Genomic DNA, 72,089 nt, shown 5'->3' with positions numbered 1-72,089 from the left:
AGGATTGCTTGATCCATTTCTTTGAAGAATGTCATGGGTATATTTATAGGGATCGCATTGAATCTGTATAATGCTTTAGGGAGTATTGCCATTTTGACAACATTGATTCTCCCTATCCACGAGCAGGGTATATGTTTCCATTTCCTCATGTCCTCTTTGATTTCATGGAGTAGCGTTATGTAGTTTTCTTTGTAAAGGTCTTTTACTTCCTTGGTTAAGCTGATTCCGAGGTACCTGATTTTCTGGGGCACGATTGTGAATGGGATTGCTTTTTTCATGTCCCTTTCCTCTGCCTCATTGTTTGCATATATGAAGGCCATGGATTTTTGGGTATTGATTTTGTAGCCTGCAACTTTACTGTATAAGTCTATTGTTTCTAAGAGTTTCTTAGTAGAGGTTTTAGGCTTCTCTAGATATAGTATCATGTCGTCTGCAAATAGTGAGAGTTTGATTTCTTCCCTTCCTATCTGGATGCCCTTAATCTCTTTTTCTTGTCTAATAGCTATCGCAAGTACTTCCAGTACTATATTGAAGAGGAGTGGTGAGAGTGGGCATCCTTGTCTTGTGCCTGATCTCAGAGGAAATGCCCTTAGTTTTTCCCGAACGGGATTGCTTTTATCATGTCTCTTTCTTCTCTTTCATTATTTTCATATAGGAAAGCCATGGATTTTAGGGTATTGAGTTTATAGCCTGCAACTTTACTATATGAGTCTATTGTTTCTAGGAGTCTCTTTGTAGAGGTTTTAGGGTTCTCTAACTATAGTATCATATCATCTGCAAATAGTGAGAGCTTGATTTCTTCCTTTCCTACCTAAATGCCCTTAATATCTTTTTCTTGCCTAATCGCTATTGCAAGTACCTCCAGTATTATATTGAATAGAAGTGGAGAGAGTGGGCATCCTTGTGGCTGTTTTTGTCATATGGAATACCCCACGTGTAGCTTTCCAGGCTCTGCTGTGCAGGTGGGGTACTCTTGCTAGCATGCGGTGCACTCCAAGAGGGATGGAGGAATATAACCTAGGTCAGCTGCATGCAAGGCAAACACCCTACCTGCTGTGCTCTCGCTCCAGTAACAACAAGTCTCAGAATGGAGACATTTTTGGTGCCTGCTCAAGCAAATCGATGAACAACAGGACGATATGGCTATAGTGCTACAATGCTAAGGTAAGGTGGCTAATTGAATGTTTTCTTACAAGTCGAAAATTTTACTTTTATTTATTTAAAAAAATTTATGATAGTGCCAATATACACCAAATTGTTCATAATACAGTGTTTTCATGCATTCAGTGTTCCAACAGTAATCCCACCCAAATGGACTATGTTTTAAAGAACACCGGGAAGGTAAGAACATATTGAGGAGCTTCAGGAGAGTATTCACATGATCATTTGAACCCAAATCTATAATCAGAATCTATTTGAGTTCAGAGTTCATGGATAATTCATATGTTGAAGCTCCATGTCCCTGTACTATATTTGGAGATAATGTCTTTAAATTTGTGAAGCCATTGGGACAAGCCCTAATCAAACCTATTGGTGTCCATATAAGCAAAATTACTTTAAAACTACAGAGAAACACGAGGACTATGTACACCCATAGAAAAAGGCTGTGTGAGGATATTGCAATGAGTCAATATTCCAAGTAGAGAGCCCTATGAATCAATGCTAAATCAAACCGTGTTTTTTAATCTCTGTACCTTTTAGTGTCTACAATTGTGAGAAACTAATTTAATTTGTTCAGGCCTTCCAGTCTGTGTGTTTTGTTGTGGTTATTCTAGGAAATGAATATAGTCATCATGATTACAGTAACAATTCAAGTATAGTTTATTATAGTCATGTTCAGAAATGTGGATACAATATTACTAGACTTAATCATTTTTAAAGGGAATCATAAATTCAGATTTTTAATTTGAAATATTGAGTTTCAAAAATTCTTCACATTTAGTTGTCATATTAAACCCTGTTAATATGACAAATTACCTATACATTATATTTGGTCCTTGTGCTTTTAGTTTAGAACCTCTGGTGTTACATATGCAGGCAGCCAGCACAGTGTATGGCCATAGTGAGGTCTTCATAACTGATTATCAGAAAATGGGAAATGTTCCTATGATAGAGACTTCAAAGTAATACCAGATGGTCCAGCTTTGCAGGTGAGGGAGTCCAGGACAATTGGTGGTCCAGGAATGCCTTTTTTGGGGGGCTAGTACCTGAACTCAGAGTTCATGCAATATGTAACTACTTATCGGAAAGAGGATGTGACAAGAAAGAATTTTCCAGGCATATAGACCAGTTGTCTATAGCAGTGAGAAAAGAGAATTTGCAACATTCTTATGAATTCTAAGTAGTATAATATGTTTATGGTATGGGAATTAAAGGTAAAAAATGGAGATAATCGAGTGATGGAGGTAAAGTTAGGAATTTAAGGAACGTTTAGGCAACAACATAAGTAATAGAAGAATTTGAAGCAGAGACAAATACCATTTTTAGGAGACTGCCCTGGTAGAATCTGAAATGATCAGGGTGAAGAAAGGTTGACAGTCAGTAAAAGAGATGATGGTTTGATCTTCATGGCAGTAGAAACAGAGAGGGCACATGTGAGAAAAATCAGAGGAAGACAAGGCTGATTTCGTTTTGGGCAAATGAAAAACCTGAATCAAAAGTGACTTCTAGTTTTCTGAAATACATAATGGAGTTGATTAATGTCAGTCACTGAGTTAGAAAGTACAGAGATTTTGGAATGCAAAAGTTATACTAAATTTAATATGCCCAATGGCCACTCTGGTAGTGTGGAGAAGTGTGCATATAGAAGCAATAGGCCTGTGTTCAAGATAGCCATTTGGCATTTATTAGTGTAGTCAGAAAATTGAGATCCTAGGGAATATGCAAAGTTGGAAAAGAAGCAAGATGAATAAGAATGACCTTACCCTGTCTCACAACCTAAATGCTTCAGTTGTAACCATGATTTTGGCCACTACAAAGTGTGCTCAGGAATCACTCCTGGCAGTGCTTAGCAGACCATCTGTGGTGGTGGGGATGGAACCAGGGTCAGCCGCATGCAAGGCAAGTGCCTTACCCACTGTAGTATCAGGACCTGTCTGTTCCCAAGATTTTCGGTTCTATAATAAAACAACGATAACCAGAAATTCCTAAAATGGAGACTTAAAGGGTGAGTAGCTTATTGTCTTAGATATAAATTGTTCAGGTGTTGAGAATTTATGATTATATATAAATATATATGTTAGTCAGAAGTGTTGAAAATATAAACTTCAATCTACTGAAATAATGTTAAGTATCACATTAAAATGAAATAATATTGCAAAGGATAATAGTAAAATGATAATTATAATTATATGTATAATATTAAGGTGTAAATAATGAAGATTTTTCAAGCGTGCAAGTAAATAATTGCTACTCTTCACATCTCAAAACTTAGTACCAGATAAGTTACTCACTTCTCACAGATATTGTAAGGTGTAATTACCTGAACTTTGTAATTACTTAAAACTTGAGATTAAATCAGTCATTCTACTGAAGGATTTCATATAATACATTACACAATGAGCACATATCTCAGTTTATTTGTTCTCATTTGAACAAGAATTACTGAGCATCAGAGAAGTCCATCAAGAAATCAAAATAAGAGCTGGAAAGTACACGACAAATCTCAAGTAGGAAATCAAGTTCCCAATAGAGCTTTGTGTCTGTCTATCCAGAGAGACCGGGCATATGTCAGCTTACATCAGCTAAAGGTGTTAAATTTCCTTCCTCAGGAAACTCAACTCTAAAGCCCATTGGTTCCAAGAATTTTCAATTATAAGATTTTAAAGATGCATTGTGTACTAACTCATAATAGATGAGACTCTCTTTTCAACTATAGCCAGCTTTAAAACTGCTATGATTAATGTCAGAAGAATGAGAAATATTTTTAAAAGGTATTTCAGAATAGGTATCTCTGAGATATTTCAGAAGTTTAGAACATGAATGTGTCCAGGGTCAATTTTCCTCTCTCTTGGTAATTGCAATGGTAATTAGTAAATTCTTTTTAGATCTTTTCTGGAGTTCTGACAGTTGGCCTTTCCTTAGCTGTTCCATAAAGTTCATTTCAGAACTTTACAAAACCTAGGCAATTCAAGATGCTCTGCATCACCAAATTTTATCTCCATCACCACTAAAACATGCAGTGTCTGGAAGTTTCCTTTAGTTTCACATATTTTTTAGTTTATCCTCTTATTTTAAAAGGTGCTTGGGTTTCTATAGTCACAATCTAACTTGTTTTTTTCCTCCCATCTCTGTCTTCTGGAAATAGAGAGAAGGAAAGAAGGAAATATATCATGCCCTCTCAGTCAAGCCCTTTAGGAATCCAAAGCTCAAACAAAAAGCAAACCAAAAAACAACAATAGGAGCTAGTGTTATCAACAATAAAAGACAACCTGTCTTCCTTTCACTAGCACACACAAGAGGAAGTTCTTATAGTGAGCAAGATAAAATAAAAACATAAAAACAGTCACTGTTCAGTGGACCTATCTTTGGGTTAAGCATCTTTGTTCTCATCACTTTATAAATGCTAAGGTGTCCTCATCCCCATGGCCACTGGAACATGAATTGTATGGCATTGAAAATGCATAATGGTTCTCCCTGTCCATTTTAAGTTCCATACTCTATCACTCTTATAGCTTGGCGTTGGTTTTGAAGCATTGGGTACTAGGAGAGCAGCAACCAAGCTGTTCTCTCTGCTGGTGGGGATGAGGAGTTTGCTCGAGGCAGAATATCACTGTTATAGATGTGGGAGTGGAAGTCACCAGTAGAACGGGCATTTTATGACTTTGTTTAGATGGCTTTATTTTCCTCCCGCTGAGCATTAGTATCTTTAGAAGAGTCATATTTGTCACTTGCCTCTCATCTTCAGTATCCTGGAGAGAATCATGTTTAAACTAGCCTGTGCTTTGGGGGCAAAGAACTCTGCACAAGATGGCTTGAATGAAATGGGAATACCTTATCTATTATAAGTGGTTAAAAATGCAAAGTATTTGGTTTCAATGCTGCTAGAGTTTACTTGAAGTTTCAATATTTCTTAAAATTATAATAGGGAAGAATGCTGTCATCCTAGAATCAGAAGCCTGTTAAAACATTTTCTTTATACATTGGAAAGATCAGGTTTCTATAGCACTTTCTTCTGTATGTTCAGAGAATCGGGTAGCTTTTCCAAGGTCAGTAGTAGACTCATGATAACTTTCTGTTGTCTCCACCCCATATGGATATGCAAAGACCCTTTTATATTTGTGTCCCTCAAATTAAAAAAAAAGTGATAGCAAGACATATTCAAAACCTAAATATTCCTTTTCATTCTCTATGATTCTAAATGTTCAAAATACTGAGTTTTCAGAAAACTTTAAAAATATTGCAGTTTAGATCATTGTCATTGTATCACTGTCATTCCATTGTTCATCGATTTACTCAAGCGGGCACCAGTAACATCTCCATTCATCCCAACCCTGAGATTTTAGCAGCCTCTCCTTACTCAATTGGAGGTTCTTTCAGGGTCAGGGGAATGAGACTTGTTATTGTTACTGTATTTGGCATATCGAATACACCATGGGGAGCTTGCCAGGCTTTTCCATGCGGTCCATGCAGGTGGGATACTCTCAGTAGCTTGCTGGACTCTCCGAGAGGCAAATATATATATATATATATATATATATATATATATATATACATACATACATATATATATATATATATTTACCTTTATGATGATATGTTGCATGGCTGCTTTGCAGCTGCATAGTCCAGGAATATGTTCACTCATGTGTGAGGCTTGGCCCGAGTGTGTGGAAAATAGCCTGAAGCATGGCGGTGGTGGGGTAGTGGAGGTCAGCTGCAGGGGCTGGGTCCCTAGGGGTGGGGAGGGCTCTCACCCACCCCCTTCTGGAGCGGCCCTGATGTGGAGTCCAGTGGCATGGTTATGGGGGCCTCATTTTATGCTACCTTCCAGGAGAAGCAGCCGTGATTGGGAAGGGTGGCCGATGAGGAGATTATCGGGCACAGCAGGAGGTGGCTTATGGGTGTGACCTCTGGGTTGCTGAAGATTGGGGGAAGCAGGCAGAGGATCTCTGCTCCCTGGTCCCATTGAGCCCAGAGTCCAAGATCACAAAGTTCTGCATTACCTGGGTTCCGTGGAATTTTGCTCATGTGTGAGGCTCGGCTCAAGTGTGTGGAAAGCAGCCTGGAGCATGGGGGCAGTTGGGCAGTGGAGGTCAGCTGCCAGGGCTGGGTTTAGGTAGCATGGTTAAAATAGTGATTTTTGATGTGCACAGTAAACTGCACCTTACCACTGCCCAAATACCCAAAATACTACACAACTTTCACTCCTAGTCCAGCCCTTCATCCCTCCCGCACCCACCTCATACTGCCTGAGAATCCCAGCTCTGCAACTGAAGATCAGAGTTTGTGACCATCCAGTACTATCCATACCTTTGCTTTGCCTCTCTTTGGACCATAGGAGAGTAAGATGAAGTGGTAATTTGTCCGTCCTGTGACTTACATTGCTTAACGCCCTTCAGTCATTTTCATGGACACCCGCCAGTTCCATCCAAGATGCATTAGACTGTGATATTTTATCTTTCTTATAGCTGCATGGTATTAGATGGTGTGTGTGCATGCATACACTAAATACCTGTGCTATCTCTGACTGCAGAGATAGTGCCAACATATGCCAATTGGTACCAACCTATGCCAGATGGTTTCAACATGTGCCAATCAGTGCCAGGCAGTGTCACCAACAACTTGTGAAAGTTCAGTCCGTGCAAACCTGTGTCACTCAGTACCAGGGGATACCAAGCCGTGCTAGGTGGTGTTAACTTGTGTCAGATAAGACCAGTCTGGACCAGGCAGTGACAACCTATCAAATATGTGTATCAATATAGGCAGTGCCCACCCATACCAGTAAATACTAGGCAGTGCCAACCTGTGCTAGTTAGTGCCACTTTGTTCCAGGTGATGAAAACCTATCCAATATGTGTCATCAGTGCAGCCATATCAACCCATGCCAGTCAATACCAGGTGGCACCAGCCTGTGTTAGCCAGTTCTAACCTGTGCCTGTCAATGCCAAACTTGCAAACTTGTACCAGTCAGTTCCAGTGATGCCAGGTGGTTCCGTCCTATACCAGGTGGTGCCAACCTATGCCAGATACTGCCAGACTGCCAATTTCTTTCAGGACTAACCAGTGCCTAGTGGTGCCAACTCATGCCAATCAGTAACAATTTGTACTAGGCAGTACCAGCTTGTGCAAAATTATGCCAGTCAGTTCTAGTATGTACAGTCTTGCCAACCCATGCCAATCAGTTCAGTGTTATGCCAATCTGTGCCAGCACTGCTTCCTGGCATTGCCAACACATGCTAGGCAGTTCCAGTTAGCACCAACATGTGCCCATCTGTGCCAACATTGGTAGGTGGTGCCAGTATGTGCTGTTGTGCCAAACTTTGTCAGCTAGTGCCAGGTGGTACCAGAGTATGCCAATTTGTACCAACTGGCACCAGTCTGTGACAACAGTGGCAACTTTGCAAACCTGTGCTAATCAGTGTCAGGATTTGCCAGAATATTCCAATCAGTGCTAACCTGTGCCAGGCTATTCTGGTCTGTGCCAGTCCATGCTAAGTGTGCCATTTGTTTATCTTTTAGAAAACTTTTTTTGGAGGAGTTGGGTCACAGATAGCAGTGCTCAGGGATTATTAGATACTCCTAACTATCCTCAGGAGATCTAATGGGAATAGAAGCAGGTGCTGGTAATAGAACCCAGGTCAACCCTGTACAAGGAAGTGTCCTACCTGCTGTTCTATCTCATTTCTTGACCTATAGTTTCATACATTACACCCTGAGATATCTTTGAGGTGTGCCTAATTTATTAAGCAGTACCATCTAATGATTGCTTAACCTTTAATTCATTTATTTTCATTCATTCAACAAATATGTACAAACACATATTTTATGCAGTCAATGCTTTCATACACACTGAGGTTATATTAATGAGAAAACGATGATTTCTGCCTGAGGTTTTTTTTTTAAATTGTCAAACAAGCTACAATTAGAGCTATGAAATATGTCTTATATACTTAGCAGTGGTTTCCAGCAGGGAATGATTTTGCCTCTCAGTGGACATTTGACAATGCCTGGAGATACATTTGATTGAATATAAGTGGTACTAATATATAAGGATGCTAAATAGCATACAGTGTATTTAAGAACTCCCCATGTCAAAGATCTGTTCAGTCCCAAATGTCCTTCATTAAGGACATAAGGATCCTATTCATTAAGGATAAAATGTGCTGAGGTTGAGAAACTACAAATTGGAAGAATAACATGAAGGCAACCTAATTAAAACCCCATATTATCCTTGGAGAATCATCAAATTTTTGAACTAAGTCTACATGTGTATGGAGGGAAATGGCATCAGCATTCCAATGTTTTGATTCTTCAGTTGAAGATTAAGGGTGAACAGAAGTTAACCAGATGAACCAGTAGTCAATGAGAAGGATATGTAAGAAATCTTTGCAGGGTAAGAACCCACACAGCCTTGAAATATTTCATCCTGACATCATGACTGATCGACAGGTAGTTCATACAGCCCAAGCACGTGCAGTCTGTGTGGACAGCAAGGTACAGGATAGAATCATGCTGATGGATTTTGTGTAGCACTGTCTGTAGCACTGTCGTCCTGTTGTTCATTGATTTGCTCGAGCGGACACCAGTAATGTCTCCATTGTGAGACTTGTTACTGTTTTTGGCATACCAAATATGCCACGGGGAGCTTGCCAGGCTCTGCGTGTGGGCGGCTACTCTCGGTAGCTTGCTGGGCTCTCTGAGAGGGGAGGAGGAATCGAACCCAGGTGGGCCATGTGCAAGGCAAACACCCTACCCGCTGTGCTATTGCTCCAGTCCGGATTTTGTGTAAAATGCTAAAATTCTTAACTTACTTCCTGAGAATGGTGGCCCTCAAACGAACAGTTTTAAATAAAACATGTGGTTCTATCAAACCTGAGTTTTCTAATGTCTATTGGGAGAAGGTTGTTCTAAAGGGGTGATATGGTCAGGTGCTGTTGATATTTAGTTCAGAGGAGAAATGCTGAGGGACTTAAGGGATGGTGACTGTGAAAACTGAGAAATAGAGTCACAGATTCAAGGTGTTTATAAGAGCTTATTTTTAGCAGAGGTGGCCATGATAGATGATAGTTGGGGGTGTTTCAGAACCAACTATTAGACGATGACTCCCAGGTTCTGACACTATCAAATGAATCATGCTAACTTTTACCAGCACAGTAAATACAGGAGAAGGAGCAGGGAGAAAAAGGAGAGAGAGAGAGAGAGAGAGAGAGAGAGAGAGAGAGAGAGAGAGAGAGAGAATTCTCAGCTTATTGGGGGCAACATAAAACTAGCCAAGTTATAATCATTTGTCTCTGGGACTTCATCTAGCTTTCAAACTTGGCCTTGAATTCAACACATTGATTGATTTCCTAAAAAATAACTTTACTTGTTGGCTGGTTTAAGGATGAAAATATAAGGAGGTATCTATTCTGACAGGTTTACAAGCATCCCAAACTTATAAGGACATCCCTGTCAAAATTGTATGTTTGGCCTTTATCAGAAGCAATTATTCCCGACAACTGAAGCATATTTATAAGGGCACCAGCTAGAAATGACTGGGGCTATGCGATCTTGATTGCAGCTCATCCTCTTTTCTTGCCGACGTGCTGCTGGTCACAGGTGCCGAAAATGCTATAATCATGTTGGCTCTGAGTCCACTTGATTGGTTACTAGAGCAAGAAAGGTTTGTCCTCCAGTGGAATAGAAACCTCTTGACTAATTAATTTTGATTGCTCTTCTCTTGGTGCCTGGAAGGTTCCTGAGACTGGAAGTTGAAGAGACTTTTGTCTTTTTGGTCTTGCTTTAGATTGTCCTTAGGAAGGATAAATTATCCTGTGGATAAAGTAATCCAGCAGGAAATCAGTTTCCTCTTCATTTCTGATATTTCAATTTATGAGCTAACTTGTAATTTTTGAGGTTTCTGCATAATTTGCTCTCCAGCCCAAGTTTATCTTTTTTTTTGGGTCCAAAAATTCAATAGGATTTTTATGGTTAGAGTAGAAAGAATTGGCTCCCTCCAGTTTCCAGAACGTCATGTAAGACTGTAGTGAGATGTGTGGTGGGGGTTTTACACTTGCACAGAAGAGTCTAATAAAAACAGCAGATACTATAAACACTAATATGGGGTCAGGTTATTATGTATGCCAGCTCATTTCATTATCAAAATCTCTCTTAAAATAGTCATTGTCCTTTTTCTGTATGAGAAAACAGGTTTGGAAGCAGTAATAGCATCAGCAAGTGGCAGGTTATAACATTTTCCCTTGGTCCCACCTGGATATTTTTTGTTCTTGCTCATGCAGTCTTCTTTCCTTGTATTGAGAGGAATATATGACTTCTTGCTGCTTATATTAGTCTTGAAAAAATATTTGGGGGAGGAGAAAAACTTATGCTTGTTTTTGCCAGGTGGAGATTGGTACTCCTAGATCAACAGTTGTTGGACCAGTTTTAGGATGGGGGGTTCTCTGGCCCATCCTTGCTGATGAGCCTGATAGCTTGGATTAAGGAACACATCACTTGGGACAATGTGCTAGCAGGGTGCTTTTTTTTTCCCCCTCTGGGAGCAATAGCACAGTGGGTAGGGCATTTGCCTTGCATGAGACTGACCCGGGTTTGATTCCTCCTTCTCTCTAGGAGAGACTGGCAAGCTATCGAAAGTATCCCGCCCACATGGCAGAGCCTGGCAAGCTCCCCATGGCATATTCAATATGCCAAAAACACTAAAAACAAGTCTCACAATGGAGATGTTACTGGTGCCCGCTTGAGTAAATCGATGAACAACAGTACGACAATACTACAGTGCTTGGTTTTTCCTCTCCCTCTTTAGGGCCACCAAGATGACCCTCTATGAATGTCCAGTGGCCAAAGGCAAAAGAGGAGCTGTGTAGAATGTGTTCACTCTTAATGTGACAGGGAGCCAACTCGGGTCTCGGCTGATGTGAAAAGGGTCTCCTAAGAGTCCACCTGAGTTCTAAGCCTCTTGCTTCCTGTGGCCAACATAATTTACTCGAGTACAAATTTGTAGTATCAGCAACTTTCCTCTGTACAAGTACAGCTCTGACATTATGATAGTCACCTTCTCTTTTTTGGCAAGAGCTTTCTTCCCGAAACTGGCTGGAAGAGTAGCCTTTGTGTTCTTCAGAGCATCCTTGTTATCTATCTGAATAATTTTTATCCAGCACTTTATCCCAAGTATCTGAAAACATACTACAAAATGATGGGGGTTATTTACAGTGGTAAGAACTGTGCAGTGAAAGCCAGAACCAAGTAAAGGAGAGCTAGGACTGGGAGATCGCTTGGGAGTCACAGGTACTTGCCTCACTTGATCAAGGACCCAAACTTAATTTTCAGTATCTCAGACCCTCCCCTTCCAACTCCACCATAACATAAATATGTCACCACTGGCCAACTGCCCTCCCTGCCCCCACCTGCCCAGGCCTGCAGGAATGACTGTCAGACTTGAGCAGGGATACATGGATGGTTCTTAGTATTGAGCCAATGGGTGTGCCTGCCAGAATATGGCATGAAGCAGACTCCAGACTCCTGAGAACTGCTTGGGAAGTTCCCCCAAAATCTGAAAATTAAGAAGAGACATGGATTTATGTCTTAAAATATCCTAGAATATTGTAGGTAGGTTATTGGCAGAAAGGGCAATAGACTTAGGGTACTCGAAACCAGCTGCAATAAACAGAGTGGCCCATTAAGTGAAAAATTTAAATCTGACCTTCATAGGCCAGATTAATAAAATGAGGGAGCCAAGACTTGGACTGAAGCTTGCATAAGAGATAGGCAAGTTTTTCTAGGAGCAAGAAACATAAAGAACTTTTTTTCCTTTTTTTTTTTCTTTTTGGGTCACACTCGGCAATGCACAGGGGTTACTCCTGGCTCATGCATTAAGTATTTACTCCTGGTGGTTCTCGAGGGACCATATGGGATGGTGGGAATCGAACAAGGGAATTGTGCAAGGCAAACACCCTCCCCAGTGTGCTATCACTCCAGCTCCAACACAAAGGGCTTTTGTAGGAAGGGACCACAATCTGACCAACCCGATGTCTTCAATAATAAAATAACTTCTGGATCTTCCCACCTTCAACAGAGAAGAGGCCAGGCAGTCTGGTGAGCAACGCGGCCGGAGAAATGCTCCGGACCCGAATCCGGGCCAACAACACCAGGGATCCAGACGGAGGAGGTACAGCTGGTACACCTTCTCCGGATGGGGCCCTGGCGACACTGAGCAGCAACTAACACGGCTCCGGGTTGCGGGACTTGAGCACATCTGAGCCGCGCGGCCACGTCAGCAGCCGTGCGACCTTTTCTAAAAACTGAAAACATACAATCTTTTAATGACAAACCAATTATCAAATGCTTCCTTAGTAGGGCTGTCTTCCTTGGGGGGAAACTCCAACAACAATAGTGAGTTTTGTTTTGCAATATGGAATGTAATCAAGGTAGAGAGAAAATGAAGTGAAATTCATCAGTTATACAGTTGGGGGGGGGCTGTGGCGGGGGGTATACTGGGGATTTTGGTGGTGGAATATGGGCACTGGTGAAGGGATGGTGTTTGAATATTGTATAACTGAGACATAAACCTGAAAACTTTGTAACTTTCCACATGGTGATATAATAAAAATTTTAAAAATAAAAAAAAATAAAAAAAATAAAATAACTTCTGTTTGCATTGCAGTGTTTCAGTTGCAATAGTTCTGTCAACCACTATCTTTGTTTCATTTCATTATAACAACACTCTTATTTAGAAGGTTATCCTCAGTATTTTATAGGAAATGTCTCAGAAGTTCAGCCACTTATGATAGCACACATCGTGAATGGCAGGGCTTTGATAAGACTTTTGACAGGAAGTTCAATATCTTCTCCACCATATCTATACTCTATTTTACCCTGGAGGATTGTGGGTTTTTTTTGTTTTATTTTGTTTTCTAAGTGGTAAGTTGAATGTGTTCTTATGGATGAGTTCATATTGCAGAAGAGGCATAGAATACAACTAAAAACAAAAGTCCTGTTGTTAGGGGATAGTTGTCACAGTAACTCAAAAGATTCTTGAGGGCTACAAGTGTAAGGTTTTCTCAGGACCAAGTGGTGCTGAGATAACATCCTTGAATCAAAGATCACCCTGCTTGCAGCGCAGAAGACAGGACTTATAGCCCATCTTTGACAGGAAGCCACCACGCTGCATTCCATGCTTCCTCACACTGACCCTCTACAGGTAACCAAAGGCCAGACTAAACACTGGGGCCCACTGGTTTATGTTCCCTTTCACCGCCCAACACAACTTAAAATGCCACTTAGCCTCTTCCATAGTCTCAACTCTACCCCAGTCTCTCCAGGGGCTTGTATGATCCGCCTAAGAGCTACCCTAATAAACTTTTGTTTCCTCCCTTTATTTGTGTCTGTCCTTCTGGGCCTGGTAAGGTCAGCAATCTATTAAAGAATAGAAAGTAATAGGGAAAAAAAAACCACAGAAATGTTACTTTAAAGCACAGTGCTTATTGCATGGCTTCTCTACTCTAAAATGTCTCACAAAAATCAAGCACTGACTGGGACAGTCCACGCTGGTGAATGAGTTCCCTCCCAACTTACTAATTTCTTATCATTTGGGTCCTATACCTTACTATCACGTGGGTCTGGTACCCATCCCAGACTACTAGACACAGTCTTTGCCCTTTCCTATCTTTGTTGAGGTACTTCCTAATGTAGCTTTGGGAATGATGCACTTTTCTCTTTAGCAATGCCTCTTTCTTCCATGTATACCTGTATGTCCCTGCCCACCTATTAATATCTGCTACTATGTTGCCTCTTCCTTGGAAGGATTCTTGCTTTCTCCCTCCCACCAACTGCCTATCCATTCCATGTATTTACGAAGCATTTTGATTGCATTTTATTTTGGTTTGGGGCCACACCTGGCAATGCTCAGGAATTACTCCTAGCTGTGTACTCAGGAATTATTCCTGGAGGTTCTCTGTGGATATAGGATGCTTGGGTTCAAACCCAGGTTGGCCGCGTGCAAGGCATGTGATCTACCTGTTGTACTATTGCTCAGGCCCCTTGACTGCCTCTTTAAAGCACACATCTCAAGCCCAGGATGTACATAATCCAAAAAGTGGATATTGGGTATAAAGAAAATGAAAACATGGTGGGCTATAGAGACCCTAGGTTTCTCATGCCCTATTTAGTTCTGATTATCTTGCAGGGATAAAATTAACCTTCATGTAGCAATAATATGTGTGTGAGTACACACACATACATACACTGAGATTAATATTTTTCATATTGGCAATGAATTCAAATATATATGCATATGGGTAATATATATACATATATATTTATTTAAAAACTCTGAGCTAAACAAAGTCTGCTTGAGAAGAGCTTGATTGATTACCCTGTTGGCTCTACTTTGTAGACTTTGGAGACAAATAGATTATGCCAATATTAATAAATCATCCCCATTATTAATTAAAATACACTGAGAGTGAGGTACATGGTTGAATCTACAGAGAGTAGCCCCTTTTCTGAAGTTGGAATGTGCTCAGTATGTACTTGCCAAATCACCAGAATATTTTGGAGGGTGAGGGAGGAAAGGGGTTCAGAGAAATCAATTGGCTGGGCTGTGTGTATAAGATTAGACAAGTTGAGACTACTTTTAGTGAACTGCTTCATTTGGATGTTTTATTAATTGTGCTGCTGGTGAATGTAAATATTTTAATGATTGGTATATTTTACTGTTTGCATGCCTTGGGGCTTTTTTAAAAAAAATGACAGTGAAAAAAATTAAAATAGAAATGCCTGTTCAGGCAACATTCAAACATCCTGGTGACACTGCCACTTTCCGCTGTGAATCTGGGTCACCGTGGCATTTGGTGACGGGGAATCTCAAATTGACTTCCCTCACTGGTTTCCACCAAGCTGAAATCATTAAGTGTGTAAAAACACAAAAAAGAAAAAAAAAGAGAAGGGGTGAGGAGGAGAGCACCTCACCCCACCGGGCACAGGGCAGAGGGCAGCAGCGCTGTCTTTCCCGCCACCCACGTTCGGTAGTCTCCAGCTGCTTCCCCCACCCCGGGGAGGTTGATGGCGATGATGAGACAGGAGAAGGAAGGAACGGAGCCAGGCTGGTTGGTCTCAATCGCAGTTTATTCCAATCTCCTCTCTATACACTCCCGTCTCTCTATCTGCTTCTTCCCCCTCCCCCCCATCCTACTTCATTCTCCTCCTCTGGATCTGGATGTGGATCTAGCTTCTCCAGATCTGGTACTGGGACTCGCACTGGGACTGGCCCTGGGACTGACCCTGGGACTGGCCTGGGACTGGACCCCCAGCCCACTCTCACAGCCTAGTTAAATTTCCCAGCATGAGGGGTTGGGGCTAACACATAGGTGTGGTCACAATCAATGGGGTAAAGTTCTTTCCCTCAGAGGATGCTTCTTCTAGGACAGATACTCTTTCAGCAGGACACCCACCCAAGAGTGGAATCCCATGGGTGTGTTTCTTCTCTCCTTGTCCAACTAACATATAAATATTCATATTATTAATCATTTTGTATGGACATAGTAAGAGATGCATTAAGCTTATAGAATTGCTCTCCTGGGGTCATCTTGATCTCAGACTACAGTGCTCAGGCCAGATTAGTCTTTCCTATCCCTAGCAGGGTCCCAGTGTCGTCGTTGCTTTTGGATCATGACATGACATGTCCATGACCAAGCTCTTAACATATAGTTAAGCATTAGGCGCTTTGGCCAGGCCCATCTCGATGCCAGGGTAGCATATAACTCACTGCTTGCCCTGGGTCCGTCCCATCCCTTGTCAGGACCCTAGCACCTCGTCGGGTGCTAGGAAGTAAGGGCAGCTGAAGCTTAAGTCAAGAAAGCAGATGCCCGGGAGTGAATAATATTTGAAGCCAATTAAATCCCATGTTACCAAAGCATATTAACAATTGTCTTTCTTTGTCCATACAAAAAGGACATTGTTTTAAAGTAAACTATTCAAAAGACATAAGGAGTGGAGAAAGGCAATATTAACTTACAATACAAGTACCCTGTTCTAGCAAGGTCTGACCTTACAAATTAACAGAGTCTGATTAGGGGAAGAGCTGAATGACTAGTTGGGGAAGGGAGCATAGAAGTGATTACGGATAAACAAAGGAATGGGAGTGACTCGGGAGCACCTTGATGGGCGTGACTGATATACCTAAGCTCCTAGTGGCAAGGGGAGCAGGACATACCAATGTAGTCTAGAATTGTTTAGAGATTATTACCAGATAAGCCCAAACTCTGTGGCAAGGGAGAAAGGGCAAACCAATGATATCCAACAATTAAGCAATTTCATCTCTCGTATTAGAACCCTGAAAATTACCCCATGAACCAATTCTGTTTAGAATGTGCAGCTTCATGCATCAAACAAAGCATGGAGCAAGAATAAAAAAAATTATAGCTTTATAAACTTTGCCTTTATATGAAAATAGTCTTTCTAAATTATAGATTGTACATCAATGGAGATTCTCTCCTGAATATAAGTTCGGATCTCCTTAAAGACATTAAGTATTTATTAAAACAGAAAATGGAGGAGGTAAATTTATTTACAAAGCATTAGACTCTGCATTGCTTAAAAATAAAATAAAGCAACCAAATTCCCAGTGAGAGAATTGGGCGTTCAGTTGTTTCTAATACCAGTGGGGTCCCAGGGTGGTTATGTGAAGAGGGAAGTAAAGAGTTTGCAGTTTCTAGAAAGAAATCTGCGTTTCTCTCTCTATCCACGTCTGCTACCTGGAAATCTAGGAATGGGAAAAATCTAAGATGGACTAAGAGTCTGATGTGGGGCTTGCCCATTGTACGAAAGGAAAGTGAGTCCTAAGCCTTACCTAGGCCTTTTGGGTCCTTTTCCTTTCTCTAGGAAAAGGTTTTCAGGAAAAACGAGCAGTGAAGTTAAAACAAACAAACAAACAAACAAACAAAAAGCAGGTTATATATTTGGAAGTTTGAGGGAGTTGCTGGGAGAGAGAGAAAGAACACACTCAAGGAAGAGCACGGGCATCTTCAGAGAGGAGAGGTGCTCCAGAACACAGCCCAGCGCTAGAGATGAAAGTATCAGAGTCCACATCTAAGAGAGGAGGTTCGGGCGACATGTGGGCTCTGGCACCACATGCTCTCCACAGCAGTACCTTGATAGGGTTTCTCCCAAACATTCCAACGTTACTGGCGCCTGCTCGAGCAAATCGATGAGCAGTGGGATGACAGTGACACAGTGACAGTGATTCCCACGTGGGGGCTTTACACCTAGGCCAAATGTTCATCGCTAGGGTGGTTTTGAAGACACAGAGTTGGAATTAGTTGATGGTTTTTGATATTCCTTTCCTGGTCTGTGCTCCTGCTGGATCTTCTCTTGGTGGCGGGTGGCGGGTGTCAGGGTTCAGCCTTTCCTTGGTCTGTGCTGGCCTAGGTAAAGGTCTTATCAGGTTAGAGTTTCTGTGCCCACAAGGTGGGTTTTTTAGTAGCCTTATGGTTTTTGGTTCTATTACTTCTCTGTCTTCATTGCCAGAGGGGCCCTTCCCCTCTACCTGTCTGCCTGCTTCAGTTTCTTTGAGTTTTCCTAGCAATGCTCTCTGTTCTCGAAGGTGGATGTGAACAGGAAATGGTGTTCTTTTTTTTTTTTTTTTTTGCTTTTTTGGGTCACACCCAGCGATGCTCAGGGTTTACTCCTGGCTTTGCACTCAGGAATTACTCCTGGCGGTGCTTGGGGGACCATATGGGATGCCGGGGATCGAACCCGGGTCGGCCGCGTGCAAGGCAAACGCCCTACCCGTTGTGCTATCATTCCAGCCCCAGGAAATGGTGTTCTTGCTCTGTGTCTCTTCTTTCCACCATCTCCAGTGGAAGCGAGGACATGGCCTGCTTGTTCTTGCTCAAGGAATATTTTCCTGTTCGCTCCCACTACAGAGAAGTGCGACTTCTCTGTCATCATCACCTTTTTTTCCTTCTGCAGTCCCTCCAGGATCTGCCCATAACCTCTCTTGTGGGGACTTGGTTTGCAGCTGTCCTTGCAAATCCTTCCACCTCACTGGTCCGATTGGCCATTTTGCATCCCTACTGCCATCTTTCCCATGCCAGGGTTTGCTACTCCTGCCCTCTCCGAATAATTCCGTCAAATCAGCGACAGGCAGGAGTCAAAGAACTGTGGCTTTTCATACCCACACATGCAACTATTCTGAATTGTCACTTTTCAGCCCATTCTTAGACCAGAAGTTTAAAAATATACATAAATAGCTTTGTGACTCACCCAAGGGATTCTTGTGACCTTTTATTTCCATTGTTTTCACATTTTTCCCCCTCAGTGGGAAATCAACAATCTGCATTTTGAAACAAAACTCATTGCTCTACTCTCCTAAAGGTGAAGTAGAATAGGAAGCATTTGAAAAGACTCCACAGGGAAGCCCTTGGAGGGCAGAATATCACTAAAAAAATCTTATAACTGGATATTTTTAAAGGAAATAAAGATACTCTCTCACAAACAGTTCAAGAATAAAAGCATCTCTAACCGCTCCCCTCAGCCCCCCACAGAAACACACATCCACATTATTCAGTTTCCATAAAGAACACATTACCCCGAATTCTGACCTAATGGAGGACTCACCATGGAGCTAATCAAGTCTACCCAAGGCCTGAAAGCTGGCCCAGCAATGCCTTCTCAGGGTTATATTCTCTGTAAAAATCGCAAAAGAAGTTTGCTGTGGATTGCCATTGGTATTTTTCCTTCTCTAGTTTTCTTTCGACCCACTGTCCCTCATGACCCTTTAGCATTTTAAGGGTGCCCTAAGGGAAATGGAGGACATATTTAGCCTGGTTTAATGAGCTATGTTTTCGTGATTATCTGTCTCCTCCATACATACTGAAGTTATTGCTAGCCAATCCAGTCTTGGAATTGATCACCCACAGCACTGCCTTGAGGACAAACTATTAATTAGAGCACTGTCACTTAAAAGAGGATTTAAGTTAGTCTCCATGCAAGAAAATTTAAAATGCCCTGAAATCTTATAAATTCAATATGAAAGAGGCTTGAAAGAGGTTTTACCATATTTTGCGATCCTAGCAATATGTACAACATCACAAGTATTGAGTTGTGTTCTGCAACTCTTGCAAGCTATTGATAATAAAAGAAATTTTTAGCAACCAAAGTGAAAGGAAAAGTTCATTATTTTAAATTCTCTTTATAAAATTATTTTTTGTAACATCATTTTCAGATGATGAAAGAACTAGCAATTAAAACTGTAGGAAGATATTACAGATATGTCCCCCAAAGTTAATTAATGGCAATAATGTTTTTTTTTTTTCTGGATTTTTTGGTGATGTTTCTGGCATCAGCCATTAAAAATAATTGTGATTTGTATTGATTTTTTTCCTTTTATTTCTCCTCATTGGGGATCCTCTGACCATGGGTTGTCAGGCACCAGAAATTAAACTCACAACCTCATTCTTGTCCTGGGTACTTCTAATCCACAGACCCATTTTTCTGCTATTGGTTCCAAATAGCAGAGCAACCAGGCCCTCAGTGCATGCAGGGAGCACTGTGGTTTAAATCTGTGACTCTTAGCTTGCAGGGCAAGAATCCTAAGCCCCTGAATGATCTTCCAGGCCCCAGCATTTTTTCCTTTATAAATGTTTTATCATGTCAAGGATTGAACTCATGACAGTCACATCCACATCCATGTCTTTCACCCTGATTTTTATCCCTTTCCTCACTTACTTGTGTATCCTAATTTTATGTTCTAAATCTTGTATTGAAGCATTTTTAAACCCTTTCAAGCATTTCAGACCCCACAAACCTGGAACCATTGTTCATCTGACTTCTCTGTAGTCAGCTGGGCATTTACTGCCCGTCTGTTTATCTGCTGAGCGTGGCTGACTGAAGGGCCTGGTGCTTACAGGAAGGAACATTCTATCCTGCAAAGGCAGAATAATCTAGTAGGAAAGAATAGAATAGGTGACAAATATCTGCCCAATTCAGTAGGAAAACATAGAATAAGAATGCATAGTGTGTTTTAGATATCTGGACAGCATGGGTAAAATGAACAGGAAGCTGTCAGGACCTGACTCTGCATGTTTAGAATGGCTCCTGAGAGCTCCACACAGTACCCCAGTCTCTGTCATGTACCTATTTAATGTTGATGTGTTGTATTTAATAGTCATGTACCTATTTAATGTTGATGTGTTGACTCACTCTCCTAATGTCTCTGTCCGCAGCGGCACACCTGTGGAGCCCAGTGTGGGTGGGAGAATGATATTGTAGTGAATAAATGGCCACCCTGTGGGACCAAGGATGGTTGCCCAGGAGACGCTAATGCTTGCACAGTCCATGTGTGTTTGTCTGTCTCCATATGTGTGTGTTTGTCTCATTCTCTTCGACTGACCCCTGCTGGATGGGATCCAATGTGCCAATTCAATTGGCTTTAGACAATTTCTCCTCACTAATCTTTGATTAAACTGATGGGCTGGAGCTATAGCATAGTGGGTAGGGCATTTGCCTTACATGCAACGGACCCGGGTTCGATTCCTCTGTCCCACTCGGGGATCCCAGCAAGCTACAAAGAGTATCTTGCCCTCACAGCAGAGCCTGGCTAGCTAATAGTGGTGTATTTGATATGCCAAAAACAGTAACAAGTTTCACAATGGAGACGTTACTGGTGCCCGCTTGAGCAAATCGATGAGCAATGGGATGACAGTGCTATACAGTGATACAATGAATCTTTGATTAGCTACTTAACAGTTAGTAAAAACATAATACTATTTAAAAAAGAAAAAAATTTTAACTGATTTGAAAATTGAAACTCCATATACATGTTTAGTTTATATGTAATATGTGTATATTATGTATATATACATGTTTATAATGTGTATGTATGTAAACCAGACATGGAGAGCCCTTACCTCTCTAGAGCTTCATGTTCCTTTTCCAGTGTGTGCAGAGTATAGTAAACTGACTACAGATAAAGAGCGGATCCTGCTTTTCTGCCTTCTGCAAGGGAACCTTTTTTTGTCAGGTGAGTGATGGGTGTGGAACCCCTCTTTCTTTTTCTTACCATTTCTGGAGTCAACATCTAGTGGAAATACAGCCTGTGAGTCTTACGTCAGAATAGTCATCATGCACGTTTACCAAGCTGTAGATTAGAGTGACCCAAGGAGTGGGATTTCAGGGCTTTTTCTGTGTGAGGTGGGAAAGCTCAGAGACAATCAAACTAGCTATCTATCTTCACGGCAGTCCTGGTGAATTAGTTCCCTTGTTATTGCCGTTAAAGGAGTGGAAGGCTCAGAGACAAGAACTTGTCCTGCTTATGCAAGATGTACATGGCAAAGTGCAGTTTGGAAATATTGCCTATTTATTTTTGAGATTGTATTATCTTCATGAAGGCTCTTTGGGTTGGAGAGACTCCGAGGACAGAAGGATTCTTTTTTTAAATACAAAAAAAAATTGTTAGTTTTTTATTGGTTGAGATTCTGTGATTTTCAGTCCTGTTAATGATGGTTTCTCATGCACTTAATTTCAGCAACACAGCCATCACCGTTGTAACCACCTCCAACCCCCAAGGACCTCAATGCTTCTCCCTTTCAAACTCAGCAACACTCCTGCCCCTCCTCCCCTACACACACACACTGAATCAGTTGTGGGGATCATTTCTTCAGGTGAATGTTATTTCTATTGGTTTTACTTTGGTGAAAATGGAAAGGAGAATTTGATGTTTTATAGAATTATGGTGAGATTGTGTCTGTATTACTTGAGTTTTCTCTCTCTCTCTCTCTCTCTTTCACTCTCTCTCTCTCTCTCTCACACACACACACACACACATGAAACAGGGCCCTTTGTTTCCTTGATCAGTTCCTTTTCTAAGTGTTGGCTTAGTGATTTGAAACAATTGCTTAGATTTATAATATTTTGATGACGCAGTGTTATTGCTGCCTATTACAGAATTAATCAGTTCTCCCACAGTTGTTTATGGTGAAGCCCTAAATCCTGTGAGACTCTATGTAAGAATTTAAACTATAAGGACACAGGAAAGGTTAAATGTGGCCATAGGGTAAAGCCTTAATCAGATGGGATTGGTGTTCTCATAAGAAGGGGAAGACTGTCTTGGTCTCTTTGCTCATGTCCATAGGGAATGAAAAAGACTCCGTGAGTACAAAGCAAGCAGTTGGCTGTCGACATGCCAGCAAAAGAGGCATCATCAAAACCATTACTGACAGCAGCAACAACCCGATTTTAGACTTCTACCTTCAGAACTGTGAAAAACTACATTTCAATTGTTTAGTTGTCCAGTCTCTGATGTTCTATTATGGCAGCCCAAGCAGCCGGATACACTGCCGATTTCAAAGAACATTCTGGGAAATGAGGGATGATATGGTTGCTAGTTCAAACATGACTGACACATCCTAGAATTGAAATGATTTGGGATTTGCATTGTTAGATGCCTCCCTGCTTTAAAAGGAGGCATTTGAAATAATTAAGATCCAAATATGGGTTAGAAAAACTCCAAAGGAAATACTTCTGTAACCGAATAAGAAACAGTCTACAAACTTTTCCTTTGATCACAATTACTTTCAAGATGAAGCCTAAAACTTCTCATCAAGTAGGGCACATGGCGAAAGAGGATAAGGGAAAAAGTTAGCCAGGGAAGAGTTACCAAGCAGATGAAGCATGTATCTTCATTTCTAAATCTATATTGACAGATGTTTGCAAAAAGCAATATTTTCGACAGAAAAGCTGGGAGTGCCAGATGTGTTGAATATAGCTCAGAAGGAGGGGGTCAAGCATTTTGCTGAGGTCAAACACCAGTGTTCACCAGTGCTTCATAAGCTCTCTAGCTTTGTTTTCCCAGAAGAAAAATGCAGATAACAATCAGATCCTTGCTGAATTGCTATATATTTGAGGATTGTTTGTGAATTAATTTATGAAAAGGAACTTAGCCTTTCACATTCTACATTCCTCTTATAGTATGTATTCCTCTGAGGACGTAAGTTGGAAGTTACAGTGTTTAGCCCAAAGCGGGCACTCTATAAATGGTTATTGAATAAGTGATGACTATTGAATAGCCTCAACTGGCGCTCTGATATTTTAGATTATGATTTCCTTGGAGGTATGAAGAAATGCTCTAAAGATTTTGCAAATGTGACTGTAATGTGAATGTAAAATGTGTAAGTACAACATAGATGCAATCAGAATATGACTACTTCTTGCCAATCCGAAACCACTCACATTTATTTTTCTTTCTAGATAAATTGGCATTTAGCATAAAATATCAGGCCATTCTTAGTAATTCACTATCATATGCTTCTGAGTCAAGACAGGACTTTACCTTGGTAACTGGAGAGTGTCTCACCCAAGATACTAATCATTCTTGTTCAAAGTTCTCTCTTTCTATCTTGATTTATGCAGTTGGTTGCTCAGGGTTAGTTTCTCATCTATCTCTATTCACCTTCTTCATAAGCCAGCAACTTTTGCTGTTGTGTTCCCTAAGACCTTACTTAACTGAGACAATATGAGGTTTTGAGTCTGCAAAGAGTTAGAGTTGGTTAGATTTACTGTCTCCTTGTACCAGTTAAACTGTGGGTCAAGACCCCATAAGAGGTCAAGTAACTGAATGTAATGATTGTGAAAGAATTTAAGTGTTTTTAAAAAATTATTTATGACTTATTGTCAGAAAATGTTTGATTTTATATATGTATACACTTGGTGTTGATTAAAACATTTCTGATGAAAGAGATTTGGGAGTAGAAAAAGTTTAAGGCTTTCTTTCTTTTCTTTCTTTCTTTCTCTCTTTCCTCCTTTCTTCTTCCTTCTTCCTTTCCTTCCTTCCTTCCTTCCTTCCTTCCTTTCTTTCTTCTTTCTTTCTTTCTTTCGTTCTTTCTTTCTTTCTTTCTTTCTTTCTTTCTTTCTTTCTTTCTTCTCTCTCCTCCTTCTCTTCCTTTCTTTCTTTCTTTCTTTCTTTCTTTCTTTCTTTCTTTTCTTTCTTTCTTTCTTTCTTCTTTCTTTCTTTCTTTCTTTTCTTTCTTTCCTCTCTCTCTTTCTTTCTTTCTTCTCTCTCTCTCCTCCTTTCTTTCTCTCTTTCTTTCTCTTTCTTTCTCTCTTTCTCTCTTTCTTTCTTTCTTTCTTCTTTCTTTCTTTCTTTCTTTCTTTCTTTTCTTTCTTTCTTTCTTTCTTTCTTTCTTTCGTTTCTTTCTTCTTCTTTCTTTCTTTTCTTCTTTCTTTCTTTCTCTTTCTTTCTTTTTTCTTCTTTCTTTCTTTCTTTCTTTCTTTCTTTCTTTCTTTCTTCTTTCTTTCTTTCTTTCTTTCTTTCTCTTTCTCTTCTTTCTTTCTCTCTTTCCTCCTTTCTTCCTTCCTTCCTTCCTTCGTTCCTTCCTTCCTTCCTTCCTTCCTTCCTTCCTTCTCCTTCCTTCCTTCCTTCCTTCCTTCCTTCCTCCTTTCTTTCTCTTTCTTTCTTTCTTTCTTTCTTTCTTTCTTTCTTCTTTCTTTCTTTCTTTCTTTCTTTCTTTCTTTCTTTCTTCTTTCTTTCTTTTCTTTCTTTCTTTCTTTCTTTCTTTCTTTCTTTCTTTCTTCTTTCTTTTCTTTCTTCTCTTCCTCCCTCCCTCCCTCCCTCCCTCCCTCCCTCCCTCCCTCCCTCCCTCCCTCCCTCCCTCCCTCCCTCCCTCCTCCCTCCCTCCCTCCCTCCCTCCCCCCTCCCTCCTCCCTTCCTTCCTTCCTTCCTTCCTTCCTTCCTTCCTTCCTTCCTTCCTTCCTTCCTTCCTTCCTTCCTTCCTTCCTTCCTTTCTCAAGGGGTACCTTATAGGACCCAAAACGTTATTTCTGGTGGTACCCAGCCAAATCAGTTGACAGTTCCATGTTAGGGCACAAGATGCAGCGTTTCTCAGGACCTGCATGATAGGGGACAGCCAGGGTCACCTGGGCAGTGCTCAAGGATCTCCAGTGCTGAGCCTGGCAATGCTTATGGGCCCTGGGGGTGCTGGCATCACAACACAGGCCAGGAGCATGCAGAAGTCCAGTTTGAATGGATTCTTCATAATTCCTGTTATAGTTGTCCTGTGGCATATAATTTTTTTCCTTTAAATATATGTGTTTATTATAACAAATAAAAATGTCTAGTGCTGTGATTTTCCACTGTACATTTTGCCGAAATGTGAGAAAAGCATTAAATGTCATTTCCTGAAAAGTATATTATTTTGTGAGTTTCACTTATATTTTCATCTATCTTCCTTTGGGGGAAAAAAGCTCCTTAATGTCATCATGTGTGTATTAAAAATGAGTGGTAGGTGTGAACAATATTTTACATTATTTGAAATTTCCCTTTTCTCTATAATGAAGAGTTATTGGAGTTGTGATTTTACATAAATTAAAATAATGACATATTCATTATAAAAATTAAAACCAACTGATTTTAGAGACAATGTGATAAAAGTCTTACAAAGTCTTATCAACTAACTTATAAATTATATTTATGAAATTATCAAAAGTTGGAATATTATACATTATTAAAATATTAAATATTATTAAATTATTATGAAAACATTGCATATTTTAATATACATGCTAAATTACATATTTAAAGAAGTAGTAAACAAAAATTATTAAAATGGGGGCCAGAGAGATAGCGATTAAACCTCTATCATCAGAAAATCATTAACTTCTACCTCTCTTTTTGGGGGCGGCCTCCCAAGTGGTAGTCAGAGCGCCTGGGGATTGTTCTTTGATCTTCTCAGCCAGGTGGGCCCAAGGACGATGCACTGCTGGGCTCTGTGGAGCCAGGGAAGTTTGAGCTACACCTGGAAATGTTTGGGAGGCCACATGGTGTCAGGGGTCAAACCCAGACTGGGTTTAAGCAAGGTACGTGCTCTAATTCCAGTGCTGTCTACCTGAGCCCACCTCTTTTTTTGAGGGAGATACTCGTTATTTAACAAATCTCTCTAAAGAAAATGCCTCACATCCTCTCTTTCTCTACTTCCTGTTTATATTCTTGATTCCTCAAGAATATAAAGTTGCAAAGTTGCTTTCACCGTCTCTTGTAAAGACATGCTCAGAGTGACATTTTGGTTGAATTTTTCGGAATTCTTATATGATTTCACAAATAATAGATTGACATTGGTCAAACTGTAAAGATTTATTTCCTGGAAGGAATGTTTCCTCATGTGTAACATTTTGTACAATGGATATGAAGAGAGATTTTATTTGTAAAGAGTTTTACTGTCTGAGCCATATAGTGGATAAGGTATTTGCCTTGCATGTAGCCAACTCAGGTTCAATCCTTGGCATCCAATTGATCCCCGAGTCCCTGAGCTCACCAGGACTGATTTCTGAGCACAGTCAGGAGTGACCCTTGAGCATCACTGAGATTTCTTTAAGCAAATCCTGTTTACTTCATAAGAAAAAGTTTTGAGCATCTAATGTATTTTCCCTATCATATATTAATGAAAAACTAGCCCATATTTTCAAAATGCTTTGTAGTTTTAAAACATCTTAAGTCTTGCACTCATCTGTGGAATATAGAATAATAGACTATAAGACGAACACCCAAGAATAGTAGAAATAAGTACCAGGAGGTTGTCACCATGGCTTGGAGGCTGTTCTCTCATTCTGGGCAACTCAGAGAAGGGAACAGCAAGTAAAATGTGGTTGTTGGTCATGTGGGGGAAAGATGATGCGGGCCAAATATAGACTAGAGACTGAACGCAATGGCCACTCAACACCTTTATTGCAAACCACAACACCTAACCAGAGAGAGAGAACAAAAGGGAATTCCCTGCCATAGTGGCAGGGTGGGGTGGGGGGAGACGGGACTGGGAAGGGGGGGTGGGATGTTGGGTTTACTGGTGGTGGAGAATGGGCACTGGTGAAGGGATGGGTTATCAAACTTTGTAAGGGAGAAACATGAGCACAAAAATGTATAAATCTGTAACTGTACCCTCACGTTGACTCACTAAAAATAAACTATTAATAAAAAAAAAATAAAACATCTTAAGTCTACATGGCTTCTTGATCCTTCTTTTTATTAAGATGCAGATAATATAGGCATTATTATTAGTACTACATAGGATAGATATCTCTATACTTCCTGCGTTACTGGAAATTATAATCTAGAGAGGAGCACAGAAACTGTAACCTATAAACAAAAGACAAGTCTAAAAAATGCATAGGGACCAAAATGATAGTAGAGGAGGTCAGGTCATGCCTGGCATGTGATTGGCCCCGGTTCAATTTCAAGGTACTCGGGGTCTGCTGGGTTTGGTTTGAGGGACTCTCCCAATCCCAGGCAGACCTCCAGCAGCATCTCTGCTGTGGGCCAGGTCATCTTGGGGAACTGCATCTCTCTCTCTCTCTCTCTCTCTCTCTCTCTCTCTCTCTCTCTCTCTCTCTCTCTCTCTCTCCCCTCACATCCCTGGTCCTCACCTTGAACCCCTGTGTGGTCATTAAAGATTTGTAGTTACTCCTGGGAGATTTACCTGCGAATCTATGGTGTCTAGTGTTTGGTGACCACTGATGGAATGTGCTCCCTATGAGTCTGACATATGTGCTGCCTTCTGATAAATTAACTTTTATATAATTTTAACTAAGTTAAATAAAAAGACTGATATTTTGACTATACCAACTTTCCAGCCCCTCATTTGTAATTTTAAGAAACATTCTAATGTACACGGAAGAGCCTGGCAAGCTCCCCGTGGCGTATTCAATATGCCAAATACAGTAACAATAACAGGTCTCATTCCCCTGACCCTGAAAAGAGCCCCCAAACTTTGGGAAAGACGAGTAAGGAGAGGCTGCTAAAATCTCAGGGCTGGGACAAATGGAGACATTACTGGTGCCCGCTCTAGTAAATTGATGAACAACGGGATGATACAGTGATACAGTGATATTGCAATTGAGTTGAAAATTTCAGAAAAAAATTGAAACAATTTGAAAGAACTTTTAAAAAGTAAATTTTACAAAATTTAAATACAGGGTCGAGTTCAAGGTCAATAAAAGAATCGTGTCTCAACTGAGATCTGCTGTAACTGCCAGGTGTTCCAAAAATTTTAGGGAAAGCAAAAGTTTAATATTTGATTATAATAATTTTTGTTGATCTAAACATTATATAAGTTACATTAAACAAAGTAATTTTTTACTACATAAGCCTTTGGTTTTAATCACTAAAACATGTTTGCAGCTTAGATTTTATTTATAGTTTTTGGGTCCCACCCAGTGATGTTTAGTACCTACTCCTGGCTCTGTGCTCAGGAATCCTTCCTGGCTGGGCTCAGGGGACTATATGACATGCCAAGGATGAAATCTGGGTTAACTGTGTGCAAAGGCAATGTTCTACCCACTGTACTATTGCCCCAGACCTTCCTGATCATATTAAAATTTATTTCCATTGTAACATTTAGGATGAAGGCTTTAACATAATGATCATGAATCATAAATCACGAAATCCTGTTGATCATCGAGTGGCTTGAGTGGTCTCAGTCACCGCTACATTCATCCTATCCCTGAGATTTTAGAAGCCTCTCTCTTCTTGGCCTCCCCAACGATGCCACATTGGAGGCTCTTTCAGGGTCAGGGGAATGAGATTCAGCTTGCGAGACTGTTCCATGTGGGCAGGAAGCTCTCAGTAGCTTGCTAGTTTCTCCCAGAGGGAAAAGTAGGTTATAAGATATCACTTCTGATTCAGCCCGCAACTCCCTTCCCCCGCATGGCCTTCGACTACATTATAGTTCCCGAACTTTGTATGAGGAAAGCATAAGCACAAAAGTGTATAAATCTGTACCTGTACCCTCACGATGGTTCACTAATTAAAAATAAATAAATTAAAAAAAAAGATATCGCTTCTGGGAGCTTGCTTTTAAGTCTCTGGGTGTGGCCGTTGATGGGATCACACACACCTGGGTTCCTCTGCCAGTACCTTCATGCATGAGGCCTGTCCAAACATGTGGAGAGGGGCCTTGAGCATGGCTGTGGCTAGGTTCCGGTGGTCTTCCACGGCCAGGAGCTCTGCTCGGGGCAGGAAGGGAAACTGGAGCCCATCCCCTCTGAGGGGCCCTGGGGAAGACAGCCAGGCGTGAGGGCAAGAGACTCTCAGTAGATTCTGTTATAAGTAGATAACAGAATGATATCTATTGATAAATCCAGAGTATCTAAGGCTACAAACAGTCTTATTCTTATCAAACGTTATAAGCTTTTCTACCAGGAAAGTAAAGCAATAGGTTAGTCCCACTTCTAAACTTAGTCCATAAACTTCCTGTTGGAATTCTCACAGAACAAGGCTCCTTATGCTTCTGACACCATCTGCTGGGCTATGAGATCCAGCTAACTTTCAGGGTAACCATTATTTTATGTTCCCCTTTATATGTCTTAACCCCATCAGCTATTTTCTCAGGCTGGTGGTCCTTCTGATCAATTTGAACATAAACACCTTTTGTGGTGCTAATTTTGTACATAGAGATTGCTTTTTGTACAGCAGTCTTTACCAGAGAGAAATGCTACTTCCTGCAATGTGACAATCATTTGGGGCACTCAGGAGCACACAGTGTTTATACCAAATGATGACAATCATTTTTATAAACTCTGAACAACCAGCCCATCCAACAGCACATGATACCTTTTACCAACCAGCATACTGAATTTATTTGTTTTAGCTACTAGGTGTGAAAGAACATCATTTTTCATTCTGAGAACTTTGAGCCTTGCTTCTTTAGTTAGTTTGGACATCTGAATTTTCTTCTTCTGCTCAATATGTTTTTCTTTCTTTTCGTAGTATTGCATAATTTTTAGTCTTTATATTTGCAGATGACCTTTCTTTGTGTTGAACTCTTTGACCTTTGCAGCAAGTTCTTCTGCTGTCTTATTGGCTTATGAGAGCTATCCTCTGCTTAATTTGCTTTTTTGCCCATCAGTGTCTATGACAGCCAAAGAGATGTCATAGATTTGGGTACCTGGCTAGAGGTTAGGTTTGGGGGATCAGTAAGAGTGGAGAGGGAAAAATACGACAAAGGTTTTAGCTTTCTTAGATTTATATTTAAAGTAAAACACTGAAATTAATATTTTAAATTTAAAAAGTATTAACATATTTAAATTATATAAGTAGCATTTGAATCTTAATTATTCTGAACAGAGTGCTTTAGACCACTGTAAGAGAACAGAAAATGAATTCTAATTATTCTGACGTTTTCCTTTTGCTGTATTTCTTTTTCCTTTTAGAATATACACTTTTTCTTTCCCCTGCTAGTCTAATTACATATTATTTACCTTTACAGTTTTCTATATATTTCTCTATGTGCTGAATTGTGAGTGGTTTTCAGTTTTTTCTTCCAATTCATTAATTTAATTCTTGCCTGCACTGTTAAACTTATCCATGGTATTTAATTTCACTCAGCAATTGTTAATTTAATAATTTCACAGTCTACAGTGTTGGTTTATAAAATTCTCATTGGTTCTTTTAAAACTCTGGCAATTAAACCACAATGCACAAAAGGAGAGAGAGACATATATATAGTATATATATATATATATATATATATATATAGAGAGAGAGAGAGAGAGAGAGAGAGAGAGAGAGAGAAGAAAAGCACCTGCCATAGAGGCAGGTGTGTGTGTGGGGGGTGATGAGAGGATGGGAGGGAACCCAGAACACTGAAATGTATACTGGTAGAGGGATGGGTGTAGGAAGACTGAAATCCAATCATAAAGAGCTTTGGAGTAGTCTATCTCACAGTGATCACAGTGATTAAATAAAAAAGTTAAAAGAAAAACTTTGGCAATTTTTTTTACATTGACCTGTGTTTGGGTTAAGTTTCTATTTAATTTTCTTTTAAACAGACTTTTGTGACTACATCCAGCTTACTCCTGGCTCTGTGCTCATCTTTCACTCTAGTTGGTGCTCAGTGGACAATTTGGGGTCCCTGGGATAGAACCTGGACATCCATGTGCAAGGCAACTGCCCTACCTGTTGTGCTATTGCTCTGCCCCATACTTAAAACATCACGTTTTCAAAGCTGCTTTAATAGTGGTTTTCTACATTTAGTCTTCACATTCTTCAACTCAGTTGCATTCTAAAGCAGTTTCTGACTATTTTATTCCCTGGTGCTATATTTAGTGTCTGATTATGAACAAATATTCATATTCAGCTATGGATATTTTCTATAGAAGTTGTAGTTATAAGTCTTGTATGTGTCCACATCCTCACAATATGATTTTGTAATTGTTTCTGATAAATTCTGGAACAGTTTTTAATGCAAATTCTTAGGATTGGAATTTAGATATCCTTTGAGTATATAGTTTCAGGTTCCAGTTCTCCAAAAGTTGGCCTGGATTTATTCTGTTAGGAAAGTGTATGTAATGGATGTAAGGCTTCATTACCTGATTCCTTTGTATCATGTGGGGTCTTCTAGTCCCTGTTGGAGAGAATGTGAGGCTTGGAAGCTCATAGCTTTAGTAAATAGAGCTTCTGTGGTCTAGCGCCATGCTCTGGAAGGTTATGGCTCACTTTATCAGTCAGAAACCATCCTATTCCTTAGAATTTTGGGTTCATTTTGGTTTCCAGAATGCTTTAAATGTTTTTAGTTTTAGTTCAAACTATGATGACTTCTAGCTCCTTTTATTTTTCAAGACCTGGGGAATTTTTTTAGTGCTCTACGTTGTGTTTCCCTAAACTTAAGTTTAAAATGGATTTCTTGCAATTTTTATTATAGTTACTTTACTTTTAAGCATGCACAATCCTGTTAACATTACTGTGTCAGGAATAAAATGTGGAACTCCACACCCACCATTAGATTATCTGCTCTCCTCTGCCTCTACCTTCAGGCCCACTCTCCTCCTCCTTTCTCCCCACTTAGCAAACTTTAAACAAAATGATACAATAATGATTTTTGAACTTGAGCAAGCTACCCTGAGAGTATCCTGCCTGCACAGCAGAGCCTGGCAAGCTCCTGTGGCATATTTCATATGGTAAAAACAATAACAATGATGGGTCTCATTCCCCTGGCCCTGAAAGAGCCTCCAATGTGGCATTGTTAGGAAAGACGAGTAAAGAGAGGCTGCTAAAATCTCGGGATTAGGATGAATGGAGACATTACTGTGCAAATTGATGAACAACGGGATGACAGTGATTCAGTGATACAGTGATAAGAGTAACGATTCTATATCCCAAAAGAAATAAATATCTACCTTACTAGATAGCTCTGAAGTAATGTTTACATATTTAGGTACATTATATTTCCAACTTTCATAATTATCCATTATGAAAACCAATAAAATGGCTGGAGCGATAGCACAGTGGTTGGGCATTCACCTTTCACACGGCTGACCCGAATTCGATTCCTCCACCCCTCTCAGAGAGTCGGAAAAGCTACCGAGAGTATTGAGCCCGCATGGCAGAGCCTGGCAAGCTACCCGTGTGTATTGGATATGCCAAAAATAGTAACAATAAGTCTCTCTATGAGAGACATTACTGGTGCCCACTTGAACAAATCGATGAGCAATGAGATGACAGTGAATAAAATATTTTGTTGTGATTATTGGAAAATCATATCATTGATCAATTACTTTTGGAATGATAAATTGAATAAACAGCATCACTACAAATAAATTGAGAGCGTTGAAGACAAATGCTGAATAATGCCTCTTACAGATACTAATGCAGTATAAAGAAACATAGGCATTTATAACATACCCTGAGAGTCTGCCTATAGAACTGATATAGAGTTATGGCTATGGGTCTTAGACTTGGCTTAGAGATCTTATTGGGAGATGCTTCTTCATGTGTTTCTCATGGTTCTGCAGATCTTCGGAAGAGAGGCACTGAGTGCCTCTAAAAATATTTTATGCACCATAATTTATAAATTGATAAAAACAGAGTTCCATGCACGCAAGATTACAACACCATGTCCTCAATTTCCCCCCCACCATTGTCCCAATCAGTTCCCCGCCCCGTATTCTGTCTCTCAACCCCACTACAATGATACTCTTTCTTTAAAGACCACTTCTGTTTCTATTGCCTTTAAGTATTTGTTGTTTTATTTCTATGTTTCTTTATATATTATTTATGAGGGATATAATTCTGCATCTGTCCCTCTCCTTTTGACTTGCTTCCCTCAGCTCTACACTCTGTAGATCTATGTAGCAGCAAATCACATTATTATGTCTTTTCTAAGTAGCTTTCCACTGTGTATATGTACCACAGTTTCTTTATCCAGTCTCCAGTAATCTGTTCTTGAAAACTTGGGTTGCTCGCACATCTTGGCTATTGGGAAGAGTGCTGCAATGAACTGGTAGAATGTCACAAGGAAGAAAAAAACAAAAACAACCTCATTGAAAATGACAGGGGTAATCGACAGAAACTTCTTCCTTAGAAACATCAATGGCCAAAAGGCATATGAAAAATGCTCTGCATCACTCATGATCAGGAAATGCAAATCAGAACAACAGTGAGATATTTCCTCCTGCCAGTGACATTTGCATACACCATAAAGGACAAAACCAACCAGTGTTGTCAGGGATGTGGGACAAAAGAAACCCCATCTACTGCTGGTGAGGAGAATGCCAACTGGTTCAGGTTTGAGAGAAAACAATATGGATACTTCTCAAAAGACTAGCAATTGAACTTCCATATGATCTAGCAATTCTACTTCTGGCATTTACCCTAAAGGCCCAAACATTAGTCCAAAAAATCATTTGCACCCCTATGTTTATCGATATGCCAAAAACAGTAACAAGTCTCACAATGGAGACGTTACTGGTGCCTGCTCGAGCAAATTGATGAACAATGGGATGACAGTGCTACAGTGCAGTGTTTATTGAATATCTTTTTAATTTTAAAGGATTTTTTCAAGAAGGTATAGCAGTCGAGCTGCAAATCGATGAGCAACGGGATGACAGTGACAGTGAAGGTACAGTGGCCAGTTTTGGAAGTTATAGATATTCCAGTACAAATAGTATGCCTGTATATTGCCCATGATGAAGTATTGGGGTTCTCTAAGTTTAGAGCTCTGCTTTTCTAAAGAAACTCATTTCTTATGCAGATGTTTGTCTGGGTCCATTGGTGTTATCCTTTTGGGCATTGGTCTGACACTAATACGCTAATGATCATACTGCTTACTTTCCCAACCAAAGACTTGGGAAATCAAGTTTTTGGTTACCCGGCAGTGTCATGTTTTCTGCTAACATCCATAAATTTGGGGCTGGCTGAAGTGTCAATTTACAAGAAGGGCTCACACTTAACTCCTTCAGAATTCTTGATGGAGATTTATAAGCAGCTGTTCCAGGAAGCTTCTGGGGAAAAATAACTTTTTTTCAAAAAAGGGAGCAGTTTTTGACACATTTCTTACTATTCTATCTACCATCCATTACAAACCTGGAGTAATGGTAGTTACCTGGGGTCATTAGATAAAGATGAATTCTTACATCAATGAACCATTTAGCAAATACCAATAGCTTACTACCTCAGTATATCTTGATAAAGTTAAGAAAAACAAAAAACAAATCAACAAGAACCCCCAAACCATCACCACCAACAAAAAACGATTTACGCTCTTGTGAACTAGAGCTTATATTTCCTTGACCAAAGTCTTCAATACTCTTTCCATTGATCATTTTCTCAAGAAGCCAATGTTTACTTTGTGGAAAATCTGTGCAAGACACTTAAAAGGGGGAAGAGCTGTTAGTTATTATCCTGCCCTTGAGGGCAATCAGTTGTTTTTTATTTATTTTTTGGGAGAAAATGGTAATTAGAAAAATTAGGCAGTGAGGTAATTTCCATGAGGGTAGAATAGGTAATAAAAGTTGTTCCAACTCAGGGTAAGAGACGTGACCGGACTGACTGAATTTTATGTGTTTGGATGACTGCCAAAACTGTGACGGGCAGGGCAGCCCCTTGCTCCCCTCCCTTAGAGAAAGCTGACTAGAATTAGAGGTGTCTGGGCCACACTTGCAACAGCAGCTCGGCTCTGTAAATGAACAATTACCAAGACTCACACTCTATAAACCAAGCTGCGGTATAGATTTTTGGAAACATAAACACGGAATCAGATCACCGAACTCTCTTCCCCCAAATTTATCTCCACATCCCCTTTCAGAATCCATAATGTGCTTCTTTAAAAACCCGAAAGGTCATAGAATACAACTTGAAAATTCTCAGGCATGTGGAGTGCAGAGAACTATAACAAAAAATGAAAAAGAATTGGTAAAGATCAGAGGTGTGTGTATATTTGTGTGTGAATGTGTGTGAGTGTAAGTGTGTGTGAGTGTGTGAGTGTGTATGCGTGTGTGTGAGTGTGTGAGTGTGTGAATGTGTATGTGTGTGAGTGTGTGTGAGTGTGTAAGTGTATGTGTGTGTAGTTTCAGTCAGGTAACTGCTTTGGCTTCTGCACGGTGTGGGCACAGCCACGACTCTCAGCTCCAGGGAGTTTGGCTGATGCTTTTTCACAGACAGCAGCCTAAACATAACCAACTGCCCCATGACACTCATCTGTTCTAGGATGGAGCAGGGGGCTGGGGGCTGGGGTGGCAAAAATCTAAAGAACATTAAGGCATCAATTTCAAATTCTACACCACCAACTAGAAAACCACTGACAGCTCATCCCTCTGTTTTCATCTCTGCCTAGAGACCAGCTCCTGTTTGGAAAGCAGCCTTCCGCACCTCATGGAAGGAAAAAAAAAAAACGCTTCTGAGTTCGTCCTCTCCCGCTCCTGTACCCAGAGGGGAAGCTGTTGTGGTCATTAGCTTTTCCTGCATTAAATCTGCTTGGTCTGACTAGGCCATTTGATTTCAGGTTTCTCCCGAAGCCACAGAAATCGAGTTGCTTGGTATTTACTTGGGATTAATGAGCAGTTAGGAGAAGCTGTGCTTTATACCATTAACCCGAGCCAGGTGCTAATTCCTAGAACATGCCCTGCAAGCGGAGGTCATTATTGCTATTTGAAACTGCGAACGCTGCCTCAGACACTACAGGCTGTATTTAGAGAAGGAACCACTTTGATTGGCCAACACAGTGTCCTTCTGGAGAATTTATGCCCTGTGTAGAAGCCAATGTGATGCCTGGAAACATCCCCCGGTGTTTGTGCTGTTTGGCTGATAATCCACTTCTAGACACAGGGCAGCCTGTTGGAAGCCAGGCAGCTTCTATTTTGGGCGCCTAAAATCAATGTCCCACTCTGGCAGCCTGGCCTGCCGCTTCATTATTCCCCTTGCCTGGTGCGCTGAGTGCAGCTTCCCTTTGTAAGAGATTAAAGTGAGTCAGGGAGTGTGATAAATGCTTTCAGTCATATCTGCTGTCATTTGAATAATGCCAGGTGTCAGGAAGACAGACATCCCTCGCTGGTTTTCACCCACTAGGCTCACTGGATCTTCTCTCCCTACAGTGCAGTGAGAAGCAATGTTCCAGGAAACTGCGGCACCTCTGCCCCCACCCCACCAGCTCACCCTCTACTTGCAGAGTCAGTTGCATACTCTCTCTGGAGATGTTTTCTTTTCACTTCTGCGGCAAAAATACGAGGGATTCCTTACTCTTTGCGGGGAGGGACTCCTCTCTTTACACACTGCCTTTTGGAATAGCACCTGTTTTTCCAATGAAATCTGGATCTGTCTGTGTTTAAACTGGCCTTGATGAATAAGCTTACTCGTAATTTCATTTTTCTTCTGAAAGAACTGGAAAGAGTGAAAGAAAGGATGGTGAAAATGCATCATTGTAGTCAAATGCTCTGCCCCTGAATTATATTGCATCCCTAACCTAGCAAACGTAAATTGTTTCAGTCACTATAAAAACACTATGGGTATTCCTCAGATTCAGACTAGACTACCCTCTGATTCAGCTATTCCACTTCTGCCTAGCCAAATATGGAAACTTAAGTTTGTAAAGTCATATGTAACCTATGTTTATGATAGCATTATTCCAATAGCCAAAATATTGAAGGAACCAAAGTGTCCACTAAGACACGAGTGGGTAATAAGTGGCATCACTATGGAATAACCTTCGTTATAAAAAATAGAACATTTTGCCATTGTAGACAACCTAGTGTATAAGTGTTTTTAAGATGTTATGCGTTACATACTTCTCTAGGTACTGGGAATAAAAACAAAAAAGAGAAAATAATTATTTGCTCTTTTATTATAGCTTATTATCTGAGAGACAAAGAATATAATGAACAAGTAAACAATCTCAATCTATTAGAGGATGATAATTGCAATAAGAAAATAAGGTACCATAAAGGGGAAGAGAAATTAGATGTGGTGGGTTCAAGAAAAGCATAGCACTTGAATAGAGACCTGTGAAAGAGAGTTAGCCATGTTGATTTAATAGGGGAGGGTTATTCTAGGTCAGGTTTTAAATTTTTACTGCTGGCCATCTCTTTTTGCCTGAGAAATTTTAACATAATCTCAGATATATAGGCATGCAAAATAGGCACATAAATCAGACACTTATGGATAAAAATTATAAAGAAAATTATTTTAAACAACACTTTTAAGAATTAGGGAGTAGCAAGCCACAGTTTTAGAAGCTCGGTTCTACACAATGGGAAAGCTTGAAGGAGAGAATATTCTTAACTTGTTTTGGAATAGAAAGGAGGATAGTGTGGTTGGAGCAGAATGAACAAATGAGTCCTAGGAGAAGTAACAAATTTGGGAGAGGGGCAGCTTATAGAGCTTGTAAGGACTCTGGCATTTGCAGACATGATGGCATGAAAAATGACGCGAGTGTTTTGGATCGAGTGTCAGTGATCTGATTTACTTTTTTCTTTCATTGTTAGGGGTCACAAAGTGTGATAGTCAAAATGGCCACAGTGCTACAGTGCTACTCAAAAATTGCAGGGTCAAAAGATAATACAGCAGATAGGTTTTTTGCCTTGTAACTGGCTGACCCTGGTTCAATCCACAGCATCCTATATGGTTCCATGAGCACCACCAGGAGTGATTTCTGAGTACAGGGCAAGGAGTAACCCTAAGCATAGCCAAGTGAAGCCCTCAAACCAAAAAGTTCTTATTTTGAGTACTTAACTATTATCTATCATATATGTTCTCTATGAGGTTTATATATCAGAAATATGTCCATAAAACAAAGATTATTTAAAGATTGATTAGTCATTTGAGAAATGTGTAGTGTGCATAAGTACGTATGAGAGTGATATATATTTACATACATGTGCATGCATGCATGTAGTATATCTCTGTAAGATGGAAAATGATAAGTAACATATAAATTCTCATAGAGCAAGCTTTCCAAACTCTTTAGCAATATAAAACCACTTAAAAATTTCCACCTTTCAAAGGCATATTGTTAAAGCTCAATTAGGTTTTTTTTTTTTGCACTCCCCCACCCCCTGCCGTGCCTCCCAGTATTAAATTAAAATGAAAGAGCAGTTAAGTATATTTCGGACACTTTATTTAAGATGTTTTCCAATCAGGAAACAATGACTTTTTTAAAAAAGAGTGAATCTTTGAAGTGAGTCAGCTGCTGATTTTCTCTCCCATAATTGAAATGAGACAGAATTATATAGAAAAAGTCCTGGGCGCTCTTTAGTCCAGACAAAGCCATGATGATTAGGAGAATGAATTGCAAATGAGGAAGACAATAGGAAGAAGGTTCTTTTATGGAGGGAGAGAGGATGGGTGTTGCAGAAAGGACTCTTTAATAATTACCATTCAGGCTCAGAAAGCACTTGGGGTGTGAATAATTCAGCAGCCATTAGAGAAAAGGAAACCTTTGGAGAATGTCAATCTGTGGACATCAAATTGTACAGTGTGAGTGCCACATCTGTGCCTTGCTGAGAGAGGATAGAAAGCAACAAATGCAACTGGTTTATGAAGCACCCTCAATTAAGAAAGGCACAAACATAAAACACTAATTTTTCCCTAATTACTGCTCCTAGCCATTTTGTGCCAAATATTCATCTCCCTCTGGAGAGCAGATTCATTTTGGTACAATTATGAAATTTTCTAGATACTTCATTATTAAAAGGCGATTTGTTTTAAATTTCAATTGTGTAACTCATTCAAAGTTTTCTTGCTGGCATAATATGTCAGACTTATCACCTGGGAGACAGGATGTGCAGACAGAACATATCAATACTATGTCAAGCTGGCAGAGTTTTTATGGTTCCACATATGATACAATTGGGGATTTCCACGGTCATGGGAATATCACAGAATTCCCTCCTTCAAGGGGGTACTTTGGTTTAGTGTGTTGTATACAATTCTGTGCTTATAACTCAGCTTTTGTATAAGTTCTAGGTTGAACATTCAGAGGTTACAGTGGTTAGGGCCACTTTGGAAAGTCTATACTATTTACCTGATTTTGCTTATTTGTTCATTTGCCTATTTACTTTGCACTTAGGATGGCACTGTCTTACTGTTGTCCCATTGTTCATTGATTTGCTCGAACGGGCACCAGTAACTTCTCCATTCTGAGTCTTGTTACTGTTTTTGGCATATCCAATATGCCACGGATAGCATGCCAGGCTCTACCATACGAGCAAGATACTCTCGGTAGCTTGCTGGGCTCTCTGAGAGGGGCTGAGGAATCGAATCTGGGTTGGCATGTACAAGGCAAACACCCTACCCACTGTGCTATCACTCCAGGATGGCAACTGACTAATATAAGTGAGCTGATTCGGCAGGTTTAATTGGCAATTTCTTGCCTGTTCTATGGTGGATATTTTTGACTTGTGTTAATGGATATCACCGTTTTGTACTACTTGCCCTGCTTTATAGCAGCTCCCTACTTTATTGCCATCTGACCCAGAGCTCCTTGTCTCACCAATAACTTATCTTCTAGGCCCTGGTCAACATCCAAGACACTATATCATTGCCCATGAGTTATGACCTAGATGCCATCACCTCAAGTCTCTTTCTTTTGCACATAGCAATGATCAATGCATGGTCCCAAGCACAGCCATTGGCATGAGTTTATTTCCATTGTCTTTCAAGGATCACCTTGACTGAGATGATGGAGTCTGTGTTTGCCTTGCACTCCTCTACTAACCTATCCACTCTGAAAGCAGGGTTATGGCTTTCTTGCTTCTCCAGCTTGTCGTACAGGACTCTCAGGATGACTCATGGTGTCCACTAAGAGAGATGGCACTGGGGTCTGTGCCAACCTGAATCTTGCCTGCGCTCTCTGTTCCCATTAGTATATAGTTCTTGGATTTACCTTTGGGCCAACTTGAGTTTATTAGTAGGTCAGAAAGAACCCAGTTCATGTGAGCAGATTTGGCTGCACATTTACTTGGCATTTTGTAGCTTAATATTACAGCTCTTTCAGTGCCCAAGAATGTGTCAGGGTATTTTTCCCTTAGAGGCATAAAATCCCCTAATACAGAAGGCAAGACTTTGTTCCAGGATTTGATTCTGCTTTGATATTCTTACTGAACTTGCCATAGATGCATCCTTTTAAATGATGGCATTGAAAGGTTGTGATGGCGAAGATTGCTGTGTTTTCTGGAACCCCAACCCAAGTAATATAGCATACATTTAATAATATCACTGCATACACTTAATTCCATATAAGAGAACTCTACCAGCAACAGAAACTCCTGGGTGGTGGCAGTTGATAGGGACTCAAAGCTTTATGAAGATCTAAGGAATGCCAGTTTGGAAGCCTTTAGACATTTAAGAAATCAACTAATTTGTGACATTTTCCTTAGGGTATAATGTTGTTTTTGATTGGACTGGAAGCAGAACGGAGGACTCAGTTTTAGAAGCTTGCATCTTGGTCTTACATACTCAATGGCTTTCACTTCTGAGATCAAATGTGGAGATGCAAGGTCAGACTGATTCCTACCTAGCTAGACAGCCCTGGGTCTCTGGAAGAGATACTAGTCAATCCTGGCACTGCACACTTGCTGGTTCATGGACAAAGAACTGTTTCCAGTTCTGCAAAGAGACTCAAGGATAATTGTTGGATTTTTATTGGAGTGACTCCCTCAGCCTTCTCTCTATCTATTTTATCTTTTGTCTTGTTTTGAGCTGTATCCAATGGTATGCAGGCTCTAGCTCTGCACGCAGGAGTCACTCCTGGAAATACTCAGGGGAACAGGGATAGGGTGGGGATTAAATCCCTGTCAGAGATGTGCCTGCCATACTATCTCTCTCATTTCAGACATCTGTGTTGACTTTTGTTTGAGGTATGTATCCAGATACTTTGTTGTTAGATGGCCTCATGCCCTTTCTGCTGCTAGAATGTTTCTAATGTTTTTAATAAACCTAAAAAACCTTACTAGCCAATGTGTAAGGGGCTGCACTGATCTTGCTAATTCCTGGCTTCTGGCAGTTAAATGCCACCTCCAGGTTTCTATTGCTTCCTCCTGTGCAAGCTTCCACAGTGATGTTTGCTCCTGCAGCCTGCTCCAGAGGACAGTTCTCACACTGCACTCTGCATTCTGGACGACTGAAGTGAATGACTCCTTCTCTAAACCATTGACTCCAAGGAACAAAAGAATACATAGTGTTTCATTCTGAATCTCACACTTTACCGAGCTTTTTTATTTTGCACTTCTCTCTCAAGGGATAGCACAGGGGGTAGGGTGCTTGCCCTGCAGGCAGCTAAGACAGGTTCAGTCCCATAGCTCTGCATTTGGTCCCCTGAGAACTGCGGGGAGCAGTTCCTGAGTGCAAAGCCAGGAGTAACCCCTGAGCATTTTCAGGTATGAGCCCCCAGAAAAAAAATCTTTGTTTAGAAGATGCCATTGTTTTCTCCAGAGTGTTTCTAGATCTGTCAAGTTATGATTCAGTCACATGGCTCAGCTCTTTTGATCAAGCACCCTCAACAGCTAGAGGTACAGACTCTTTCTTTCCCGGATCTTGCTTATACATGTTGACAAATGCTATAACTCCCTGACTTGATAGGACCTATTTTTTCTTAGCCCGCTAGATTATAATAAAATATCTACAAGATAGAGCCAGGAGAGAGAGTAGAACGTGTTTCAAGGGATGTTTCTTTTAAATCTCAGAGCAGATGCCTCTTCCACTGGGGAGTGGCAGGGACATTTTTTCTTTTGTAACTAAATAAAAACTGTACTCTCTCTTAAATGCATTAATTCATCAATTAGCTCTTCATTTCTGAATCCCTAGCCTCTGGTCACTTCTGCTATATTTTGACTATTATTATGAATAATTCTATATAGTTCATATAGGTAGGGTAATAAAATATTTCCCTTTCTGGGGCTGGAGCGATAGCACAGTGGGTAGGGCGTTTGCCTTGCACGCGGCCGACCCGGGTTCGATTCCCAGCATCCCATATGGTCCTCTGAGCACCGCCAGGGAGTGATTCCTGAGTGCAGAGCCAGGAGTAACCCCTGTGCAATAACAGGTGTGACCCAAAAAGCAAAAAAAAAAAAATAAAACAAAATAAAATATTTCCCTTTCTGTCTTATACTTAAGACACTGCTACAGTGCAGTGCAGTTTAATTTATTTTCATGCTTTGAAATTTCCTATTGTCTTATATATCAAAACCTGTATATTAAAACATATATCAAAACTCATTTTTTTCTTTGAATGCATAATGTCTATAGCAAACCATACTTCATTTATACATATGCTTATGAACATTTGGATTGTTTTACCATTGCATTGTTGTGAAAAAGAAAAGTTGCAATGCTCATCAAGATACAACTACATGTTCATTTGTATTTTTCAATTCATATGTGTATATACACATCACTTGTATTACCTGTCGTCCCACTGATCATCGATTTGCTCAAGCAGGCACCAGTAACATCTCCATTCATCCCTGTCTCGTGCTTTTATCAGTCTCTCCTTACTCGTCCTTCCCAACACTGCCGTATTGGGGGCTTCTTCACTGGTGGATACACATATATCCACCAATTCCATCCCTATATATACATACATATATGCATATGTATATTTACATATATGCACATACACACACACACATATATATATATATGAATGGAATTGTTGGATCACATGGTAAATCTGTATTAAATGTTTTGAGGAACTTCTGAATGAACATTATTTGCCTGAGTCCTTTTTTACACATTCTGTACTTACTGACAATACATCAGGTACATAGCTCACATCATTTTATTTTCCACTTACCACCTAGGAAATTCCCTCATTTTGGAAATTGCCTCATTCCTTCAGTCAGATATTGTCAAGTGACATACAATTTCCATGGCTTAACATTACCTTCCATGAAATTTCTTGTGTTCTAATAGAAAATGCTAGAAAGAACAAGTCCTCTTAACCATATAAGCAAATTGGTATTGGTGTTATTTTCTCCCCAATTGAAGTCAATGTATAGTTATGGGGGGGGGGCATATCTAGTGATCAGAGAGCTTTCTTCTGGCTCTGTGCTCAGGAATCACTCCTGACTGTGTTTGGGCCATATGCAGCTCCAAGGATGAAGCCCAGGTTAGACCTGCTGTAATATCTCTACAGCCTGCTTGCAGTTCATTTTGGTCTTTACCAGGTTCTTGATTTCAGAGACCAGAGAATACATTTCCTTTCCAAGAGACAGTTTGGTCCTGTCATGGACAATCTTAGACTAATGTAGGACTGTTATTACTTCTTTGTTCTCAGCTTTTGTCTCTAAACAGTAACTCTAAGGGAATAAAAAAATGACAGTTTCCTCTAATAGTAAACTGAGAGAAAGAGCAGGAGACCTTCTGGAGTCTATGTTTTATGCTAGAAGAATACAGCTCAGCTTGCTTTCTTGTAGGTTATCACAGAGAGAGGGTTCCATCCAAAGTGATAAATTATCTAGTAGCAAGGAAGAAATGCCAGGGTAGGTGTGGTACAGTGAAGGAAGAGATAGCATGTTTTGGGGAACATGAGAAATGTCAGACTGGAGCGAAAGTACGGTGGGTAGGGTATTTGCTTTGCATGTGGCCGACACAGGTTCAATTCCTCTCGGAGAGCCCAGCAAGCTACTGAGAGTATCTCACTCGCACCACAGAGCCTGGCAAGTTCCCCTTGGCGTATTCGATATGCCAAAAACTGTAACAAGTCTCACAATGGAGACGTTACTGGTGGCCGCTCTAGCAAATCGATGAACAACGGGATGATGGTGCGACAGTGAGAAAGGTCACCTTTGTGAGCTGCTTCTCCCACTTTTTATATTTGTTGGTCACACTTTCCCTCTATCTCATAAAAGGCTGTCTTGAGTATTAAATTGGATTGTGAGTTTGCAAACACATGAAATAATGTTTTCTAAAGATGGGGTGATATTCTCGCGAGTGATCCTGAGGAACTTTTGAGGGGTAGAGGTTAATAGAAAAATTATGCTTGGAAATCCTTTCCACTTATTCATCCATTTATCTATCTGTCCATCAGCTGTTGCTTCATTGATTTATTTACTTATTTAACAATGTGGACAGCCATCATATGTAGGTACTAGAGAGAGACAGTGGTGAATAAAACATGCCTGCTGTCTTCCAAGAACTGACATTCTAGCAAGGAAGGAACATATGTAAATAAACAAACTAATACGGCACAATGGTTTAGAAACTTTGGCAGACATTATGGGCAATGGGAGTTGTACGGGAGTCTAATGCCTAGACAGTCAAACCAGGTGAAGACACCACTGCATGTGAAAGTTGGGAGAGTGAGCACATTTTGAATTAGGCTGGACATCTTCTGAGGATTTTCCCATGATGGAAATTACCACCCGGTTTGTGTTCTCAGATGCTGCCAATTTTCCTGCAAGGCTACATCTGCTAGAGCACCTGTAAACCTCTTGCTAATGATTATTAATGACACTGTCCCTGCCGCATGCTTGATTGCAGGGGAAGCAGTAGCAATCCTCTCTCCACACAGCTAGTGACGTGGCCACTGCCAAAGGGACTTGTGTCTCACCTGTGGTGCTGCTGGGAATAGTCTACTCTCTTCGAATGATGCCTTCATAGAATAAGGAAAACTTTAGCTCATCTTTTCAGGGGACTTCTCCTCCTTGAATACTCTTCTTGCCTATGTGGATTTTAAGATCTTCCTGAAAAGGTTATTTGTATATTGTTATCGTTAACCCATCTTTACAAAGCATGTTGGCTGCAACAACAAAGCAGATTTCTAAATCCCCTCAGTTTTTTTAACAACCTGGTACAAAACATGCTTTTGATTCGCTGACTAGCCTATTTTGTATGGGAAATAAGGATTTTTTTTAACATTGGTATAAGGCACAGGAACAAAATATTCTTTTTTTCTGTTTTGTTTTTTGTTTGGGGGCCATACCTAGCAATGTTTAGGTGTTAATCTTGGGTCTGGACTCAGGAATTACTCCTGGTAGTGCTTGTAGAACCATATGGGATGCCAGAGATCAAACTCAAGTTGACTATGTGCAAGGCAAACACTCCACCTACTCTACTATCAATCTAGCCTCAGTACTCTTTTTCTAACTGACTATGAATTATAGATTCTACAATTTCTAACTGTGTGAACTTGAACAAGTTGCTTATTTCTATAAACCTATTTCTATAGTCCTACTTCTGTGGGATATGTAGGAGAATTAAATAAGAATGCATGTAAAATTCTAATCACAGTTCAGGCACATACTAGGAACATGATAAGTGAAAATATTACAGCTATTGTTACCTTCTTCTGTCTTGATACTCTTCTGGTTGCTTTAATTTATTAGGATTAAGAGTAAATGGAAGATCCACATTTGGAAGCTTGCCACAAGTGGTGTGTTGTGTAGGGCAGCTAGGATAGAGAAAGGACCACTACAACAAGGATATAGGGAAATGATCATACTAGAGAAGAACTGAGTGCTGAGTAGGCAAAGGAGCAAACACGATCATCTTTCTGTAACTGTAGTGCAAACCATAATGTCAAACGGAGAGAGGGAGAGAGAAAGGGAGAGACAGAGACAGAGACAGAGTGACAGAGAGAGAGGGAGAGATAGATAGATAGTGAGAGAGAGAGAGAGAGAGAGAGAAAGAAGTGCCAGCCATAGAGGCCATAGAGACAGGCTGGGGTGGGGAGAGGGGGAGGGAATGAAATTGGGACATTGGTGGTGGGAAATGTAATACACTGGTGAAGGGATGGGTAATGGAACATTGTAAGACTGAATCTCAATTATGAAAAACTTTGTAACTGAATATCTCATGTTTATTCAATGCAAATATATATAAAATAAAATAAAATAAATTAACCAAATAAAATGAAAACCACTAAACTGCTAAAAAACAAGAGTTGCAGGAGGAACAATCCTTTTGGCACTCCTTTCAATAGTGGGAAAACATTAAACTTTATTCTCTAACACAAACACTTTCATCTGAAATGGGTTGAAATACTATGGGAGCACTTATATATTATCTATCTTTACATATTCCAATAATGTTCTATTTCCTGGAGACTGTTGGCTCATAAAGACAAGGCCTCTCATCCCTTGATAAGCATTACGCAGCATCTTTACCTGACGTTATATGGTTTCATCAGTCATACCAGCATGTCACATGCTCCTTCCTCCCCTGGTAACCACAAAGTCACCCTCAAAGTGACTATCAGCTTCTCCCCAAGAAAAGATGTTGAACAATTAATTGGTGCGTTAAGGATCTGGGCTGTGCTCCAGCAGAAGAAAATTCCTTCCTTTCTTCATGCGATGCACTTTTTATAAATAATTGGACCTTACTTTTAAATACTTGTCTGCAGAATAATTTATGCACTCCTTTATTTCCCTTATTAAGAAAGACTCTACTTTGCATTGTACCATCATTTTCTTTCTATTGCTTCTCTCTTTTTCCTGTACCGACATTGCTGTTACTATTATTACTCAATAAGGCCATCAATAAAAGTGACATGGTCATAGGAGCTGACATTTAAGTAGTGCTTGAAATGTGCAAGGCATGAGTATGAATACTCAGTTAACCATTATGATACCTGCACCTACACAAGGGAAATTGAGGCAGCAGAGATGAAGTATTTTAAAATTGTCAAGCTAGGAAGTAGTGTCATGTTTCCAACTGGGCAGTCCATCCGGAAAGTGCCCTTCCTTACGACTATGCATGTGCATTTCGTCTTTATTATACCGTGTTTCACACCGTATTTCACTGATTGTCACCATCGCATAATTGCTGCACTTGTTCTTTAAGTTATACTGGCACAATTTTAAAAATGATTCACATAATGGTAGCACCCCACTTTTATTTTGCAAAATAAAAAAATCACATAAAATCTGAGATGATTTTGCAGTTAAATGAGGATGATAAATCAATTTCATATATACAATGCAATATAATCATCATTACCAGCTTGCGATGTAGGTATTGATATTTTTACATTTTATAGACGAGGAAACAGGATATTGTTATTGCACTGTAGCACTGTTGTCCCGTTGTTCATCGATTTACTCAAGTGGGCACCAGTAACATCTCCATTGTGAGACTTGTTACTGTTTTTGACATATTGAATACCCCAGAGGTAGCTTGCCAGGCTCTGCCATGTGAGCGGGATACTCTAGGAAGCTTGCCGGTTTCTCTGAGGGGGATGGAGGAATCGAACATGGGTAGGTGGCATGCAAGGCAAACACCCTACCTGCTGTGTTATAGCTCTAGTTCATTATATAATTATATACATATATATATAGTCCATTATATAATAATATATATTATTAATTAATAGGCTGGAGCGATAGCACAGTGGTAAGGCGTTTGCCTTTCATGCAGCTGACCTGAGTTTGATTCCTCCACCCCTCTCGGAGAGCCCGGCAAGCTACCGAGAGTATCGCGCCCGCACGGCAGAGCCTGGCAAGCTACCCGTGGCGTATTGGATATGCCAAAAACAGTAACAATAAGTCCACAATGAGAGATGTTACTAGTGCCCGCTCGAACAAATCGATGAGCAACGGAATGACAGTGACAGTGATTATTAATTAATATTATTGCTTTGGGTTTTAGCCCACACCTGGTGGGCTTACTCCTAATTTTGTATTAAGGGATTGCTCTAGGCAGTGCTCCTGGGGAGGACCATATGTGGTGCCAGGGGTCAAACCCACATTAGCCGTGTGCAAGGCAAGCACCCTATCTACTCTACTATCACACTGGTCAGGGAACAGGATTTTAGAAAGGCTTTGTGATTTTTAAAGAGTATTACAGTGAGTAACTGATTAATTAAAACTTGAAACCAATACTTCTAACTACAAACAACCTTTAATGTAGCATGCTTACCTAGTTAGACAAATGATGTTAAGCTGGAAATTTGTTTAGAAATTTTGCATTTGAGAGATATTTGAATCTTGGTCTCATTCTTGTCTTACCAGTTTTGCCCTAATGGAAAAAAAAAAAACAACCTGTATACAGAGATTGGAAATACTTCTCCTAAAACCTATTATACACGGTCTGATTTTTCCCTTTCCTTTTTCTCCTTTCACAAGGGAAAAAAGCTAATTGAAATTCATGCTGTGGTCTTATGAACTATGAGTTAGAAGAAAAGAAGCACTTAATCACTTAATGCAATGATAGTCTATTCAAACAGGCACCAGGGAATAGCATGGAAGTGGGGAGGCAGAGAAGAAAAGGCTGCAAGATAGCGAGAGAAACTCTTTGAAAACATGACTTCTTGATGTTGGCAGTCTTTTGGAACCCTCCTGCATAGCTTAGCCCAATAACAAGAAGCAAGCAGAAACATTTCTGTCTCTGCTTGGGTGTCATGACACCCATGATGAGTGTCTGTGTTCATTAACCACGGTCAGGTCTTCTTTAATGAGTCTGTCCAACTCGGATGGTGCTTTTCACTCCCCGTCACCCATCTGGGATACTATACTCCCTCCATGTGTTCACAAGGCCAGATTATCTTAGAACTGAGCTTTGTTACTAGGGTAGACATTATCCTTGACTAGTTTTTGGTCTACGTCCTTCCCCCACTATCTGTTCCCTTCCTCTGTAGCCAGACCCCATTGTCTACAGAATTTGCATAGTCCCAACTCCTCTCAAATAATCCGTGACCTTCTCCATGAAGAACACACTCTGAGGATTGCATTTTGAGCTGTTGTATTAAGTCCAAGGAGCAGCTTGTTTTTCACTCTAGCATCGGAAGACATTTCTGTTTTTTTGGCTTTGGTACCAGATTAAGTGGTTGGCTGATATTTAGTACCATGTGGTCTAAGTATGTTTATTTTTTAAAATGCTATCTTTATCTGACCTTGAATTTTTGATTTTGCATAAGTTAAATGGCATCCTGTTCTACCTGTGCCATATGGCTTCTGTATGGGTGCAATATTTTGGAGATAAATGATATTAGTGTGTTGAATTATTCTGTGATTAAGACAGAAGGATTAGGCCTCTCTGTTCTGCCAAAGATGTCACACAGTAGGGAAGGATTAGAATCTAAGAACATTCCATAACTTGGATAGCTTTTACATTAGAATTTTCTGAACTTACTTTGTTGGGTATTAGTAAAAGAACATGTTATTTTTATTAACTTTGATTCTGCTAAGTAACAGCTCTCTGGAAGTTGTTTATTTGTGTTGATAGAATTTATATTCCCCTCTTTTTAATAAAGGATTGTGTTTATCTATGACATATAAATACTGTATAGCAAGCCATTTGCCAGGAAACTCAGATATAGAAAAGTAGCATATGCTACAGGCTATTTTGTTAACTCTAGGTATTATTTGTTAACTCTAGGTATATGATCTAGTAGAGTCAAGAAGTTCTTTGAGCCTCAATTGCTTATTTGTGAAAAGATGTTAAAAATAGTTGTAGCCTCAATTTTAGATGTTATAAGGATTAAGTACCTCTCGAAGAGCCCGGCAAGCTACCAAGAGTATCTTGCCCACATGGCAGAGCCTGGCAAGCTACTCGTATTCACATATTCGATATGCCAAAGCATATTCGATATGCCAAAAACAAGTCTCACAATGGAGACTTTACTGGTGCCCGATCAGGCAAATCAATGAACAATGGGATGACAGTGCTATAGGGCTATAAGGGTTAAATAAAGCATTTTGTGGGAAAGCATTTTGAAAATGAGTGTGTTGCTAAAAACTAGTCATTTTTTATAATAAATATCTGAAGTTTTAGTACTTAATTTAATTGATTTATTTTAAGGGGGATAGCCACACCCAGCATTGCTTAGGCCTACTCTTGGTTCTGTGTTCAAGGATCATTCCTGGTGATGCTCAGGGACCATAAGTGGTACTGAAGAGGCAAACAGGCAAGTACCTTACCTCATAAACTCTCTCGTTAGCCTTGATTTTTCTCAAGAATACCATTTTGATTATTTGTTGATATTTCTCGGTCAGGTGGAGTGATGGCACAGAAGGTAGGGCACTTGCCTTGCATGCAGCCAACCCGTGTTCGATTCCTCCAACCCTATTAGAGAGCCAGGTAAGCTACCGAGAGTATCCCACCCGCATGGCAGAGCCTGGCAAACTCCCCATGGCATATTCGGTATTCCCAAAACAGTAACAAGTCTCACAATGGAGACGTTTCTGGCACCTGCTCAAGCAAATGGATGAACAATGGGATGACAGTGATACAGTGTTATTTATCTGTCAGAAGATATTTTTATCTTAGGACAGAGAAAGTTGAGCAGGTAAGGTTGTTGTCTTGCGCACAGCTGACCTGTGTTCACTTCCCAGGGCCTGTGAAGCTGCCAGGCGTGATCCTTGAGTACAGAGCCAGGAGTAAACCCTGAGCATTGTGAAGTTTGGTGCAAAAACAAAACAAAAATATAGTTTTTATCTTTTCATAGAGTGTGAAAAACTAAAGCTCACCGAGGGGCCAGTGCACTCGCGGGCTCTCCGGGCGGCTCTGTCTCACCGCCCGAGTTCGGTGCCCTGGAACCGCAGTGTGTGCACTGGATCGGGACGGCTGTTGGCCAAGGACCGGCAAGGGAAGAACGAGGACCAAGCTGGTTGCTGATTAGTTACCATTTATTCAATCTTCCATCTTTCTCATCTCCCGCACTCCCAGCTCCAACCTCTCTCTGGATCAACTGCAGCCTTTCCATCTCTCTCCTCCCTTTTTCCTCTCTCACCTTTGCCCCTAGGTTACACCCAGCCAGGTAGCAAAATCAACATAATAAAGCCCTTCCTGAGGGCTGTCAGGTTTAAAGGGAACATAACCTAGGGGCATTACAAAGCCCTTCCTGACTGCCAGTAGGCAAAATACCTCTTAAGGGTTTTTTCTCCTCTCCCCATTCCAAACACTCATTAACATCTTAATACTAGTTATTTTTGCATGGACATAGCAAGAGATACATTGAGGTTTGCAAGGCAGCTCTCCTGGCAACATCTTGCCACAGGCTCAGACCACAGCACTCAGGCCAGATTAATCACTCCTCACCCTAGCAAGGTCCGAATCTAGTTATCACTGTTTGGATCATGACAGCATTTGTCCATGACCAAGCTCTTAACTTATAGTTAAGCATTAGGCACTTTGGCCAGGCCCATCTCGATGCCAGGGTAGCACACAACTCACCACTTGCCCTGGGTCCTTCTCGTCCCACGTAGGGACCCTGCTTTGGGGATGCTAGGACGTAAGGGCAGCTGAGGCTTAGGTCAAGAGAACAGATGCCCTGGTGGAAAATATCATGTAGAGTCAAATGACTCCCAGGTTACAAAAGCATAACATTTGTTAAGTCTTCCTGTGTCCATACAAAAAGGACTTGCTCTTAATACACTATGCAAAGGACTCAAGGAGAAGAGAAAAACATTATTACAAGTCAACAGAACACTAAGAAAGAAGCTACAAATAAACAAAGAGGAATAGGAGCACTGTAACGGGAGTAACCCAATAAATCTAAACTACCTGAGGCTATGTTATCCTACAATAGAGATATGATAAAATCTTTAATCTTTATGAAAAGATAAAGATGCATCTTTACAGCACCCAATTAAATGAAATGATAAAAAGAGAAATCCACTAACTGTATGAAATGATACTAATTTTGTTATGTTTATACACACAAAGAAGATAATTAAGTAATAGTTAAGAGTGTTAGTGAACGCTAACACTGTGAAGTAATGGTTATGACTGGATGACACACTGGAAATTTGATTGAAGAATTGAATTAGTATGTCTGACATATCAGTTTGTAACATGTGGCAATTAAATTGTGTAATAAACAGAAGAGGCCATAGGTTGCATGCTTTTCTATAAATTCTAGGCTGTACATATCCAGGAAGATATCTAACATATGTGAATGTGTCACACTTTCTAGGAACTTTTTATTTCTCAAGATAGTTTGAGTTTTTAAAGACATGCCAGTTTAGCTACATGATTGGATGATGTATTCCACACCCAGGTTCTCAGAGAGAATATTATTGCTCTTATATATTTATCTTTTTGAATTGGCCACAGTATTTAGAATTACTCATCCATGAAATGGACTGGTGTGTTAATACATGCTCTAGTTTTATAGATTCAAAAATAAATGGAAAGTAGACTTGGTGATTTCTCTCATAAGATCTGGCAAGCTTTCCTGAGATTCAGGTCGTATTCCCACCATTAGAGACAGAAAGCATTTAAAGAACTTTTAGATAAATATTTTTATTGTGTGTGTATATATATATATACATATATATATATATATATGTAAAAGCAAACATCACGATCATGATCATGAAATCCTATTAATCACCGATTTCTCAATAACCTCTCATTTCCTCCTTTCCCTGAGATCTTAGAAGTTTGTCTTGACTCAGACCTCCCAATGATGTCTCACTTGGGGCTCTTTCAGGGTCAAGGGAATGAGATCCAGCTTCTTACTTGATTTAGCATATGAATACACCATGGGAAGCTTGCAAGGCTGTCCCATGTGGGCAGGAAACTCTCAGAAACTTGCCAGTTTCTCCCAGAGAGAAAAGTAGGATACAAGATATCTTCTGGGAGCTTGCTTTTAAGTCTCTGGATGTTGACCATTGATGGGATTACACACACCTGGGTTCCTCTGCAGGTACCTTCATGCATGAGGCCTGTCCAAACTTGTGGAGAGGGGCCTGGAGCATGGCTGTAGCTAGGTGGTCTTCGGCTGCCCAGAGCTCTGCTGGGGTGGGGAGGCAAGCTGGAGCCCTCTGAGGGGCCCTAGGGAAGATAGCCAGGCATGCGGGCAAGAGACTCTGCCATAAGCAAACATATAAACATATATATAAAGTAGACAACTCCCTTTCTTTCTTTCTTTCTTTCTTTCTTTCTTTCTTTCTTTCTTTCTTTCTTTCTTTCTTTCTTTCTTTCTTTCTTTCTTTCTTTCTTTCTTTCTTTCTTTCTTTCTTTCTTTCTTTCTTTCTTTCTTTCTTTCTTTCTTTCTCTCTCTTTCTTAGTTTCTTTTTTTTCCTCTCTTTTTTCTTCGCAGTGCCAAGGACTGAACCCTTATGCCATACCTGAAAGACATATATTTTCCCACTGAGTCACATTCCCAACCTCTTGAATAATAGCTGCAGATCTTAAATATTCTGTTCATGGCTAAGTGTCTGCTTCATTAATACCTGGCCCTGATGTAGGCAGGTAGGTAGGGAAAGGCCCCTGGCAATGAAACTTAGATCACCAAAGTCTCCGGGGAGGAGAATCCTGAGACTGACCCACCCTGTGGACACAGGAACCGCACCGCACTCGATAAGACCTTCAACAGACTCTGAGGATAATAGACCCCCACCCTGTGAAACCGCACCTGATAAGACCTTCAACAGACTCTGAGGATAATAGACCCCTCCCCAGGAGGTTCCCCAAAGAAGGTTATCACCACTCCCAACCTCCCTGGTATACTTGGAAAGAAACCGCATGTGGGTGGGGGCAGGCTGTAAAGAACCTATAAAAAGCAGCCCAATAGTCCATTCAAGGCTCCCTCCATCTTTGGAGGAGCCCGCGTTCTTTCTTGAGCGCGTTACTCCTACTGCTTTTTCTTTTTCCACTTATCTCTTCCTCCTTCCCTAAGACCTTCTAAATAAAGTCTGTTACTTCACTGCTTGTCTACTCCTGAAATTCTTTTCCGCGAGCGAGACAAGAACCCAGTAACCCTGGGTCCCGAGTGTCTGAGGCGGTTGGAGAGAAAGTGACCGTCTTTCTCTTCCCCGCTCCAAGAGAGTCACCCGTGGGGCCCACCGACGTCAGCCCCAGTCTGAAAGTACCCTTGGTGGAACTTATTTACTCATCTATTACCTTTGCTCCAGTACAAAAACATGATCTGAAATATTGCTGAGATCTGAGCCAGCAAATGTGGCCTAAAAATTCTGACAAATTCAGATTGGTAGAATTTATCTTGAGGAGTGAGTATATAGATCCCTTTCTTAGATCAAGTTGTTACAGTATTTTGTTTGAGGCATGAACATGCTATAGCACAGCGTCTGTGCTTATTAGCTTTCTGGTAGGCGGCATTTACTATGCTGGTTTTTTTTTTTTTTTGATTCCAGGTATACATGTGATGATGAAAATTCAATCTAGTGAAAGCTAGCATCCAAAACAAACACCACAATCACATCAGAACTAGAGGACTGGGAGTGTCAGCAGTTTAACCCATGCACAAAAATAACCTCAGAAGAAGAAACATACTGAAGACACAAGGAAATTTATTCCAACTGATGAATCAAGACAAAATTCTGAAAAATAAATCCTAGTACAATAAAAATAAGTAGACCAGCAGTTTCTGACATCATTACATTTTCAGAATACCACCAGCCTGTAGATAAATAGTCAAAAACCACTGAAGTAAACTACCTGACCTCAAAATATCAGTCATAATGGTGTTCCCTGAAATTAAAAGAACAATGAATAAAAAATAAGAACTTCAGCAAAGAAAAAATATGAGAGAAGTTCAAATAAAAATGACAGCGATAAGAACGCATTTGTTTAACCCCCCCAAAAAATACAGTAATTTGGTTTAACAGCAGTTTATTGAAGCTGAGGGCTAATTTGTTGAGCTGGGGATTAGGATAGAAGAGATAGGAAGGGAAGATAAGGAAGGGAGAAAAAAAAGAGAAGAAAGAGAGAAAAGAGAAAAAGAAAGGAAAAAAAGAAGAAAAAGGAAAAGAAACCAAATAAAGCCTAAAAATAATTTGGAAAAGATAACATAGGGTATTTGCCTTGCACACAGTCAACCCTCGTTCAATTCCTCCATCCCTCTTGGAAAGCCCAGCAAGCTACCCGTGGTGTATTCGATATGCCCAAAACAGTAACAAGTCTCACAATGGAGACGTTACTGGTGCCCGCTTGAGCAAATTGATGAACAAAGGGAGGACAGTGCTACAGTGCTACCAAGAGAGCAAGGTCATATATTACAGGGATTATAGAGAGGCAGTAGGGACAGAGAGAAAAAGAAAGAGGGAGAGAGAGAGAGAGAGAGGAGGAGGAGAGAAGGGAATAGGGACAGGGAGAGAGGAAGAGAGAGACAGAGAGAGACAGAGAGATACAGAGAGACACAGAGAGACAGAGAGAGACACAAAGAGAGAGAGAAATATATATTAGCTGAAAACTTCATCACTTTGGAGAAGGAAACAGGAATTCAGATCAAGGAAGTTTAAGAGTTGTAAACAAAATAAACTGAAACATACACACTAAGATACATTACAATCAAAAACCAAAGATAAAGGGAAAAACCTAAAGGCAGTAAGACAAGAACAAAAAGTCATATATATGGGAAAGATTCAGATTCCCAGTATTGCTCAGAAGAAATATGTCTTACACACCAGAGAAGGATGGCATGATATATTAAGAATACTGAATAGAGATAGTAGAGCAGGAAGATACTTGCCTTGCACACCGCTGACTAGGGTTCAGTCCTGGCACCTCATATGGTACCCTAACCCCTGTCAGAAATGATCTGGATTGAAGAGCCAAGAGTAACTCCTGAGTACTTCCAGATGTGGCACAAAAGCCAAAACAAGCAAACCACTCAGAAAGGATGCTAGAGAGAGAGAGCACTTGCCTAACATCTGACCAACCTCGAATCCGGTTGAATCCTTGGTCCCAGGTACACCAAGAGAATTACTCCTAAGTGTAGAGCCAGGACTAGTCCCTGAACACTACTGTGACCCAACCCCTTTCCCCCACCCACCTATGCAAGAATCCATTTAAAGAAAAATAAAGATCTAGGAAGGACCCAATCCAGAGCTAAGGTCACAGGGAGGCTGAGCTAAGTAAAGAGGTGTAGGCTACAACTAAACAAATGGAGGATATTGCTTCCCATTACAGAATAAAGTCATAAGAAACTTAATAGTCTCTGATAGAATCACCAAAATCTTCATCTTTACATGAACTATAGATGTGAACAAAGGAACAAAGGCCTATGCAAGTTCACACAATTCATTTACATGCAGGCTATTTGGTTTATTCACCTGCCACTTTGTGTGGGGGGATCTGTTACTAGCAGACCCCTTTAGCTCACTACACTGTACATAGTACAAGAAAAATGTACATAATACAGGGTTTCTCAGATTTTGCACTCCCAGTACCCTTTCATAACATAATTGGGACCAGCATATGCTTAGGCATTTGTATGGTTATTTAAGGTTCTGGGCCTATGATGTTTCCACAACTTCCAGAGCATTTGGCCTTTTTGACAGATGTGTTGTTATCCAGGATTTTAAAAAAATGGTGGAGTAGAGGTAACTTCCTAGGCAGCTCTGATCTAGGGAAAGAGTTTTAAAGGTAAAATAAGCATTATATATATATATATATATATATATATATGTGAAAAAAATCATACAAAAGTGTCAGTTGGATGGTCATGGGATGAAAGTGGAAATCAAAACTAAGAATTCATATTCTGTTTGGACTTTTGGGTAATACAGGAACATAGAGGTAGAGAGAGCAGAAATAATATGGGGATATTAGTCTGAGACGAGATCCTGGAGAACTCTTACTACCAATCCTAAGTAGGACTGACTAAATAAAAGCAGTAATGTCTGTGAGTCAGGATAGTGTCTGCAGTTTGGAATTTAAGAAGTCAGCAGGCATAGTATTTTGGGTCTGTTGGGTGAAGAAGACAAGTGTGAGGTATTATAGGGTGAAAATCATGGACATGGGAAGATGCCCAACAGAAAGGAAACACAAGATAATTAATTAGTATGCTTTTCTATTGAAGTCTTAATGTATTTTCTCTTTTTTTTTGAATGACAGCAGGAATAATGACAGTATAAAAAATTTATTAAGTTCTAGAAATAATACTTGTTCTGGCACTGTGAACTGCTTCTGACTGCAATTAAAAATATTGTGGGGAACATTTATTTAGTATCTTATTTCTCCATCCTTCTCGGAGAGCCTGGCAAGCTACTGAGAGTATCCCGCCCACATGGCAGAGCCTGGCAAGCTACCCGTGGTGTATTCAATATGCCAAAAAACAGTAACAAATCTCACAATGGAGACATTACTGGTGCCTGCTCGAGCAAATCAATGAACAATGGGACAACATTGCTACAGTGCAGAATAGAGAAGATATTCACCCAGGAATAGTCTACCTAGCTAGTCTGTTACTCAAATTTGAAGAAGTAATAAAGAGTTTGACAGACAAACAACAGTTAAAGGAATATATACCCATAAATTTGGACTTGTAAGAAATACTAAAGCAACCTCTATAAAATAAAAGAAAATTTTATTTTTATGCAGTAAGATACAAAAAATAAAATGGGAGGAGAAACATAATAGTGGGGACTCAAAATAAGCTTGAGATTAACTTGCTTTTAATTTAAATTTAGAAACCTAGATGTAAACATCATGGAAAATTTAAAACTATTAAATAAGCAGAGGAAATGGAATTTTAACTTTATAATACATAGAAACATAAGTACAAAGGAAGAGAATGATAATAGAGACAAACTGCAAAGTCATTTAGAAAAAAACACACAAACTTTGTTTTGTATAACAATTTCTTTATTATTATACTGTGAACCCACCAATTATAAGTGACAGAGTATGTAGATCAAAAATCAAAACCCAACATTCTGATTTCTTTATGAGATCCTTATGAATTCCAAAGGTAAACATAGGTTCATTGTAAGAGGTTGAATAATATTCCTACAAAAAAAATACAGATCAATGGAATAGAATTTATGGCTCAGAAATAATTCCACACTTATCAGGACATCTAATTTATAGCAAAGGAGGGAGTGGATAAAGGGAATAATTTTCAGTAAATAATGCTGAGAAAATAAGATATTTACAAAAGCCAAAGAATGAAACTAGACCTTAATCTCAGGCCTCACAAAAAGTTTAAGTTAAAATGCGTTAAGAACTTTGATGTATGTCCTGAGCCATAAAATATGTAGAAGAAAACGTGGGCAATACACTCTTTAAGGTCACTTAGAGATGTAAATTTCAGGCAGTAAATTTTGGATTAATTTGTCACATAACAATAAGTGCTCATATTGGAGTCATTGTTTATTCCAACTTGTAACTGAAGTATCAAATGAAACAAATGAAGACAAACCATATACTCATTTACGATCTTGAACTTTAGACTATTACTCTAGTTTTTAACAAATAACTGGCTAGATATCTATAATTTTACCCATCACTCATAATCTTACCCAATGTTCATTTAAATAATTTTTTCTTAATATATTTTTGGCTGTATTTTAAGGAAAGAAACCGATCAAACTATATTGTTATTCTAAGAAACTCTTTAAATTACATCTGCTGAATTGTTCTAGTGCCTTTTTGGCAAGAAATATGGAAAAGATATTGTATGGATTATTTGGACTCCTGTCACAGTGCTCTTAGATTATTGAATTCTTTAAAAGTTGCAGGAAGTCAAGGTTTTCAACATCGGATTGAATGAATTAAATATGATGTTAAATTGTATACTTTTTCTTTATGAACTGGAGCAATAGCACAGCGGGTAGGGTGTTTGCCTTGCACGTGGCTGACCCAGGTTTGATTCCTCTGTTCCTTGCCAGTAGCCCGGCAAGCTACTGAGAGAATCCTGTCTGCATGGCAGAGCCTGGCAAGCTACCCATGCCATATTCAATATGACCAAAACAGTACCAACAGTTATCACAATGGAGACGTTACAGGACAACTGTGCTATATGTTTTTTTGACATCTGCTGGATATTAATCATCCTTCAAAATCATGAATCACAAAATCCCTGTTAATCGTCGATTTCTCGAGCGGGCTCAGTAACCTCTCCATTCGTCCTTTCCCTGAGATCTTAGAAGTCTCTCTCGACTCAGCCCTCCCAATGATGTTGCACTGGAGGCTCTTCCAGGGTCAGGGGAATGAGATCCAGCTTGTTACTGGATTTAGCATATGAATACACCATGGGAAGCTTGCAAGGCTGTCCCATGTGGGCAGGAAACTCTCAGAAGCTTGCTAGTTTCTCCCAGAGGGAGAAGTAGGCTACAAGATATCTTCTGGGAGCTCACTTTTAAGTCTCTGGATATTGGCCTTGATGGAATTACACACACCTGGGTTTCTCTGCTGGTACCTTCATGCGTGAGGCCTGTCCAAACATGTGGAGAGGGACCTCGGGCATGGCTGTAGTTAGGTTCCCGTGGTCTTTGGCCTCCAGGAGTTCTGCTCAGGGCGGGGAGGGAAGCTGGAGCCCATCCTCTCTGAGGGGCCCTGGGGAAGATAGCCAGGCGTGCGGGCAAGAGATTTTCTGCATCTTCTAAATAGAATTCTAAATAGAATTACTCAATTTGCTGCCGGCAGGATACTTGTGTGTTTAGAAAAATATTTCTTAGCTTTATATCAGGCCCACTGACTCAGAATTTCTGGAGCTGGAGACAGGAATTTTGAGTGCTTCTTAGGCTTTGCAACTGTTCTCATACACGATTTAAGAAAAATATTTTTTCCAATTCCTGCTATTAGCCACCAGATTTTAAGCTGATGGAAATAATACTTTGACTATAATATGTTATGAAGAAGCCTTATTGATAACAGGATTACAATTACCATTGGTTTCTATCTTTTTGATTTCATGGGAGAAAGAAGAGGAATGGGTACTGACAGAACAGATGGGTATGTGCAATGACTGCCTTCAAGTGTTGAGCACAGGTCAGCAAACATGCTGAGGACTCATTTCGGGAAGTGCCTAACATTATCTGGTAATGGGAATTCAGGAAAACCATTGAAAATCCACTGGCAGAGAGGCCTTCTTTTGTATTTTCCCTTTGTTATGAAGTTATGAAGAGATAAGAAATCCCAACTAATCTGTTACAAATTCAAACAATTATAACTGGAGTGAAGCTGTTTGTGAAGGAAGATGAGCACAAGCAAGACAAATTGAGTAGGCATGGAAGAACCCCAAATGAGAACAGCGATGCAAGTTCCAGCATGAAAAATATGAATAATAAACACACTCCCTTCTGAGTGTACACTTCTTTGTTAATGAAACATTCTAATGATATTACAAGTAACATGCCCGTCATAAAGAGAGATAGAATGTACCAAAGTGAAATAATTGAGGGAAGCAACTCATATAGGAAGGATGTATCACAGCAGAAGCAACAGATGAAAACCAAAGGAAAGAAGGAACATGGAGACAGTGAGATGCTTCTTGTGTAAATATAAACAAAGGGCAGGAGGTCAAGAAGATAGAACAGAATGAGAGAATAGGGATCTCAAATAGCATATCTTTTTGTTTTTGATGTACAAGCACAGATCTGATTGGCTTCAATTCAGTTAAATTTAATTTAACCCAATTCAACATTAGCTTTGATACACTCCTTTTGGGCACTGAGGTTATGCAGAAACAAGTAAGACAAGATTCATATCCTCAAGGTCTTCCAATCCAGAGGACAGGATGTGTGATTATTTCTTTGTCTCTACTAGAAGATGTACTTCATGTTCTCCTCTGTATTCTAACAGGTATTGTCTGTGTCCTTCTGAATGTATGAAGAATAAAACAACCTAAGAAACTCATCTAATCCATCGACAAAATTCAGATGGTTTTGTTGTTGCTGACTCACCTCATATTTTCTATGTTGCTGAGTTTTATTTCTCCAGAAATAAAATATCTCAGGAGTTTATTTAGTAAAACCCATCTGAAAAAATATTTCTTTTCTGACACCTATTACTTAAAGTACAGTTGATATTTGTAAGCACATTATTTTCTTATCCTCATAATAGTTAATGTGCAATGACTTTAATTATTCATTTTTAGAGATAATAAAAAATAGTTTGAGACTGTTTATACTAAGTGTGAGGCCCAAAGTCACACAGATAGCAAGGGGTAGAGTGGCAATATGATGTGCCTTTATAATGTCATCAGCATAATTTACTCCATTAAAAGTCTTCATTTTTCTTATGATGTAGTATGAAAGGAAAATGAAACAAGTGGTAAGTAAATGTAGAAATAAATAATAAGTTTTCAAATGAAAAGGCACTTTTTTTTCTGACATGGAGTCAAATAGTCTAAAAACAAAATAGCAATTGAGTTGGGGCTTTAAATATTAGAACAATGTTAGTAAAGACTTGAAAGTGCATGAAGCAGTAGGAGCAAAAATATTAGAAAAATAGAAGCTTAGAATGTTTTGGAAATGATGGGAACACAGATCACAAAGCACAATATAGAGAGCAATAAAATTAAAGTAATACTTTGAAACTGGATATTTAAAAATCCGAAAGAAGTTAGGGTTTTATTTTGGAGGCAATCAGGATGCCTTGAGGGGATGGACATGAACTAAACTGATTTCTTCATTTGACGGACAAAAGATGGGGTTATAATTGGCCAGGGAGGCAACTCTTTACAGGTTTGTGAGGCTAATTATTTCGTCTGAAACAGAAACCCAAACACCAAGGGTATAATCAAGAATAGAAATATTGAAAAGAGGAGTATCAGATGGATTTGTTGGGTGCCTACATACAAGGGATGAGGAAGGGAAGGTGTTGAGATAACCCCCAAATTTGTACAGATGTTTTTGGATCTAACGGTATTACTTAAGCAAGAAAGACTCTCAGCAGAGTAGTCTACAGAAAGGGGAAGATGAAGAATTCAGCTTTATTTAAATGGTGTTTTAAAAGTGTATGAAAAACAGCTGGAAATCTTGTTCTAGAGCTCAAGAGAGCAATAAAGGCTTGTGATATGGATGGGAGCATTTACTCTCAACTGGTGATTTGAAGATTATCTCTGTTTTAGCTAAAGGAAACTGGAGAAAATATAGGAATGTGATTAGATTGTAGTCAAGTTAAAAAAAAATCCCACACCGTTATTTAATGAGGAATCAGCAGAGTCTACAGCCATACAGATTTTTTGGTATTAGGAGAAAAGAAATTGTTCGTATTGCATAATAGTCTATGAATTCATATTGTTATTCATAGGAATTGGACACTGTCATCTCCCAAGGAATTTAGTATATATGGGATAAATTTATGTTTATCATATTAATAAAGACATATTTGATAATGAAATTATCTTGGCAAATCGTAATCATAAAAAGGTTTGTAACTGTAATCATTTTAGGACATTATAAGCACATACATTCTTAGGTTATGTCCTGCTAATGACCAGCCTGGTTAATCCTCATGACAGTCCTGAGGCCATCTTCAGAATCTCATGAGATAAAAATCATAAAAATAGTGAGGGAAATTGAAGAATTTGGACACAGCTCTGCCTGTTTCCTTCCTTCATTAACTATCTTCTTGTGCATTTCCTTCATTTTTAAGTTCAATAAATATTTATTGAGTAGTATTTGTAGCCAAAAATGATTCCAGAAAAATACAAATGGAATATTCAGAAAATATCTCTGTCTATGAAACAGTTTTATGGCTTAGTAGGTGGATAGGTGAAGAATAAACATCAAGATGATGCAATATAATTTTGTTAGGAGTTAAGTATACTGAATAAAAATAATGATGGGTAAGGAAGAAAGGACTTTGAAAGCAGTTATAGAAAAGCAGCTGAGAAGAGACACTGGTGATTAGTGTGGTGTTGGAACTATGTCCATGAGAAACTATTACTAGTATTGCAAGCCACTGTATAACTGTATCACTGTCATCCCGTTGCTCATCAATTTGCTTGAGCGGGCACCAGTAACGTTTCCATTGTGAGACTGGTTATTGTTTTTGGCATATCGAATACACCACGGGTAGCTTCTCAGGATCTGCTGTGCAGGCGGGATACTCTCGGTAGCTTCCAGGGCTCTCCGAGAGGGGTCAAGGAATCGAACCCAGGTCGGCCTCATGCAAGGCAAACACCCTACCTGCTATGCTATCCAAAAGAACATTTTTTAAAATTAAAATAATTAATTGCTGAAAACATTCTACATGATGAATATAAAGTATGTTGAAAGTAAAGTAAAGCAAAGGAAGCGAGAAAAAAATAAAGGTTAAACAAAGGTAGAAATGGAGGAATTTTCCAGCTATTGTTTGAGCAGATAAGCTGGAGAGAAATGGAGGAAGAAGCTGAGACCAGAGTGAAACCTCTCAAACAGAGAAGGGTGACAACTGCAGGGCTGTGTCATTGTTTGAGAGAAAGAGAGCAGTTGCAGAGACTTAGAAAGGAAACAGGATCTGGCATCTCAAATCTATGCAGATGTGTTTTGATCTCAGTTTTTTCTATCTCATAGCAAATAAAGCCAGATAAATTTAGAAGCAAATTTTCTTCATTTGAATACATCCTTTCTCTCACTCTTCCTTTTTTTTCTCAGAAAGGTGTACTGCTGGAGAAAAAAAGTTAATTTAACTAGAAAAGCTAGAACTGACAATGTGGAACCTTGATTCTCTTACAAATGCAGCCCTCATTATTACAAAATCTGCCTATGACAGGTCTAATATGTCTCTCTTAGTGGGAAATTATCATTCATCCTGAAAGGTATAAGGACCTAATCCTTTGCCTTTAAGGAGCTCAGAGCCTGAGAACCATGGTTATAAAATGATTTATTTTTCTTGAGAAGCTCCAAAAAGTGCTGGAAATGTGCCTGCCCTCTCAACTTGGTTAACTGAAGTTTAACTAATGTTCATGTGTTTCTTCTTGGTTCTCTTGATTTTGCTAATGTTTGGGTAGATGCTTTACTTATTTCACCTCTTACTATTCCCAGAGGTGTGGAAATTTTAGGAGGTGGCAGGAAATAATGGAGTGAATTATTGAAATCAAACAAATTCCAGATAAATTGGAATCAAATAAATTTATAAAGTTTTATCACTTACTAGTTTGTTTGAACTTGAGCACACCAATTTACCGCCCTGAGTCTTGGACAAAATAGATACAATAACACCAGCTATGTTGCTTAAAGAAAGTGCTAGGATATGACTGTCTTTTCAACCTTTAAAATTTAGGAGAAGCTATTCTAATGGGGGATTATGGGCATTTAGTCTATAGAATGTACAGCTCTGTAAGGATGAACCCTAGTATAGCACTGTAGCACTGTAGCACGATTGTCCCATTGTTCATCGATTTCCTCGGGTAGGCACCAGTAACGTCTCCATTGTGAGACTTGTATATGACTATGAAATTGAGTAATAATTATTTGTTAGGGAAATCCATCAACCCAAACAAATCTACCACAGTGGTACAGGAAATATATAGATATCTAGTGGAAATTTGAGAGATGGGAGGTATATATAGGGACTAAGGGGAATATAGGAACTATGTTCTGTCGTCAATTTAGCTGTGAGATTAAGGTTGTTCCAAGAATAGAACCCATTAATTAAAAAGTAACTGCACTGTAGCATTGTTGTCCCATTGTAATAACTAATAAATACCAATAAACTCACTTAGAACGGATACATTATAAAGTTTACTATCACTCTGTTTTCTTGTAGGATTTAGGAGCATCAATTTTGCCTAGGCTCTCCTAGAATAAACAATATTGGTTCTGCTGCATTGCTAGTCTCAGCATTGTATTCTCTACTTGTCTGTCTGGCCTTCCCCATAATTTTTGCTCACTGGTGAATGCGCTGTCAGAGCACGTTATATTGAAGGTTTGGGTATAATGAGTCGGGGAAGGGGAAAAGTACAATCAAAAATTTTAGTTCTCTCATTCTGAGTCACTGGGTTATTCCTGTCATTTGGTCCCTGCTACACAGTTTTACCTTCGTGGAAAATGTGCCTTCGGTCTCAACTATCATGTGCTTGCAGTCTCATCATAGTGCTATGATTTACTGATCCTTACACCTAACACACTGCTCTTACCCTTCCTGCTGATTTTATTCCCAGTTTACCTGGAAAAAGTAAAAAAAAAAAAAACCAACAATTTAGGCTGATTTTCTTTCATTGTTTTTATTGCAAAAACCCTTTTGTAAGAAGGTCAAAATTATGACAAGGTGAATATGTAAATAAAAATTAACATGTGATATATATTTTATTTATCTTATTGAGCCATGCCCAAGGCCACTCTCCACATGCTTGGACGTGCTTCAGGCATGAATGAAAAGGCAGAGAAACTCAGGTGGGCGGGACCCGAAAGCAGAGATCCCCAAGCCTGCTCGGATCAGGACTAGACCTTCTCCACCCAGATCCCTCTTTTCCCAGTGGCTAGGCAGTCACACCCACAAATAGCCCCCTAGCCTGGCACTGTGTAACCCCATCAATGGCCAAGATCCAGAGAATATAAAACAAGGCTCCTGGAAACAATCTCTTATTGCCTAGTTCTCCCTCTCCTAGAACCCGTCAAGCTACCAAGAGTATCCTGCCCTCATGGCAAAGCCTGGCAAGCTCCCTGTGGTGTATGTGGTATGCTAAAAACAGTAACAATGATAGGTATCATTCCTCTGACCCTGAAAGAGTCTCCAATGTGGCACTGTTGGGAAGGATGAGTAAAGAGAGGCTGCTAAAATCTCAGGGCTAGGATGAATGGACACTTTTCTGGTGCCCGCTTGAGCAAATCGATCAACAATGACAGTGATGACAGTGATACAGTGATTGTGTAATGAAGTGTTCGATTTTTAAATCAAGGCTTTTTTTTGGGGGGGGGTTATCTCTAACTATATTATAATATCAAGGGGTGAGTCTCAGAATCGGAATTTTTATTAAAGACCATAGATATTCCTATGCCTTTAAAAAGTACAACACCAAGGATAATAAAGAAACCATATTATCTTTATACTCAAGAAGAATTATGAGGAAGTCTTCTTAGCATGGACATGAAGTCCAGTGGAAGGAGCTTAATTAGCTTTCAGAAGATCTGAGACCAAGAAGATAGTTCCGGCATTAAGGTGTTTGTCTTGCACGCAGCCACGCCCCATTGGATCAATGCGCTGCGTGTGGTCCCCTGACTATTGTCACTAGGGAACCCTGAGCATAGAGCAGGAGTAAGCTCTGATCCCTGTTGGGCATGGTCCCCAAACAAACAGGAGCTTATGCCTGACTAGTGATGTCAGAAACAGGCAGGACACATAGACAAGTTTAAATCCAGCTGAACTTGGTTGTTTTTCAGAAAGAGAATAGAACTAAATGATCACTATTTCTCTCCCATCCCCAAAATTTCATACCTAGGCATTAGGATAAACTTTTTCCAATAACAACCTATTCAGAGTGCCTTATAGCTTATTTGGGCCTCATAAACATTAATTCAAGTGCCTGGAAACATATTACTACAGAGAAAAGGTGCTCTAAGGTTCACTAATATCATTTTGTGAACTATTAGTTACCTTGGTTCTGTTCACGGCATTGATTTTTTATACATGTATTTTTAAGGTATATTGGTGCTCTTTTTTCAATGAACTGAAAAAGAGACAAACTTTCAAATTTCTTCTCCTGGAGATATGCTTCATCTGAAATCCATGGATGGATTTGATAGAAATAAAGACACAATTATTCTTTCAGAAATAGACTGAATGGCAATGCTCATCCTCCCTTCTGCTAGACCTCAATTAATGTGGCTAGACTAATTTTTCTTCCTTTATTAACTGTCCACTGTGCTTGATGGGACTAAATGTGAGATGGAAATACAAAGTGTTCTGGCATCTGTAGGACTAATTTTAGCATCAGGAATAGTTGTGTGGGTTTTGGAGCCAGGTGCATTTCAGTCTTAATGAAGTGGCACCTCCTTGGTGCTTTTGACCTTGTCCATTGTAGGTGGGAATTTGCAGGAACCATTTAGACAACTTAAAGTTCAGTTGACAGAACTGTCTGCACCTTTCACCCTTATCCATTTGAGCACTACCAAGTGCCATTTTCTATCAACAGTAAGAAATGGACATTTATCTAGTCATGGAACAGGCATAAATGTGAGTCGCCATCTATTTTGATTCTCCCACTAACTTGAAGTCAATATTAATTAATCTAAAATCGTTCATACTTTATTTAGAGTCATACTACAAATTGATATGTATTTTAATAGTACCACTGAACCATTGCTAATGAAGAACGATAGAAAAATATAAAGTAAAACTTATCAACCGAAGCTTCCTGTCCAGGGGGGATTTTCTTTTCTTTTCTTTTTTTTTTTGTATTATTGAGTCACCATGAGGGTACAGTAACAGATTTACACATTTTCATACTTGAGTTTCCCTCATACAATGTTTGAGCACCCCTTCCTCCACCAGTGTCCATTCTCCACCACCAGTGAACCCAGTATCCCTCCCCCCTCCCAATCACACCCCCTGTCCCCCTGCCCTTCCCCCCTGCCTCTGTGGCAGGGCATTCCCTTTTGTTCTCTCTCGCTCTCTCCTTTTGGGTGTTGTGGTCTGAAATAGGGGTATTGAGAGGCCATCCTGTTTAATCTATAGTCTACTTTCAGCACGCATCTCCCCTCCCGAGCGGGTCCTCCAACCAGAACTTACTTTATGTTCCCTTCTCTATCTGAACTGCCTTTTCCCCCAGCATGTGAGCCAGCTTCCAAGCCATGGAGCCAACCTCCTGGTACTTGTTTCTACTATTCTTGGGTGCTAGTCTCCTGCTCTGTTATTTTATATTCCGCAGATGAGCACAATCTTCCTATGTCTGTCTCTCTCTTTCTGACTCATTTCGCAGGCGGCATTTTCCAGAGTTGCATCTGCTCACCTGTGCTAGAATTACCTACAGATCCTCAGCCTAATCTCAAATCAGAAGAATCAGAAGCACTTATGGTGTCACTCCTATCTGTAAATCTGTTCTGTGGAAACTTTAAGGATTACATTTAAACTATTCTATGGGAGAAAATGGGATGGCTCTCCTTAATATTTGTTAATGCTTGATTTTTCTTTCTGTGGGGACCCAATCTGTTGTGTTCAAGGCTTACTCCTGGCTCTGTGTCCCAGGATCACTCTTGGTGAGCTCTGGAACCAAGCTATTCATTCTTTTATACATTTAACTACAACTATTGCAGTTTTTTAAATTCCTGTATATTTTTAGTGCCACATCCAGGACTACTCAGGACTTACATCTGGTTTTGTACTCAGGCATCATTCCTGGCAGTACTCAGGGGACCACATGTAGTGCTGGGGATTGAACTGTGGTCAGCTGGATGCAAGACAAGTGCCTTGCCCCTTTCTTGTCTTTTCAACCCAAGATTTCTGCAGTTTCTAAAAGATTTATGTTCGTAACTTTATTCTCACCTTTTATCTATTGTACTCTTCCAGTGACTGTTAATATTTAGTAACTAAAGAATAGGTCAACATAGAAATGAAACATTTCCCATTAGCATTATCTTTCTCTTAGAAATTGCCTTGAAAAAGAAAAGTAGATAATTGGTAAAATTCACTTCAGCAGAAAACTCTTCAAGGATACATTGTTTGTATGTGATAAGTTCTCTTGAAAGAAACATGAGATAGGTTGAATAATTTTATGGTTTCATGGCTGTTGGGCTTAGTAGTAAGTCACTGGTAGAACAATGATGTTAAAGCTTCCTCAATTTGCTTAAAACATTTTGTTAATGTCGAAATTTCCTGAGGAGAAAAAATATTGTTACTTTTTTTGTTATAGATTTTTAAAAAAATCTTGGGTTGGAATGACAAATGTCCTGTGAGTACTAAAGTCCAGGAATGTCATTAATAAATTATAACTTCATTCCAACTTCAAATTCTCAAGCTTTTAAGAATATACTATATGTAAAATGCTTTTTCATTGGAATAAAGTGTATATACTCTGTACATTTGAGAGGAAAAAGCAAAACAATAACATTTTTTATTTTAAAAGATAAAAATTTAATTCTGTAAATTTAGTTCTATAAGTCTATGGCAAAGTTACTGAGTCACCAACCTCCACTTACTTCTCATGGCTTTCTGATATATATTTCATTAGTTATTCCCAATAAATTGTTACTCAGAATTTATTCCTAAATAATTTTACCCCCTCGCATATCCAAAGCCTAAAAATGCATGGGGTGTGAAGATATTCAGAGAAAGACTCTTAAAAAAAGGAAATTATTTTATTTATAACACCAGGGATTATAAAATGATGTTAAATAGACACTTTTCTCAGAATCAATACGTCTGAGTTGTATTTTCTCTGTTCTATTTCTATTGATTAGTTAACTGACTTATAAAATAGAGTAGCAATACCTGCTTAGCTTAATATCAAGGATAGATATAACTATCATATATGCTAATCAAGTTACAAATACATATAAATTCAGGAGTTAAAATGAAAATTAGATAACATCATGGGGGCCCCCATAAATGCATGAATCTGAACATTACCAAAGATTTTTATATATCACACAAAGTATATGAACTATATACAGAAAAAAGCATATTTTTTCCTAAGCTACCAATAACCTTCAAAATATAACTTTCTTATGATTTTTTTATTCCTAACTTATATCATATAAAACTCTTTGGAACCCGGGGCCTGAGTTAAGATATTAAGGTATTTGCCTTGCACTCATCTCTTTTTATTCAAATCCTGCCACTACACCTCTGGTCCCCTGGGTATGAGCAGGAGTGATCCCTATGAACAGAGCCAGCAGTAAGTGATGAGAACTGTTGGTGATGTCCCCAGAACAAAAAAAATCACAACACACACACATACACAAATATGTGGGACCCAAACAGCAATCAAACTTAAGTGATCATTAAAATAAGAATCTGGTCCCCTGAGCACCGCCAGGGGTAATTCCTGAGTGAAGAGCCAGGAGTAACCCCTGTGCATCGCCGGGTGTGACCCAAAAAACAAAATAAAATAAAATAAAATAAATAAAATAAAATAAGAATCTCTTTTGACTAAGGAGAATAACAGTGTGAAGACCAGCCAGGTAGTAAATTTTGGTCCCTGGTCATTCGGACATGGTGGTTTACAAGACTAAAATGAACCATCTGTTTCTTAAGGATGCAGTGAATACTCTGATGGAAATTAGCACAATTCAAAAGTTTTTATAGTGCCAAATGTAGAATATACAGCCCTGTGCAGAATCCTGCCAGGGGCTGTGTACATACAGTGCTTCAAATAAAATTCATGTGGTGGTTTTCCACGTTGGACAGACTACTCTTCCATGAAATAATAGAATAAAATGCATAGATATATAAAAGCAAAGAGACAGAGATGGATGAAAAGGAAAAGAATATTGCAGCAGCAATACAGTTTGGGGCTCATAGGCAATCATGGGAAGTGGGTGTTACCGGCATGCCCACGGCCCAGATAAACCCAGAGCTGCTGAGCGCGAAACAGACCCTCTGCTCCTAAAGACTTTGATTCCAGAGGTCTTCTAACCCATTCTGGCATCCAGAGCAGCTTCTTACAGCAATGCACTGGGAGTGTGAGTTGGGCTGTGCAATTTCTGGCAGAATTTTCCCTGGACTTTATACAGAAATCCAAAACCTCGCGGCAGTGCAACTTAACATCTCTTAATTGTCAGCAATGTGAAATGGTTCCTTTTTTAGCAGGTCTGAATTTGGGGGGGGGGAAACTCCAAATAATAACAGTGAGGGTTTTGTTGAAATATTGAAGGTAGTCAAAGTAGCAGCCATTTCTCTAGACTGAACTAAGCAACAGCCCCACACCCGCTGAGAAGAGGAAATATCCCTCTTTCCCGGTTGTTTCCCATTTTCGGGGAGAAACGTGGCATGGTGTCCACCATACTATGAGGCGAGGGAAGGGGGATAAAAAAAAATGAGGAAAAGGAAAAAGGAAAAAAAAAAGAGTTATGTACTTGGAGCAGTGGGGCTACATATCTCCTCATTCTAAGCAATGGAAAACTAATTATCAAATGCTTCCTTGGTAGTAGGGCTGTCTTTCTTGGGGGGAAACTACAACAACAATAGTGAGTTTTGTGTTGAAATATGGAATGTAATCAAGGTAAAGAGAAAAGGAAGTGAAAATTATCAGTTATGCAGTTGGAGGTGGGGGGGCGGAAGTGGGGGCGGGAGGTATACTGGGGTTTTTGGTGGTGGAATATGGGCACTGATGAAGGGATGGGTGTTTGAATATTGTATAACAGACATAATCCTGAGAACTTTGTAACTTTCCACATGGTGATTCAATAAAAAAAAAAAACAGCAGTTAAAGCAGCCAAATTGTCACCACTGTCATTTTTGAAAGAATCTGGAAATATTATATCTGTATAAAAACTGAAAATTAAGTATTGGTGCTATGGGATCTTAGTAGAAATCTATGCCACACAGGTCATAAATAAAACTAATATTTATTGGTCCCTCAGCAATGAGAGTTTTGTAATTATAGAGGAAACAAATGTAGGTTTACATCACTATAATAAGGTGCCCTTGTGCCTTCTCCAAAATTGAATAATTTGCCTTTATTCTTCAAGGTTTGAAAACATCAAATATTAGTAAATAGAAATGACTAAATTCGATTGTATCCTAATTAGATGCAGACAAGATTTTGATACTGAATGAATATTATCTCAGAAGAATCAACAAAACTTGTTGCTGGAACCTTGAAAATTCATTGTCAACCAGAATAGATCTGTCTCATGTGTAAGTGTGTCAGAAAAAGTCATAGAAAAAAGGCATGTTAGAAAAGCTAAGATGTGGCAAATGTAACGTTTGTTGCTTAAAATAACTCCTTACTATAAACCCAGAAGCATCCTTCAGTGCACTCAGTTGCTGCCGGCTGCCTCTCAGGCTTTCCTTCACTAGACATTTCCTTTTGTGGGGTTCCTCATGAAATAAAGGAGGTCACATTTGGTGAAAAGTATAAAGTATAAAACATACAACTAGAACCATCATGATAAATTTTCCTAATGTCATCTTTGCCTGGTGCTTCCTTCTTGACAGTGTCATTTGTTTTGTTGCTTTTTTCAGT

The 72,089-nt window shown here is 39.6% G+C and overlaps 1 pseudogene; it reads right to left on the bottom strand.

Moving 5' to 3' along the window:
• Nucleotides 1-29,376: 29,376 nt before the first annotated feature.
• Nucleotides 29,377-34,740, bottom strand: LOC129402331 (V-type proton ATPase subunit E 1-like; annotated as a pseudogene).
• Between the last annotated feature and the right edge of the window lie 37,349 nt (nucleotides 34,741-72,089).

This window comes from Sorex araneus, chromosome 1 (genome assembly GCF_027595985.1).
Source record: "Sorex araneus isolate mSorAra2 chromosome 1, mSorAra2.pri, whole genome shotgun sequence".
Lineage (NCBI taxonomy): Eukaryota > Metazoa > Chordata > Mammalia > Eulipotyphla > Soricidae > Sorex > Sorex araneus.
The sequence above is the reverse complement of the archived record's forward strand: the minus strand, read 5'-3'. Positions and strand labels throughout refer to the sequence as shown.